We start from the raw sequence: 72089 nt of genomic DNA on the forward strand, positions 1-72089 counted from the left end.
GATGAGAACGTCCCAGCTGCATGGTTTCCTCCTCGGGTACCGAACGGGAGGGAAAAAAGCCACCAGTCGTGTTGGGAGCAGGGCGACCAGCAGTACCGTCACGAGTACGGGGTTCCGGAGTACCTCTGGAGGTCCCTGTCGGGTTCTCTCACGTCTTCTCTCCTGGAGGCGTCCGTCGATGCGAATGGCGAGGCTGAACAGGTCCTCGAGGGACTCAGGTTCCTCACGGGTCGCAAGCTGGTCCCTGACTGCGTCGTTGAGCCCCCTCATGAAGGTAAGACGAAGTGCTTGCTCGTTCCAACTGTTCTCCGTAGCCGCCAGTCTGAACTCCAGCACGTAGTCGGTAACCCCGCCGCTGCCCTGCCGGAAGGTACCCAACCGGGCTCCAGGGACCTGACCACGGGCTGGATGGTGGAAAACCCTGCGGAGCTCAGCCACGAAGTCTGGGTAGGAGAAACAGAAGTCTGCCTCCATTGCCCAGGAGGCAGTGACCCACTGGGCTGCCCGGCCTGAAAGCAAGTTAGTCATGTAGGCCACTCGGGCTCCCCTTGAAGTGAAACGACTGGGTTGATGACGAAAAACCAACTCACATTGCATGATGAATGTGGCACAATCCTCGAAGTTACCGTCGAACAGCCGTGGTTCGGAGAGACGGGGCTCCCGAGGTGCGGGATCGGGAGGCGCGGGCCCAGCCAGGGCTGCAGGTGATGCTCCGGCCGAGGCTCTTGAAGGAAGTGGGGTTACAAGCAAGGTGTTAACGGTCTCACTCAGCGTGTGTAAGTGGAGGAGAATACTAGACTGCTGGCTAGCCAGAGAGCCCAGGGACCCCTGAATAGGCAGGACCTGCTCTCGGAGTTCCTGTACAGCAGCCGCAGCCGCATCTAGCAGTAGGCTGTGGCCCTTGGTTAATTCTATCTGGCCTGCCAATGCTGTTCTGACTCTCTCTGTGTCGGCTGGGGTGGTCATGGTTGGATCGTAATGTTAGGGTTTGTAACCGACCCCAAGCGCAACGGCACAGAGAGAGTTGTTTCAGAGTTAGCCAAAAACAAGGGCGTGTTTATTCACAGAGTCACAAGATTGAATTAGGTGGAAAACAGAACAAACGGGGAATCTGGCATGTGAAGAATGTTTGCGGCTCTGCAGATTCTTCCAGACGGTGATGGTGAGGAATTTGCTTGTGACGTCTGAGCCGCTCTGCAGATCCCCCCAGCATACACTCCAGGTGGAAACGGAGGGGGAGAGAGAAATCCCAGTTAGCTCAGCGCACAACAGAAACAGAGAGGTGACTGATCCAAACAATTATCCAAGTGACTTGATCTTCGGTGTGATACACACAGTTAGCAGAGTCCAGAGAAAAAACAATACGGTAATCCAAGGTGTAAATCCAACAACAGAAAATAGGTGAGAACAGTATAACAAAAACGGGATCTCTTCGGTGTTTCACAAACACACAAAAAACGAGTGATCCAAAAAGTACTGTTTCCAAAAACTAACCAGAGCGCAGCGCGTAAAGCGGGCAGATAAACGAGGCGTAGCTTCGTACGGGGAATCAGGTTCTCCAACAGGGATACTTCACGAGAGTCCTGGGGAGCAACAGACAGCGACGGGAAAGAAAGGCAGATGCAGGGAATATTCAAGGCGATCCAACATCGATATTAGAGAGATCAGGGTATTTAAAGCCACGGGGCGCTAAATGACAAGCTGTGACAGCTGCGGGATGAAATTGATAATTTGCTCCAGAAGCGTGTGGTGGGGAGAGCACCAATCAACACGGCATCTTACAGGAAAGAAGCGTGAGGCGCGGAATGCAATTAATTAACAAAATACCTTAAAGGGACGGAGCGAGTGGGTGGGGAGCGGACAAAACCTCACAGGTGGCCCTTCTTAACACATTAACTGCCACGCTTGTATCCATCAATGTATGATCACTGCCACCAGTCTAAGCCTATGGAGATGTTCACCTTCTTTGCAGGGCTATAACTTTTTAAATTGTATTGCTAAATTGACATTACTATGGCCCATTCAACATCGATTATCTATCGTTCAGGATGTAGGAACGTTATACTTTTTCATTCATATATTCATACGAAAATACCGTCTAGAATATAAGTATGTTTTTATCGTTTTCTGCAGTAATTCCTAGCACGCTAGTTATAGGCCTAAACGCATAATATAGATTATCGATTGCAGTTTATTCGCGATACACGCTATATAAAATAAAAAAACTGAATACGATCCTAAACGTTATGACTCATCATGCGCGGATGAAAGGGGGGGGGGGGGGTCGTTAATAATTCTGTGATCGTCAGTAAATGCTTTATATAGTATGGGTGATATATTGATCAGAGTGGTTTGCATTGAAAAGAATAAACAATCAAGCTGAAAGTAACGTTACTGTCCTCTTACCGTTCGCCGATGAGACTGGAGGAAAAAGATCCCACTTATTTGACGTCGATCGACTAGATCCATTTCCGGTTTGTATGGCACAATAAACGCCCAAATCTAGGGATGTCCGATATTATCAGCCGATATCGGCATTAAAATGTGATATCGGAAAATATCGGTATCGGTTTTCAAAAAAAATATTTCTTTTATTTTTTTACATTTCTATAACCTTTATTTACCCAGGCAAGCAAGTAAGAACAAATTCTGATTTTATTTATTGTCAAAAGTATGCATAATGTTGTGTTAATTCCACAACAAGAGATATGTAATGTTAATTATCTGAATTTATTAAAAAAAATTGGGGGGGGGGAACCCTGCATATATCGGTATCGGTTGATATCGGTATCGGAAATTAAGAGTTGGACAATATCGGTATATCGGTATCGGTAAAAAAGCCAATATCGAGCATCCCTACCCAAATCATATCGATTATTGAGTTATGGCAGCGATCCATATACACGGATGTATGTCTAGAGTCCCGCAACAATATGTGACTGCCGGACGGATTTCCCAGATGCACCGAGATCACCAGAGATCCATTTCCGGTTGTAACTTGCCCGATCATCCACCAGGCGGCGGTATTGAAGCGTTGCACAGTTGTGCCGAGTCCCACTGTCTCAGCTGAGGCTGGGTGGCGGAATTATGAATACCATCATGGCGAAAAAATGAAATATGATCTCAATAACATCGTACGCCGTGGCTTGGCGGATTTCGCATAATCAGCAAACCCGTCGTAGGCCGTTTATGGCGGTGGTTGTGTTAAGGTTACCAATGACATTGTAATGGATGCAGATGATGGTAAACACACACTATTAGTTTTATTGGACCTCAGCGCAGCCTTTGACACGGTTGATCATGTGGTTATGGTGCGTAGGCTCAATGATGTGTTTGGGATCTCTGGGTCAGCACTGAGATGGTTCTCATCTTACCTAGCTGATAGAAGCTTTTCTGTGTCAGTGGGTCAGTTAATGTCCGACTCTACCCCACTGTCCTGTGGGGTTCCGCAGTGTTCTGTGCTAGGGCCAATGCTGTTCTCCCTATATATGTTTCCCCTAAACCAGATTATTAAACGTTTTAATGGAATATTTTATCAATTTTATGCGGATGACATCCAATTGTATTGTTCTTTTAAGCCCAGTGAGTGTAATAGTTTTTGCATTATTAATGAATGCATCGATGCCATCAAGAGCTGGATGGCTGATAATTTCCTTCAGCTTAATGCAAGTAAGACAGAAGCCCTCATTATTGCTCCCGACCACATCATCCCCATTATAAAAAATTCTATTGGACCTTTAGGTCAGTGTGTCAAACCTCATGTGAGGAACTTAGGTGTAATTTTTGATAACTCTCCATGTCAACCAGCTCACACGGTCATGTTTTTATCAGCTCAGAAACATTGCCAAATTAAGATTTGTTGTTTCTAGAGCTGAAATGGAAATGATCATCCATGCTTTTATTTCATCACGCCTGGACTATTGCAATTCAATTTTTACCTGTCTGGATAAATCTGTGCTAAACCGCTTGCAAGTCATTCAAAATGCAGCAGCAAGGCTTTTAACTGGGACAAGTAGGCGTGCCCACATCACCCCCATTTTAACCACTCTACATTGGCTCCCCATTAATTATCGTGTCCATTTTAAAATTCTTGTTTTAACTTTTAAAGCCCTCCAAGGTAGATCCCCTGTGTACATTTTTTATTTACTGCGCCCCTACTCCCCAGTCGTGCACTTAGGTCCTCCCACCAAAATCTCCTGGTTGTCCCACGGACCCGGTTAATAACAAAAGGTGACCGGTCCTTCCAATTTATGGCCCCTACCCTTTGGAACACCCTCCCCCTTTCTATGCGTTCACTTGACTCCCTATCCACTTTTAAGGAACAGTTGAAAACGTTTTTATTCAGACAGGCTTTTAATTAATTCCTGGTTGTATACTTTGTTTATTTATTTATAATTGTTGTTTTGTTTTTAGGACTGACATTTATGGTGCACTCATATTTAGTTATTTAATTTTCTTATGTTATGCCTATGCTTGTCAGAATTGTTTTATGTGTAGTGCATTCACCTCTATGTTGCTATGTTTTACTTCTGTGAAGCACTTTGTGATTTTATCTGTGAAAGGTGCTATACAAATAAAGTTTACTTACTTACTTACAGAGACGCAGAAAAAAGCTACCAAATCCATTCCGAGACAACTCCGAGACTGACTAGCGCTGCGCGTAACAAGTCTCAGTCTCAGTCTCAGTCTCTCTCTCTCTCTCTCTCTCTCTCTCTCTCTCTCTCTCTCTCTCTCTCTTTCAAGTAGCCAAACATTACACTATAAAAAGAACTGGATAGTTGATATATGAACTGGATAGTTCATATAAGCCATTCTGCCTTTCTGTGTGTGTGTGTGTGTGTGTGTGTGTGTGTGTGTGTGTGTGTGTGTGTGTGTGTGTGTGTGTGTGTGTGTGTGTGTGTGTGTGTGTGTGTGTGTGTGTGTGTGTGTGTGTGTGTCTGTGTGTGTGTGTGTGTGTGTGTGTGTGTGTGTGTGTGTGTGTGTGTGTGTGTGTGTGTGTGTGTGTGTGTGTGTGTGTGGTGTGTGTGTGTGCGTGCATGCGTGCGTGTGCCCATCCCAACTCTGGCAAGTTTGATAGTATTTACTATTTACTGAGGATAGCCAGATAATGTTGATATTTAAACTTAAAAAATAATCATACAGAGAGAAGCTTCAGCAAGTACAAAACGCTGCTGACCGACAAAAGAGAATCCCTCACTGAGGAAAACACAAAGGCCTAACCATCATATCACAATGGTGATGTCAGCCAGAGATGGGGAGAAACATGAACCTTTAAGGACATCTCTTTGAAATAAATTACATTTGACAGTTTTTATCTGATTTCTTTTAAACAAATTATTATTTTGTATTATTTAACTATTTTATTATTATTTAGTTATTGCACTGCACTGGCAGTTGAACTGCATTGAACTGAACTGCATTGAACTGAACTGAATTGGACACTGAACATTGAACTACACTGGCACTGTTTGCAGATGTACTGTTATTAAAGTTAGTTAAAAACATAATTTTGTATCGTTTTTTTTTGGGTTAAATCCAAAGGAAAAAATATAAAATCAGAGAAATCCGAAAACGGGAAAATTAAAAACAGAGAAATCCAAAAACAGGAAAATTCATATCCGAAAACAGGAAAAGATAAAAAACTGATTTCATAGTGCCCTAGTTAAGGTGAGTTAATAAATTCACTCTGATAATCTGCTCCGCTCTGATAAATTGACTCTTCGGTCAGAGTGTCCAGTGTGCACTCTGAGCCCTCAGAATTTCCGAACAACTTGAGTACGCTCGCTCTGACACTGGTTGTAAATAGTTATGAGTGTTGTATGTGCCTCCCTGTATTGTAAATAGTTCATATGTGTGTTGTCACTACTGTATGTATAATTGTAAATAAGTTAATTTATGTGTTGTAAATAAATATTGTTAATATTTATTTACCTAATTTATGTGCAATCGTTTCATTTCAGCTCAGATTCAGATTCAGATTATTAAGCCATTTGTGTAAAACACATTGGTAATTGTTGCAGCAATACAGTGTGTGCATTTTTTCCTTTCTTTTTTCACAGTAAACGACAAACACCAACACAGACACAGGACAAGAAACAGTGCAGTGGAGGATTAATCAATAAAATACATATATATATATAAAGTGAAGAGTGCAGAGTTCCAGTAAGGACTAGTGCAGTGCAGTCAGTGTCATTGTGCCAGTGTCACTTGGGGGCAGGGGGGGGGGGGGTGGGGGGCCTGAGGCATTGATCAGCCTGGCGGCTGAGGGGAAGAAGCTAAGTCTGTGACGAGCTTTCACAGCCTTTGGGATCCTCAGCCTTCTCCCAGAGGGGAGCAGGGTGAAGAGGCTGTGACCGGGGTGGGATGGGTCGGCCATGATCTTCCTCACCCTCTTCAGCGCCCTGGAGTCGTGCAGGGACCTGAGGGAGGGCAGGGGACAGCCGATCACCCTCTCCACGGAGCTAATCACCCGCTGCAGCTTGGCGAGATCTTTTGCCGCTGCAGCGGGGAACCAGGAGATGATGGAATGGGTGAGGATGGACTCAATGATGGCCGTGTAGAATTGGGCCATCATGGTCCTCGGCAGTTTATATTTGTTCAACTGCCGGAGGAAGAACATCCTCCCCTGGGCCTTCTTGAGCAGGCCCGTGATGTTGAGCTCCCACTTCAAATCCCGGGAGATGGTCATGCCACCTGAGTGCCTCCCAGTATGATGGGAGGGGGCAGGGCTGCTTTCCTCCTGAAGTCCACTACCATCTCCACTGTCTTTTGAGCATTGAGCTCCAGGTTGTTGCAGCTGCACCAGCTCTGCAGCCTCTCGATCTCCCTCCTATAGGCCGACTAGTCCCCCCTGGAGATGAGACCCACCAGGGTGGTGTCGTCAGCAAATTTCAGGAGTTTGACCGAGGGGTGGAGAGAGGCACAGCTGTTGGTGTACAGGGAGAACAGTAGTGGGGACAGGACGCAGCCCTGCGGGGAACCGGTGCTGGTGGACCTAGAGCTGGAAATGCTCTTCCCCAGCCTCACCCACTGAGACCTGTTGGACAGGAAGTCCGTAATCCACCTGCGAGTGGAGGCCGGAACCTGCAGCAGGGATAGCTGGTGCTCCAGGATGGGTGGAAGGATGGTGTTGAAGGCCAAGCTGAAGTCCACATACAAGATCCTGACATAGTTGCCCGCACAGTCCAGATGTTCCAGCGTGTAGTGCAGAGCCATGTTCACAGCATCCTCTGTGGATCTGTTGGCTCGGTACGCGAACTGCAGCGGGTCCAGCACAGGATCAGTAATGAGCTTCAGGTGGGCCAGGACAAAGCGCTCCAGGACCTTCATGACCACAGAGGTCAGTGCGACAGGTCTGTAGTCATTAAGGCCCGTGACCTTGGCCTTCTTGGGGACGGGGATGATGGTTGAGGCCTTGAAGCATGCTGTGTTATGGTTTGACACCGACCCCAAACGCAACGACACAAGAGAGTTGGATTCAGAGTTGCCAAATACAAGGGCTTGTTTATTTGGTGACTAGAATAAGTGAAACAGGGAAAGCAGGTCAACAAGAAACAGGTACAATGAACAAGGGGCAAAGTTCTGCTGCTCTGCAGCTTCTCCCGGAAGGGTAGTCTTGGGAAGCAGGAGCAGACCTCTGTACCGCTCTGCAGACTCTCACGGCGGACCTCTCAGATGTAGTGCAAGACCGAGAGAGGGAGAGAGGGAACGGGTCAGTGACAGAGCAGACTTGAAACGAGCTGGAGGACAGGGTGTTATATTCCTCGTGTTAAACAACACAGTGATGAGCAATATTCCAAAAACAGCCCAAGTGAATATCTTCATGTAAACACACAGTGAGCAAAAATCCAAACACCGTCCAATTGTGAAATACTATCTTCGTGTAAATACACAGTGAGCAAAAATCCAACACAGTCCAAAATGTGAAACAATATCTTCGTGTAAATACACAGTGAGCAAAAATCCAAACACAGTCCAAATGTGAAATAATATCTTCGTGTAAATACACAGTGGGAGGTGGAAGATCCCAAAATATTATTCCATAAAGGAAAGAGCAAAAACGTTAATGGCTGGGTGAGTGACTGTCTGACAAAAAGGTGGTAGACTTCAGTGTAAAGGTTACACACGAAAATCGGAATTAGGTCAAGACAGTCAGTCTAGAAAAACTCACCCAGACGAGCTGCGTAAAAGGAACAGGAACAACAGTGGAGGCGAGCGCGCGCCACGGAGCAGGTATCCAAGCGAAGGCTTCTAGGAATTCCTGGAGAATAGCACAGTGAAACAGAAGCAACGGGGAAAAACATCCAGCGACAAATCAAGACGAACCAACAACTTAGGGTGGGGAAAAGGGGGTATAAATAATGAGGGATCGATTGATTGAAAGGCAGTGACAGCTGGGGAATGTGATTGAAAAGCGTGGGGAAGTGAGGGAACCAATCAGCGACGTCTCAGATGACGTCAGCGGGGAGAAACGTGTGAACGAGGGAATTGAAATACTAGACAGAAAAAATGAATGAAAACAAAGCGAGGGTGGTTAAAGGAACAGAACGAGTGAGAAGGCAAGGACAGAAACCTCACAGTACCCCCCCCTCAACGGGAGCCGCCCGGCGACCAGGCCGACCCGGCTCGTCAGGATGGGCCCGATGGAAGTCGGTGATCAAGCCGGGATCCACGATGAGCTGCCGGGAGACCCAGCTACGCTCCTCAGGGCCGTAACCCTCCCAGTCCACCAGGTATTGGAATCCCCGGCCCCGCCGACGAACGCCCATCAACCGGCGGACCTGCCACTGGGGGTGACCATCCACTAGCACAGGAGGCGGTGGATCAGGAGCCGGAGGCATAAGGGGACTGAGGGAGACGGGCTTAACCCGGGAGACATGGAACACGGGGTGGATGTGCATGGATGCAGGAAGCTTCAGGCGCAGGGCCGCCGGACTGAGTACCTTCAGGACCTCGAAAGGACCGACGAAGCGAGGGTTGAGCTTCTTGGCCGAGGACCGTAGCGGGAGGTCCTTCGCGGAGAGCCACACCCTCTGCCCAGGGCGGTAAGTCGGCGCGGGAACCCGGCGCCGGTCGGCACCACGACAGGCGCGCTCAGATGTCCGGAGCAGCGCGGTCCTGGTGATCTCCCAAACGCGACGGCAGCGGTCGAGGTGGACCTGCACGGAGGGAACTGCCACTTCCGTCTCCAGTGCGGGAAAAAGAGGGGGCTGGTAGCCTAGGGAGGCCTCAAAGGGGGAGAGACCGGTGGCGGAACTGACCATTGAGTTGATCGAGTATTCAACCCAGGGAAGGAAACGACTCCAGGATGCCGGCCTCTCGGCTGCCACACACCGAAGAGCAGACTCCACGCTCTGGTTCATCCTCTCCGTCTGCCCGTTTGTCTGGGGATGGTAGCCGGAGGAGAGACTGACCGTTGCCCCCAATCCCTTGCAGAAAGCCCGCCAAACCTGGGAGGTGAACTGGGGCCCCCGGTCAGAGACGATGTCCTGGGGGAAACCGTGAAGGCGGAACACGTGGTGCGTCAGGAGGTCCGCCGTCTCGGCTGCTGAGGGAAGCTTGGAGAGGGCCACGAGGTGGACCCCCTTGCTGAATCGATCCACCACGGTCAGAAGGCAGGTGTTCCCCTGGGAGGAGGGTAGTCCAGTGACGAAGTCGAGCGCCACATGTGACCACGGACGGCTTGGAACGGGAAGTGGCTGCAAGAGCCCGGAGGGTGCCTGGTGAGAGGCCTTGCTGCGGGCACAGACCGCGCAGGCCAATACGAACTCCTTGACGTCGTTTCGCATGGTGGGCCACCAGAAACGACGAGCCAGGAAGGAGAACGTGCGATGGACGCCTGGGTGGCAGGCGAACCGGCTGGTATGGCCCCACAGCAGTACCTGGGACCGGACAGAGTCAGGGACGAAGAGACGGCTCCTAGGGACGTTGCTTGGAGCACGTTGGAAGCGTAGGGCACGCCTCACCACACCCTCGATGCCCAAGGTGATGGCTCCAACCACTCGGGCCTCCGGGATGATGGGAGATGGGTCCTCAGAGGGTGGAGCCCCCTTGGAGTGCATCCGGGACAGGGAGTCGGCCTTCGTGTTGCGGGAACCGGGGCGGAAGGTCAGCGAGAAGTCGAACCGACTGAGGAAACTGGCCCATCTCGCCTGCCGACCGTTGAGGCGCCTGGAAGCGCGGATGAACGTTAGGTTCTTGTGGTCCGTCCAGATGGTAAAAGGCTCCTCGGCACCCTCTAGCCAATGACGCCACTCCTCCAGAGCCGCCACGACCGCCAGTAGCTCCCGATTGCCGGTGTCGTAGTTCCTCTCGGCGGGGAGGAAGCGACGCGAGTAGAAGGCGCAAGGATGTACCTTCTGGTCGGAAGGAGAACGCTGGGATAGGACAGCGCCCAGGCCAGAATCCGAGGCGTCCACCTCCACGATGAACTGTCTCTTGGGGTCAGGGTGGAGCAGGATAGGAGCGGAAGTGAACCTTCTCTTGAGGGAGCGGAACGCAGCGCATGCCGCTGGGGACCAGTCGAACGGCAGAGCGGGGGAGGTCAGCTTGGTAAGAGGCTCCGCCACTTGGCTGTAGTTCCGGATGAACCTTCGGTAGAAGTTTGCGAACCCGAGGAAACTCTGTAGCTCCTTCCGAGTGGTGGGTTCCGGCCAATCCTCCACAGCCTGGATCTTGCGAGGATCCGCTCGGGTCAAGCCCTTCTCCACGATGAAGCCCAGGTAGTCGACGGAGTTGGAGTGGAAACGGCACTTCTCCGCCTTGACGAAGAGCCGATTGTGGAGGAGGCGCTCCAGCACCCGGCGGACATGCAGGATGTGTTCCTCGAGGGTCCTGGAAAAGATAAGAATGTCGTCCAGGTACACCACCACGAACACCTCCAGCATGTCACGGAGGACATCGTTCATGAGTGCCTGGAATACCGCCGGGGCGTTGGTGAGACCGAACGGCATCACAAGGTACTCATAGTGGCCCCTGGGGGTCTTGAAGGCGGTCTTCCATTCATCGCCCTCACGGATACGGACAAGATGATAGGCACTTCGGAGATCCAGCTTGGTGAAGAACGAGGCCTGGGTCAGTGGCTCGAAGGTGGAGCTCATGAGAGGTAGGGGGTATTTGTTCTTGATGGTGATCTCGTTGAGCTGACGATAGTCGATGCAGGGTCGCAGGTCCCCATCCTTCTTTCCAACAAAGAAGAACCCGGCCGCCACCGGGGAGGAGGAAGGCCGAATGAGTCCTGCTTCCAATGACTCAGAGATGTAGAGATCCATCGCCTTCTTCTCCGGGGCAGTCAGACTGTAGAGGCGGCTGCCGGGAAGGGGAGCCCCTTGGCGGAGGTTGATGGCGCAGTCATAGGGGCGGTGAGGTGGAAGGGACTGAGCCCTGGTCTTACTGAATACCTCCATGAGGTCGTGGTACTCGGGAGGAACGGACGAGGGATCCGGGGGCAACTCACCAGCCGGTCTCCGGGGCGGGGGACAAGACGCCGCCTGTAGACAGCGGGCGTGACAGGAGGAGCTCCAGCCCCTGATGGTACCGGAGGCCCAGGCGATGTGGGGCTCGTGCAGCGCGAGCCAGGGCCTACCCAGGACCACCGGGACAAGGGGGGATTGGGTAATGAGGAACTGGATCCTCTCTACGTGGTTCCCAGCAATGGTCAGCAAGACTGGGCCGGTCCGTTGAGAGATGTCGGCCAGGCGGTGTTGGTCCAACGAAAAGATCTCCAAGGGCCTCACAAGGGCCTCAAGAGGTATGTTGGCTTGGGTGGCAAACTCGAAGTCGAGGAAGTTCTCGTCTGCCCCAGAGTCGATGAGGGCCTCCACCGTGGCACGTTGGTCCCCCCAGGCCAGGGTGACGCTCAACAGATGGTCAGGTGGTGCGCGGCGCTGGGAATGGGAAAAACGGCTCACCAGGATCTCCCGGGGTCTTGGTGAGCCCGATCTTTTGGCCGGATAGGGCAGTCGGCGAGAAAGTGTCCCGTACCTCCGCAGTAGAGGCAGAGATCGGACCTGAGCCTTGCCTGACGCACCACCTGGCTCAGACGAGAGCGTCCCAGTGGTATGGGTTCCTCCTCGCGCACCGGACGGGGAAGCCTGTTACCATCAGTAGTGTTGGGGACGGGGCGTCCAGGAGTCCGGGGTGCTTCAGGAGGTGACAGTCGGGTCCTCTCGCGCCTTCTCTCCAGGAGGCGTCCGTCAATACGGATGACAAGGCTAAACAGCTCCTCGAGGGAGTCGGGCACCTCCCTGGTAGCGAGCTGGTCCCGGACTGCGTCACTGAGCCCCCTAATGAAGGTTAGGCGAAGAGCAGGTTCGTTCCATCCACTCTCCACCGCCGCCAGTCGGAACTCCATGACATAGTCCGTCACCCTGCCGCTCCCTTGTCGGAAGGTCCCCAACCGGGCTCCAGGGTCCAGACCTCGGGCTGGATGATGGAACACACTGCGGAGCTCCGCCACGAAGTCTGGGTAGGAGAACAAAAAATCTGCTTCCATTGCCCAGGAGGAAGTGACCCACTGGGCAGCATGGCCTGAAAGTAGGTTGGTTATATAAGCCACTCGGGACCCATGAGCAGAAAAACGGCTTGGTTGATGACGGAAAACCAACTCACATTGCATGATGAATGTGGCACACTCCTCGGGATTACCGTCGAACAGCCGTGGGACGGAGAGAAGGGGTTCCCGAGGAGCGAGATCTGCTGGGGCTGCGGGGAATGTTCCTGAAGGGTGTGAGAGATGAAAAGAATTAACGGCGTCGCCCAGCGAGTTAAGCTGGGCGAGAATCTCGGACTGTTGTCCCGCCATAGCGGCCATTGAACCCTGCATAGGCAGGACCTGGTCCCTGAGGTCCTGCACCGCAGCCGCAGCCCGCTCTAGTTGGAGACCATGATCCCTGGTCAACTCGACTTGAAATGCAAGTGCGGTTCTGACCCCCTCTGTGTCGGCTGGGGTCGTCATGGTTGGTTCGTAATGTTATGGTTTGACACCGACCCCAAACGCAACGACACAAGAGAGTTGGATTCAGAGTTGCCAAATACAAGGGCTTGTTTATTTGGTGACTAGAATAAGTGAAACAGGGAAAGCAGGTCAACAAGAAACAGGTACAATGAACAAGGGGCAAAGTTCTGCTGCTCTGCAGCTTCTCCCGGAAGGGTAGTCTTGGGAAGCAGGAGCAGACCTCTGTACCGCTCTGCAGACTCTCACGGCGGACCTCTCAGATGTAGTGCAAGACCGAGAGAGGGAGAGAGGGAACGGGTCAGTGACAGAGCAGACTTGAAACGAGCTGGAGGACAGGGTGTTATATTCCTCGTGTTAAACAACACAGTGATGAGCAATATTCCAAAAACAGCCCAAGTGAATATCTTCATGTAAACACACAGTGAGCAAAAATCCAAACACCGTCCAATTGTGAAATACTATCTTCGTGTAAATACACAGTGAGCAAAAATCCAACACAGTCCAAAATGTGAAACAATATCTTCGTGTAAATACACAGTGAGCAAAAATCCAAACACAGTCCAAATGTGAAATAATATCTTCGTGTAAATACACAGTGGGAGGTGGAAGATCCCAAAATATTATTCCATAAAGGAAAGAGCAAAAACGTTAATGGCTGGGTGAGTGACTGTCTGACAAAAAGGTGGTAGACTTCAGTGTAAAGGTTACACACGAAAATCGGAATTAGGTCAAGACAGTCAGTCTAGAAAAACTCACCCAGACGAGCTGCGTAAAAGGAACAGGAACAACAGTGGAGGCGAGCGCGCGCCACGGAGCAGGTATCCAAGCGAAGGCTTCTAGGAATTCCTGGAGAATAGCACAGTGAAACAGAAGCAACGGGGAAAAACATCCAGCGACAAATCAAGACGAACCAACAACTTAGGGTGGGGAAAAGGGGGTATAAATAATGAGGGATCGATTGATTGAAAGGCAGTGACAGCTGGGGAATGTGATTGAAAAGCGTGGGGAAGTGAGGGAACCAATCAGCGACGTCTCAGATGACGTCAGCGGGGAGAAACGTGTGAACGAGGGAATTGAAATACTAGACAGAAAAAATGAATGAAAACAAAGCGAGGGTGGTTAAAGGAACAGAACGAGTGAGAAGGCAAGGACAGAAACCTCACATGCTGGGACGTGACACAGCTCCAGCGATGCATAAAAAATGGTGGTAAACACTGGTGCGAGCTGGTCAGCACAGTGCTTCAGGGTAGAGGGGGAGACAGAGTCCGGGCCGGCCGCCTTCCGGGGATTCTGACTAGAAAACAGCCGTTTCACCTCTCTCACACTGACAGAGAGAGGGGAGGGGGGGGGGGGGTGTGGGGGGGGGGGGCCACTGGGGTGGGGGGATGGAGGTTGTGGCTGAGTGGGTGAAGGAAGAGGGCGGGGGGAACCTCTTTCTCAAACCTACAGTAAAATTCGTTGAGCTCGTTCGCCAGGGGGAGGTTATCAGGCACCTGTGGTGACTTCGGCTTATAGTTTGTAATGGTCTTGAGGCCTTTCCATACGGAGGAGGAATTCCCCTCAGAGAGCTGCTGCCGCAGTTTCTCTGAGAAGTGAAGTTTCGCCTCCCTCACCTCTTTGGCGTGAGGTTGGCGTGACACTCGCACCCCGCGAAATTAACCCTTTCACTGCCACTCTACCAAACAGTGGTTATCAAACTATGGGTCACGACCCAAATTGGGGTCGCAGGTAGGTGACATTGGGGTCGCATTGGCAAGTAACATTTAATTTTTTTTTAATGTTCTGGCAACATATCCTGGCTAAATATGCCTTGTTTTATAACTGTGTATTGATAACATAGTGCTGTAATTACATTTTCTAATAAATATGCATGATCAAGTTCAACAACGTGTGCTTTTATTTTGATATTCCTTAATTCCACGTTGAAATTACACGATGTGGGGTCCCCAAAAGAATTCCTTTTTTTTTTTTTTTTTTTTTTCCCTCCATTTTCCTCCGATTTTCTCCCATCCCAATGTTAGTCGTATGCCAATTCCCAGTCCCTTCCTGGTCGCTGCGCACTTACCCCCCACAGTCAGATCATCTGGGAGAGTGGAGGCTACCACGTGCTTCCTCCGACACACGTCCAGCCAATCACCGCTTCTTTTCACCTGGCAGCGCGGATTCTCATTGAGAGGGCGTAGCGTGTGGGAGGACCACACTATCCCCCTCAAGTCCAATCCGCGCTTAGCAGGCGCCCCGACCGAACTGTAGGAGTCGCTGTTTACAACGACCCGGACCCACCCCGCCAGCTTCTCCCACCCTCTAATACAGCCAATTGTATTAGTGCAGACGGCCAGCCAAGCTGGTGACAACCCCGGAGCTGTGAGCTGGATTCGAACAGGCGAATCCAGCTCACAGCTCCGGGGCTGGTGACGAACGCAATCTCCGCTCGGCCACCTAACCGCCCCTCCCAAAAGAATTCCTAAATAAAATGGGGTCACGGTATGAAAAAGTTTGAGAACCCCTTCCACTGCGACAATACACAGAAGGTTATTGATTGATTGATTGAAAACTTGATTAACAGATTGCAGAATGGGTACAGTACAGTACAGCTCAATACAATTGTTAAGGGGATGCAGACCAGAGAAAGACCCTTTCACTGCCAGTCTGCCACAACAACACACAACATACGGTTATCCTATAACCATAGTTATATGAGTATAGCGAGCGCTCTGCGCTCTTAGTGGAACATATCCATATCCAGTCTAATACTGAATAAATGTCTTCACATGTACACACCCATCCGCCTGGCCACACCCCCATCCGCTCCTCTACATAAGCGGGGATGTGGCCATACTAACAGCTCCTTCCCAAGTCTTTCACCACCGAAGGCGAAGACCACGGGGTCCTCAGTGAGTCAGCGCAGAGCACTCGCTATACTCATATAACTATGGTTATAGGATAACCGTATGTTATATATCGTATAGCTTACGCTCTGCACTCTTAGTGGAACCCAGGAGCTGAGCAGAGCGGAAGCTCGACAAATGTACCCGCTGAGGCCCCCCACAACCATCAGAACCGGGGAGGACCCGAGCCCCCGGACCACCCTAGTGGAGGACGGGAGGGAATCGGATCCAACTGTGCGAAGAGGGTTTAGCAACTCAAACGCACAGGGTGAGCAGATCGTGGGACTTACCTTCCCACAGAAGAACCCACGACTACACAGACGCACAACCCACATGCCACTAGGGAACGAACGGGAAGAAAAAAGAAACTGTTATAATCCCTAATATCACGGTGTCAAGGTCAAGAACCCAACCCTGTGGCAAGGCCGTAGCAGCGGAGCGCGAAGGAGGACCCAGCCCCAGGAAGGGTCAGGACCCCCCGGAAAAAGGGGGCCTGGTGAGGCCAACGACGCCGCAGCATCGAGACCCCACCAGGCGGTCACTAGTGACACCACCCCCCACATCGCCAGCGTATCGGACAGGGCCCATCCAAGAGCAGGCCCTTCCCCCCTACAGCACGCTGCCCTGAAGCACTCAAAGAGGCTACACCCCCACAGCGGGACCAGGCAGCGCACCGGGGAGACAACCCCAAAAGAGGTTGATCCCTCAATCCAGGCAACAGGTCAAAAGGACTCGACCTGTGCCTGGAGCACTGCGGACTAGACAGGCGCCCAAGGGGTCTGCTGAAAACAGCACCCCGGCGGAAGGGGCGTTCGGTATGCTGTGCACCATGTCGCAGCCTCCACAAAAAAAACGACCCTCTAGAGCAGTGGACACCAACCCGTCGATCTTTGAGACTTTCCCTGTAAATAAAAAATTTAAATAAAATAAAAAGATTATTTATAATTTTTTTTTTTTAGATCTTTCCCTGAGAGTCCACATTACAGTTCTACTTTTGTTTTGATGTGAAAAGTGATGCTGCACTTAGCACTGACTAGAAAGTACACATACAGTTCTACTTTTGTTTTGATGTGAAAATGATGCTGCACTTAGCACTGACTGCACTTAGCACTGACTGAGAAAGTAGAGCTGCCGCAGTATAAAAAAAGCATTTTTTCCCCCTACTCTTTATAGCATATAGCCTGCCTCTAGTCTAATGGCTACTGCATAGTACCTACTCGACTCGACCCGCTTTAGGTACCTGGTACTTCGTTCCTTTTCCACTGCAGGTACTACTCAGTTTGTCTTCGAGTGGGGACGCTTGTGTACACTGAAAGCTATGTGAGCATAGCTATGTCCGAGGGCTTGCAGCAAGCCAGAGTTTAACACAGTTTCAATCAATCAATCAATCAATAACAACATTAACCAGACTCTCGTTTTGTCTATTCTGCTAAAGCTAACGTCACCTCTCATTGTGTCTATTCTACCAAGCAACCCGGGTTTAACGTTACCTCTCGTGTCTATCTGCTGACGTTAGCAACAACAATAACAAGCTTAACACATCAGCGATATTTTTGTGACACCAAACTCTCCGCTCTGTGGTAAATTGGGTTGATGTCGGTTTTGTTTCATCAATAAATGAGGCAGAATACACAGTGAATGTTTTGATGTGAAAAGTGATGCTGCACTTAGCACTGACTGCACTTAGCACTGACTGAGAAAGTACACATTACAGTTCTACTTTATAAAATGCTAATTGTAAATATGTTTGTCAATGTTAATAATATGAGAAAGTCCACATTACAGTTCTACTTTTGTTTTGATGTGAAAAGTGATGCTGCATAAGATGACTGTACTTAGCACTGACTGAGAAAGTACATATTACAGTTCTACTTTGACGTTTTAATGTTGGACCAAAGCATTGCATGTAATTAGAATACAGGCAAATAAAAGTCATTTAGTTTAAAGTACAATCTTGGCTGTCTTTTTCTCTCAACGCTTCAATAGGTAGATCTTGCTTTCACCAAAAAAAAGAAGAAGTGATCTTGGGCTTAAAAAGGTTGGTGACCACTGCTAGAGGGGCCGAGGCAGAGAAGGCTGACACGATTGGCAGACGTCATGAACTCCAAAACACAACTGCGGGTATACACCGGCTATACAGCAGTACAAGTGTTTCAGTTCTCAAGAAGGGGTTAACCCAGGCCAACAGGTCGACGAGAACGAGTCCGGACCTGGGCCCGGCGGACCGGGACGTACACAGGTATGCCAGAGGGGTACAAGAACCACCTCGACAGCCCCCTCCCAGCCCCGCCAAGCAGGAGAAGAGAGGGGCGAAAAAAGAATGGAGAAGGACCAGTCTCCTTTAGCTCAGCGCAAGGTACAACACAATATGGACCAAGCAATAGTGAAGGATAATACGCAGTGACATAACCACAAACACCTCCATAACATCAACCCCTGCAACGCCCGGGCCAACCCGGCATTTTCCCCCCGAAAAAGCACAAGTCCTTCAGGGTACCAGAACAGCAGATCTGCGCCCCGGCGGACAACGGGTTAACTGACCGGGTCCGGCGCGACCAGAACCAGTCCTGTGTCCTAATCACGCCACCATCCCCAGTCCTAAGAGGGGGGTAGGTACGTGTGTCGATCCAAAACATCACAGAGGGTGCCACCAAGATGGTCAGAACATAAAAGCACCGCACCCGGTGGCCCACACCAAAAGCGTGAGACCCCTCCGCCAATGCTTTGATCTATTCCGTTATCTCCCCCCAGAGATTAACGAGAATTCACCGAGACTAACCCAGTACACTGGCGCTCGGAAGAGACAAACTCCATCCTAGTTGCCCCATAAAAACGCTGTTTCAATGATGAGCAACCAAGGCGTGCAAGCCCATGCGTGGTTCCACACAGAAGCACCCAGGACCAGCATTATGTACACGTCGAGACCCAAAACATATCAATGGTAATTCTAACAAGAACCCAGATAACGTTCCCTCCAAGCCGCCTGGGAGAGCGGCAGGAAGCTGGCCAAGACACAGATATGGGTCCCATATGACGCGTCCGAGGGAAAACACCGCTGTCAACCCTGCCCTGTATAAAAGAGAGGAGACAGGGAACTCCCAGAGAGACTTCCCACGTGAGAAATAATTGAAAAGATGTAACATTGAGCTACGTGACCAAAGCTCAAGACATATGCAACAGAGCGCAGAGCAGGAACTTCTTTTTAAGTTCTCACGCACCACATAACTCATCTTGACAATAACAGAGGTCCACAACATGGAGCCTGAAAAGAACTCACAGAAGTCTCACAACCAATAGAAACGCGCCCAGTGACGTACTCTATGGCGGGGGGAATTCCGTGACCCACCTGCCCAAATATGGCGTGGGACCAGGGAACTCCCCCCCCCCCCTCTCTCTACCCTGTGACGCGCTGACCCAACAGCGTGACAGGAAGCCCGAAGGACAGGAGGTCCAACCCCCTGACCAATCAGAAAAAAGGGGAGGGAGGGTTTATCAGTTCACCCCCTCATGACCCCTCACCCCTGATACGATGCAATGACAAAGCAGAGCCATGACACCAGTCATAGCGTGCTACATGAAGTGCATTTATACCTGTTTAAGGTAACAGCTTCACTTTCTGCACGCCAGCCACAGACGATAACCTCGCCTGTGCAAAAAACTGGTTTTATATATGGCTTCAGGCTCATGTGCGAACCTGCCACCTGAATTTTTACAGCTTTACCCTGAAGGAAGAAAAAACACAGACCAAGAGAGGGGCCAAGGGCCCTGGTACAAGAGCTTACACATCGCTGCTGGCGGGACAAAACCTCCTAACTCCATATTTTTTTTCATTTTTTTTTTATCACCTCAGTAGATCATCCTCCATGTGTGTGTGGTTTTACAAAGTCTACACAATGGGAAAGCATTAAACCAATCATCTGTCTAAACCTCGTAACTCTATTCGCCCTCAAATCTGTGTTCGTTTTTTTCATCTGCTGAAAAGTTGGGTTTTTGGAGTTATGAGGTTTTGTCCCGCCAGCAGCGACATGTAACTTCTGTAGGCCAACACCTAACCCAGTTGTGGATCTTAAACGTGAAAACGATACACACAACCCTCCATCACAACAAAAAAGGGCAAAAGTACACTCTCACTACTGTAAGAGGAACGCCGTTTTTCATGATGAGAGAAGACATAAGTCCTTGATTATGTACTGGTCACAGGCCTTGCTAAGTCCACATGACAGCGACCAAACAATTTTCAGAAAAAATTGCCTCTCTCTAAGCAAGAGCACAACCCCAGCAGAAGATGAGGAATTTACACCCTATCCCCAAAAACATAGTGAATCAACACACATTTTGTAAACAAAATCATATTTGAGGGGAGGGGAAGGGGGGGGGGGGGGGGGGGCAGGGGAAAACTGGGGAAACCCACCCCTCACCACCTTACCCCTGATACAACACCAAATGTGTAGAGTAAGCTTTACATCATGCACGCCAGCACAGCCGAAGACCTTGTTTGAACAGGCACAGCCCTGCTTATGTGTGAAAAAACTTGCCACTTGTTATTGTCATCATTACCCTCAAGTAAGAATAACAAGCTGAGAGAGGGATTGATTGATTGATTGAAAACTTTATTAACAGATTGCAGAATGGGTACAATACAGTACAGCTCAATACACACAATTGTTAAGGGGATGCAGACCAGAGAAAGACTTTCGTCTTGTTTACATCAGGGTCCCCCATTTTCAATTCATCAGGACATATATGACATACATGACATACAGATAGTCAGTACTGCTACATCTATACATTTATGACATACCAGATTTGCAAATACAGTACTGTTTGTGATACAGAAGGAGTCAGGAAAAGGGAGTATATACATTTGACATAGAAACTGTACATTGGAGGAGGTTGGGTGGGGGGGGGGTTGGGTACACTGGGATATTGACAACCATACTGGGTAATCTACATTGGAGGTGGTTGGGGGGGGGGGGGGGGGGGGCACACTGTATATACAAGCAAAACTGTACATTGAGGGGGGGGGGGGGGGGGAGACACTGTACAAACAAACAAAATTGTACATTGGACTATTGACAAAACCATACTAGGTAAATGACTGTACATTGGAGGGGGTTGGGTTAGGATATTTACAGGGGCCAGTGTTGAATTGCAGTCTCCCGTAGGTGTCCCTTGAGAGAGGTTTTGAAAGTGGGTAGTGATCCACATTCCTTTACAGCTTTGGGTAGGGCGTTCCACATTGATGTGGCATAATTGCGAAACGTGTTTAGTCCCTTATTTGAGCCGAATCTGGGTTTAACATGATTTGTGGAGCTCCCTCTGGTGTTGTGATCGTGGTATTCACTGACCTTTGGGAAGTATTTTGACATGTACATGGGTACCTTGGTCGTGTAGTGTATCTTGTAGACCAGGCCCATTGCAAGTTGCTGTACTCTGTCGTCTACTCTAAGCCATCCTAGGTTGTCAAAGTGGGCAGGGGTGAGGTGGGTTCTAGGAGTAAGGTCAAGCAGTAGTCTGACCAGTTTGTTTTGAGATGTTTGTAATTTTGTTTTTAGCGCCTTTGAGGTGCTTTGGTACCATGAGGTGCAAGCATAGTCGTAGTACCCCTGAATGAGTGCTCCTGCCAGAGTCTTCAGGGTATTCTTGTTTACCAGAGAGGAGATCCGGTACAAGAATCGAGTTCGTTGGTTGACTTTTTTTATTACATTGGATGCCATTTTGTCACAGGAGAGATTAGCCTCTAGGATGGAACCCAGGTAGGTAATTTCATCTTTCCTTGTGACAATATTGTCACCCACTGTAACTGAGAAGCCGTCGGTCTTGCTGAGTTTGTTATTTGAACCGAAGAGAATGGACTCTGTTTTGCCCATGTGTAATGATAGTTTGTTATCAGCGAGCCATATGCAGATTCTGCCTAGTTCCGAGCTGAGGGTTTTTTCAACCTGTAACTTGTTCTTGTCAGAGACCAGCAGGGCTGAGTCGTCCGCAAACAGGAACAAGTTGCAGTCACAAGCTGACGACATGTCATTTGCATAAATTAGGAACAGTAGCGGTCCTAGTATGCTTCCTTGTGGAACACCACAGCTCACTGTGAGGGGGGGGATAGGGTACCGTACCGTTTACCTCCACCATCTGTTCCCTCCCCTCAAGGTAGGATTGCATCCAGCTCACTGATAGACTATCAAAACCAATTGCTTTTAGCTTGTCAATCAGTATTAGACTGGATATGGATATGTTCCACTAAGAGCACAGAGCGTAAGCTATACGATATATAACCCTTTCACTGCCACACTACAGAAGGTTAACTATAGTAAAGGGTTAACCTTCTGTAGTGTGGCAGTGAAAGGTTTAAAAGACTTTCTGGGGTTGAGAAATCATACCCGGGTTTGTGAATAGGAACTCGCGCGCTGTATTGGATTTGTCCTAGTAGGTAGTCGGAATTTCCGACGTTCGAGTGACAGTCGAACGTAGCACAATCCAGGAAAGTGCTCCGTGACGTCACATCACTGACCCGACTGTGTGTAGTCTTTTACCAACCCACTTTCAGTTTAGTGGGTTGGTAAAAGACTACACGCGACCCGGCTACTCACAACACTACATATCATGTTGTGTGCACAGCAGTAGCACCGTTTCTAAAAAGACGTCAGACAGGCTGCTTGGTTTGGATAACGGTCGCCACGGTCCTTGGTTTTAGTGACCCCTCCTCTCCCTCTGTTGTGTTACGCAATGAAAGTGACTCTTGACAGAGTGACTGCGTGAGTTACTGGTGAGCTAAAAGAGGCTAGCTAGCTAGCTCGGCTAGCACAGTAACCGACTTGGGAGTCGAAGCGAGTTGTGTGTCGCTGCCTGTGAACACGAAGACCTCCTCACACAGACAGCTATAATAGTCCTCTCTTGCATCCTCGTTTAACGTTATTTATTACCGTATATTCTGTTTTTTTGTTTGTTTACAAGTTCTGTCGACGTTATATATATAGCGATGGCGTTGGTAACGGCGACGAGAAGACTGGTCCACGTAACTTTGCGAGACAGTTCTCTGAGGTCCTCCTTGGCCGTCGCTTCGGCCAGAAACACAGCGGCTCCACCAGCGACCTGCTCGTCTCCTGCTGGTCTCAGCACCGCGGCCTGGAGGGGCTTCAACACCATCACACAACCTCTGAGGTAAGTGGTGTGTCTTCAACACAACCTCTGAGGTAAGACAGCGGTGGGGGACCTATGATGGATTGAAAATGGGGGACCCTGATGTAAATTAGACGAAAGTCTTTCTCTGGTCTTTGATTGATTGATTGAAAAGTGTATTAACAGATTGCAGAATGGGTACAGTACAGTACAGCTCAATACATACAATTGTTAAGGGGATGCAGACCAGAGAAAGACTTTCGTCTTGTTTACATCAGGGTCCCCCATTTTCAATTCATCATAACATATATGACACACACGACATACAGATAGACAGTACTGCTACATCTATACATTTATGACATACCAGATTTGCAAATTCAGTACTGTTTGTGATACAAAAAGTGTCCAGAAAACAGTGTATATTTGACATAGAAACTGTACATTGGAGGAGGTTGGGTACTGGTGGGGTGTATGTATTGAGCCGTACTGTATTGTACCCTCTGCAACAGGTCCTGCATTATTATTCTGCAATCTGTATACAGTTTTCAATCAATCAATCAATTCAGCACAACCTCTGAGGTTAGACAGCGATGTGTCTTTAGCAGCAGCATCACACAACCTCTGAGGTTAGACAGCGATGTGTCTTTAGCAGCAGCACACAGCCTCTGAGGTTAGACAGCGATGTGTCTTCAACACAACCTCTGAGGTTAGACAGCGATGTGTCTTTAGCAGCAGCATCACACAACCTCTGAGGTTCGACAGCGATGTGGCTTCAACACCAGCACACAGCCTCTGAGGTTAGACAGCGGTGTGGCTTCAACACCATCGCACAGCCTCTGAGGTTAGACAGCGATGTGAGGGTGTGATGTAACCACAGCCAGTGTCGTTGGTACAGGGCTGAGTTTTGAGGTCACCTCGGTCATGTTTTTCATGTTTTCACTCAGGAGCTCAAAGTGCTTGAAAAGTACACATGTCCACTGGCAAACTACTGTGTGTGTGGGGCATGATTGATTGATTGAAAAGTTTATTAACAGATTGCAGAATGGGTACAGTACAGTACAGCTCAATACATACAATTGTTAAGGGGATGCAGACCAGAGAAAGACTTTCGTCTTGTTTACATCAGGGTCCCCCATTTTCAATTCATCATAACATACAGGTATGACATACATGACATACAGATAGACAGTACTGCTACATCTATACATTTATGACATATCAGATTTGCAAATACAGTACTGTTTGTGATACAAAAGTGTCCAGAAAAAGAGTGTATATACATTTGGCGTAGAAACTGTACATTGGAGGAGGTTGGTGGGGTTGGGTGGGTGGGTGAGGGCTGTACATTGGAGGTGGGGGGGGGGGGGGTTGGGTAGGGGACACACACACATTTTACACTGTACATTGGAATACTGACAAAGCCTTACTTGGTCATTTACTGTACAACTAGGTTAGGACATTTGTAGGGGCCAGTTTCGAATTGCAGTCTCACGTAGGTGTTTTTTGAGAGTGTTTTTGAAAGTGGGTAGTGATTCACATTCCTTTACAGCTTTAGGTAGGGCGTTCCACATTGATGTGGCATAATTGCGAAACGTGTTTAGTCCCTTGTTTGAGCCGAATCTGGGTTTTACATGATTTGTGGAGCTCCCTCTGGTGTTGTGATCGTGGTATTCACTGACCTTTGGGAAGTATTTTGACATGTACATGGGTACCTTGGTCGCGTAGTGTATCTTGTAGACCAGGCCCATTGCAAGTTGCTGTACTCTGTCGTCTACTCTAAGCCATCCTAGGTTGTCAAAGTGGGCAGGGGTGAGGTGGGTTCTAGGAGTCAGGTCAAGCAGTAGTCTGACTAGCTTGTTTTGAGATGTTTGTAATTTGTTTTTTAGTGCCTTTGAGGTGCTTTGGTACCATGAGGTGCAAGCATAGTCGTAGTACCCTTGAATGAGTGCTCCTGCTAGAGTCTTCAGGGTATTCTTGTTTACCAGAGAGGAGATCCGGTACAAGAATCGCGTTCGTTGGTTGACTTTTTTTATTACATTGGATGACATTTTGTCACAGGAAAGATTAGCCTCTAGGATGGAACCCAGGTAGGTAATTTCATCTTTCCTTGTGATAATATTGTCACCCACTGTAACCGAGAAGCCGTCTGTCTTGCTGAGTTTGTTATTTGAACCGAAGAGAATGGACTCTGTTTTGCCCATGTGTAATGATAGTTTGTTGTCGGCGAGCCATATGCAGATTTTGCCTAGTTCCGAGCTGAGGGCTTTTTCAACCTGTAACTTGTTCTTGTCAGAGACCAGCAGGGCTGAGTCGTCCGCAAACAGGAACAAGTTGCAGTCACAAGCTGACGACATGTCATTTGCATAAATTAGGAATAGTAGCCCTCTCTGCGCCGCCCCCTATCTCCCTGTCTCCGGCTGTCCCTGAGCAACGACCGGAGTGTTAAATGTCCCTTGACTAAGACGGGGAGGACGTGACCCTCTTTGCGCCGCCCCTGTGCCTCAAATAGATTCGCTATCAGCTCTATCTTTAATCTTTCAAAATGTTCAGTTGCTATCGCTATTAGCTCTATCTTTAATTTTTCAAAATGTACAGTTGCTATTGCATGCACTCATCTGTGTTCCACTACACACATGAGTGCATGCTTACCAACTGTCCGTCTGCAACACTACTATCACCAACATCTAAGAAGGGAGATCCCCCCTTGAATGGCCCTTCTAAGGTTTCTCTCCACACTGCCTGTGGAGCTTTTTTCCCTATTGTTAGGTTTTAGTGAGTTTTTCCTTACCTTCGCGTGGGGTATGTCTGGGAGTGCTTGCATTCTTTCATTTATTTGCATTCATCTAAAAATGTTTGCACCTTATGGTGTTCTTGTTCTGTTCTTGACTTATTGTTATGTTTTCTTCTTGACTTGTTTAAAGAAGATCTGTACGGCCCATGGGGACATTAACGTGTGTTGTCGGGCCCTATAAATAAATTTGATTTGATTTGATTTAGCGGTCCTAGTATGCTTCCTTGTGGAACACCACAGCTCACTGTGAGGGGGGGGGGGGGGGGGGTAGGGTACCGTTTACCTCCACCATCTGTTCTCTCCCCTCCAGGTAGGATTGTATCCAGCTCACTGATAAACTATCAAAACCAATTGCTTTTAGCTTGTCAATCAGAATGGTGTGATTTAGAGATGTTCCGATACCATTTTTTCCTTTCCGATCCGATTCCGATACCTAAGCTTTGGGTATCGGCCGATACCGATACTTATCCGATACCAGTGCATACATAAAAAAAAAAAAAGCGATATTATATAAATTTTTTATAAATATCATTTTTTTTTTTTTAACAAATACTGTTTTATATATACTGTTTTTTTTAGTCATAACTAGAAAGTAATGGTATTTATTCAACAACAGGTGATTGTATAGATTTGTATTAGTATCATTAATCAATGAGTATGGGGCTTCAGCACTGCAGATATACCCTACTCCAATGATCCACACGGACATTATACGTTGCTGCACTCGCTACCCACTGGCTCTGCAGATATACCCTACTCAGTCTGTCTACAAGGCTCCGTTCAGTAGCAGTCGGATCTGTTTTGATTTTTGCACAATAAATATTCAACATTCTCTTTTGAGACTCCGCCTCAGACTCTTATCATTTGGCACTAAAAGCTAAACATTGTCGCCGATATGGCTGTCCGCAACATGTCATTAATTGTGTACGCGACGTGCAATTGTGCAATGACGACGTTACCGTTAGCTAGCATGAGCTACCGGTATATGGGAAGACCATAGAAGACTGTAACGTTACTGGTGACATTGTGATTTAACTTGGAATACTCCTTTGCCAACTTGCTGTACTTTGCTTGCAGGTCTGCAGCCATTATTGCTGGATTATATGAATAGCCCCAACTTTAGCCAAGGTAATGTTAAAGCTAGCTTTCGGTTAGCCGTTCAATGCTAATAACACCAGCCACCAAGCGAACCCATGAGCTCGCCGTCAACACCGCTCTGTCGGGACGATGACATTTAAGAAAGTATCTGCTGTTAAAATGACAAATGGCATTGACACTTTAATCGATTAAGCACACGTTTGTTTTATAATACTTACTCAACAGACCACAGTGTTGTTGATAAATTACGTCATATGGTATCGGAGCGCAGCATTAGAGGGTACTCGCCGATACCGATACCAGCATTTTAGCCAGTATCGGCGGCTTTTCCGATACCAGTATCGGTATCGGAACAACTCTAGTGTGATTGACAGTGTCGAAGGCCTTTTGTAGGTCCAGCATGACCATGCCGCAGTATTTGCCCGCGTCCACCTCTTGTTTGATGTGGTCGTTCAAGTAGAGAAGGACAGACTCCCATGTATGTAGTAATATTCTTATAGCACAGTCAAAACGTTTACAGTAGCTTGTACTGTACAACTTAACACCTTGTTGTCTTCCTTTTTGCAATGTTCTAGCAAGTACTTATGTGTAAAATCTGCAAGTGAAGTACTGTCTTGTCTCCATTAGCCATGTTGTTCAGCCTGGTTGGGGCTAGCCATGGTCTAGCATGCTATGTTTGGGTTCAGCCTGGCTGGGGCTAGCCATGGTCTAGCATGGTATTGTGTCTCCATTAGCCATGTTCAGCCTGGTTGGGGCTAGCCATGGTATGGTTGGGTTTGTGTCTCCATTAGCTATGTTCAGCCTGGCTGGGGATATAGCCGTGGTCTAATATGGTTGGGTTTGTGTCTCCATTAGATATGTTCAGCCTGGTTGGGGCTAGCCATGGTCTGCCATGGTCTAGCATGCTATGTTTGGGTTTGTGTCTCCATTAGCTATGTTCAGCCTGGCTGGGGCTAGCCATGGTCTAGCATGGTATTGTGTCTCCATTAGCTATATTCAGCCTGGTTGGGGTTAGCCATTGTCTAGTATGGTATATAGTTGGGTTTGTGTCTCATTTCTGCATTTCTTGTAAACTCTGCTAGGTAGGCCTGCCATGATAAGCAATAAATTGATTAATTGCCGCGATAATTAAAATTAATGCAATGATTTTGACGGGCGCGATTAATTGCTATTTGCGCGTTTGTTTTAATGAGGCGGAACCAGTGCCCCTTGTCAGTCACTGTCCGTGTTGGGAGGCGGGCCGCTGGCTTTACTACAGAGCACAGCACAGGAGCTCCGTGGGGCAACGCCACATAGCTTAACTACATTTCTCAATAGTGTTGCTCCTTTTAACCAAGTAGCGTTATTTATAGTGTAACGTTAGCTATTTTTAGACCCAAGTAGTTACTCGCTACTGCCCGGAGAAACTGGACTGCTAAATAAAGATGAAAGATCAAGTGTTGATTCTCATTCAATGCTAACAACATTAGCTAAATAGCTAACAAACGAAATACAACGTATAGCATAGCTACAACACAGAATAACGTTAATACAATTACATGCATCATTGTTTACAATGAACGGGTGGGGCTAGTCAAAGGACTGGACACGGGGACAAGTTAAACATGAATTCATTTATTATAACGTAGTAGGTAGTTTCGAGTCGTGCTGCAGTGCCTACGCACCACAGCTATTCTATTATATACTGCTTTGACGCTTCCTCCTCATTGTTGATTGCCTGTAGTAGCTGCATCTAACGTTAGTAGCTAACGTTAAAACTAACCTAAAGTTAGTTGTTCACCAACAATCTCTATTTGTTTTATCATTAGCTCAAAAACACAGAACCGGATGAGACAAGTTGTCGGCTCATAGGTTCTGCTAGGATAATCACAACAATACTTCCGGTCCGGTCGGTGGGCTTCAAAATAAAAGTCTAAAACACCGGAAAAGACGGAGCTGTGGGCTTCAAAATAAAAGTTTTGGGAAATAAATTTCTCAAAAAAAAATTCTCTAACCGGTCGCTATAATATCGCTTATCGCGATATTTTCGGGGGCAATTAATCGCCCAGCAAAATGTGTTATCGTGGCAGCACTGGCAGGCCTACTGCTAGGCAACCTTTTAAAATTCAACGGTGGTACACAATGATACACTAGTCCCAGCTGGCTTTGGCCAGGTTGTGACAGGTGGCTGTCTCAGATTCTAATACTTTTGCCTTGTCTCCAGTCCACTGGTCAGTGTTTAGCCGTGCTGTGGCCTTGTATCCACTAACCAGGGTTTAGCCGTGCTGTGGCCTGTCTGACACACAGTGAGCGTCTCCATTGTCTTAAGAATTTTGCCAAACCTGGCTGGGACTGTTGTATCATCATGGTTTAGCTTGTGTGTTACAACAGTTCCCAGACACCTTTTGGACAGGTCTGGCCAGGTTGTGAAATGTGCCAGGTTTGGCCAGGTTCTAAAGACAATGGAGATGCTCACTGTGTGCCAGACAGGCCACAGCACGGCTAAACCCTGGCTAGTGGAGACAAGGCCACAGCACGGCTAAACCCTGGCTAGTGGAGACAAGGCCACAGCACGGCTAAACCCTGGCTACTGGAGACAAGGCCACAGCACGGCTAAACCCTGGTTAGTGGACACAAGGCCACAGCACGGCTAAACCCTGGCTACTGGAGACAAGGCCACAGCACGGCTAAACCCTGGCCAGTGGAGACAAGGCCACAGCACGGCTAAACCCTGGCCAGTGGAGACAAGGCCACAGCACGGCTAAACCCTGGCCAGTGGAGACAAGGCCACAGCACGGCTAAACCCTGGCCAGTGGAGACAAGGCCACAGCACGGCTAAACCCTGGCTAGTGGAGACAAGGCCACAGCACGGCTAAACCCTGGCTAGTGGAGACAAGGCCACAGCACGGCTAAACCCTGGCTAGTGGAGACTAGCTTAATGCTAACTGTAAAGTTCTGTAGAGCTATTAGAAACATTGTCAAACTATAGCAATAGTTTCTATTGTACTTCTCAAGCAAACCTAACTGGTCATAAAGAGAGTAAGGCCACTTACAATACAACTGCAACATGCTCATGCAGACTTGGCTATCATAAAAGTGTTACACTTTATTTAATTTCAAACCCTTATTTCAACTTGTGAGACACTGATGTTACCCTCATTTACAGTGACGACAAGTTTACAAAACACAGACACAGTTTATCAGCAAATTCATACAGGTGCAGCTCGATAAATTAGAATATCGTGGAAAAGTTATTTTATTTCAGTAATTCAATTCAAAAAGCGAAACTCTCGTAAATTATACATTCATTACACACAAAGTGAAATATTTCAAGCCTTTATTTGTTTTAATTTTGATGATTATGTCTTACAGCTCATGAAAGCCCAAAATTCTGTATCACCAATAAAAAATAAAAAAATAGATGTATTTTTCTTTTGTATATAGAAATGTCGGCCTTCTGAAAAGTATGTTCATGTATGTTCACTCAGTACTTGGTTGGGGCTCCTTTTGCATAAATGACTGCATCAATACAGCTAAATATATAGACTTTTCCACGATATTCTAATTTATTGAGCTGTACCTGTATATAGGCACAACAAATAATAAAAAACTATAAAAGTCGGTTAACACTCATGTTATCCATTCAATGTTTAACGTATCTATCTAAATAAATGGTTGACATAATTTATTTTGCATATTATTTCATGACTTTTCCTAATTTAATGAGGACAAATGGGTAAACATAAAATGAACATGTGTTTTCAATGTCCTGTACTGTACACACCTCCTTGGCATCAGTTTGGCCCCAGTTTGTTTTAACTGTATAAAACATATACACATGTTTGTTTTGATTGTTTAGGATGACATTGAGGTGGCTATTACATGATCCACAGTTATAATCTTGAAAAAAAAAGAAATTCCTCTGCTTTAAGTTTAGGGCATACCATACGGCCTAAACCACTCACAGTTCACATGGGGAGGGGAGACTACAGACGAGAACTCTGAGATTTCCTGTAAAATGGGGAAGGAGGGGGGGTGCATATTAGGGGTGGGAATCGCCAGAGACCTCATGATACGATACTATCGCGATACTTGCGTCACGATACGATAGTATCGCGATACTAAATCGCGATACGCTGAAAATATTGCAATATTTATTTTTTCTTATTTTGCTCAAATTTAATTTATTACCTTTTTTCAACTGCAAAGTAAAACTTTGTCAACATGTTTTATCTAATAAAATAAAGTTCAGTCTGTTCATCTCACTTCAATCATTTTTATTGCAGAACATGGTATTTTCTCAAGCAGACAGATGTAAACACTGTAATCTGTGTTGCATGTACCTGACAAACCGAACTGTTTGTATTACAGTCATATTCCTAGGGCTAAAAACACAATGAAATAAAATAATAATAATAAATAATATATCCTTCTTAGCAGACTTCTTAGCTTAACATCCCAGGGAACTAATGGGATAACTGGGGATGTTGTTTGCTCCTGACAAGAGTCTCAAAGTCTGGGGTGATGGTAGACAAAGCAACTCTGAGGTCATGCTCAATGTCCAATATGTTCCTCTGCTTTGTCTTCAGCTGCACCAGAAGAAGTTTTGTCACAGCTCTTTGATGATGAAATTGACGTAGAAGAGAATGTGTCTGAAACAGAGGGTAATGTTGAGGAGGGCACTGATTATGAGGCATCCTCCTCTGATGAGAATGAGACCCTTAGTGCAGATGCTCCTGTCATCTCTCAAACGCAAGCAGACACATTACTTTCCAAAAATGAAAAGTTATCATGGTCCCCCTCCCCACTTGAACAACAGGGTAGGGCAGGCCGTCATAAAATGGTTCGAGGCCCCACCAGATAAGGAGGAGAAGAAGTATTTATTTGTCATGCAGATTAACACATGCATGCGAGATGGGCTACACACAGGAACACACACATGCATGCATTGGGTCGTTGATTAAATGCCTCTCTGCACTTGACCCACCCCCCCCCCTTAAATTTTAGAAGCTGTTGATTGATTGAACATTTTATTAACAGATTGCAGAATGGGTACAATACACAGTACAGCTCAATACACATAATTGTAATTGTTAAGGGGATGCAGACCAGAGAAATACTTTTGTCTTGTTTACATCAGGGTCCCCCATGTAAAGGTGGGGGGGGGGGGGGGGGACTGTACATTGGAGGGGGTTGGGTTTGGACATTTACAGGGGCCAGTTCCGAATTGCAGGCTCCCGTAGGTGCTCTTTGAGAGCGGTTTTGAAGGTGGGTAGTGATTCACATTAATTTACAGCTGTGGGTAGGGCGTTCCACATTGATGTGGCATAATTGCGAAACGTGTTTAGTCCCTTGTTTGAGCCGAATCTGGGTTTAATATGATCTGTGGAGCTCAACAGGGGTGCCGCGGCACCCTAGGGTGCCGCAGAGAGCTGCCAGGGGTGCCTTGAGATTTTTTTTTGTTTTTTTTTTTTTTTTATTCTTTTTGGATTACAGAAAATTATCACCAACGTGCTAGATCTGTTGCAGCTGCACTGTTTTCCATGAAAATACCATATTTGGATAAGTTTGACCATTTATCAAAATCTGAAAATCATTATTTAATATAACACAGAAAAGGATCACCAAATTACTCTGGATTAAAAAAAAATACTTTACAGACAACATTGAGACAAAGCGTTCTGACACATCTCCATCCAAACTCTTGGAAGAACTCATTGAAATCTCATCTGATACCACCCGGAGAGCTAGTTTCAGAGTGTGGTGCTGAGTACCAAGTATCTCATGATGCAGCAGTTAAGGTGTTGATACCATTCAGCACCACATATCTGTGTGAAGCTGGCTTTTCATCCATGACAGCTCTGAAAACAAAATGTAGGGCCAAGTTGAGCCTTGAGGATGACATGCGTGTTGCCTTGTCAAAGATCTCCCCACGTATTGACCGTATTATTAGCCAGCAGCAGCTAGAAATGTCCACTGAGTGAACGAGTGCTTATTTTCTGTATTTATTTATATTTTTTGAGAAATGGTAACTTGGTGATCCTTTTCTGTATTTAAAAAAAAATACACATGATTTTCTGTTTTTGAGAAATGGTCAAACTTATCCAAATATGCTATTTTTATGGAGAACAGTGCAGCTGCAACAGATAGCACTTTAGTGATCCTTTTCTGTATTTAAAAAAAATACATGATTTTCAGTTTTTGAGAAATGGTCACACGTATCCAAATATGCTATTTTTATGGAAAAGTGTGCAGCTGCAACAGATAGCACTTTAGTGATAATTTTCTGTAATTTTATTTAAAGAAATATGCTATTTGATTTACTACTACAAGCAGTGTAATGTCAACAGTACTAAGCAATTTAGACCTGAAACACCTGTTAATAATGCATTATATAGCCTGCATAATACACACAAATGAGTTTCCCGGTTTCTTAAATAAACATTATTTTGAAAGCAAGCACTTTTGTCATCATTGTAGCAAAAAAGACAGGACCGGAAAAGTCTTTATCGTATGTAGGGGTGCCCTGGAATATTTTATTGAACACGGGTGCCTTGGCAGCAGAAAGGTTGAGAACCCCTCTAAGCCATCCTATGACATCTAGCTATTCAGCCCTGCGTTCGACAGCTCTGTAACAACTCATCTTGCGAGTCTGAGTCACGCTGTTTGTATGTGCAACGAAAACTCTGCTAGCAACGGGTCCAATGGTCTAACATGCTTTGCATCCTCGCCATTCCTGTATAGTATACCCACGTTGCGCTAAAAACCTTGACTAATGTTAGCTGCTAACTCTAACTAAGCTAACCTGCTAACACTAACTACTGTAAGCTATCCCTGGGAACGCTCAGAGGCATCCAATAGTGAGGGAAGGGGGGGCTGAGAGTCTCTCTCCTGAACCTATTTCATTCAAAAGGAAGATATGGACAGTAGATAGCTATAGTATAGCAGGGCTGTACAGTGCAGGGCTGTACAGTGCGACGAGGTTATCGCCCGTGCGAGTGGGAAATAATATTTGGGGGGAACCTTGCGAGTAGTGATTTCAACCATTCATTCGCATTTCACTCCTAAATTAATCCATACAAATTGGATAAAAAAAATAGTAAAACATTAGCCTACAACCAGGGCTGTACAGTGCGACATAATGTTGCGGTGCTATGAAAAAATCTGTTGGCGATAAATGAATTTACTGCGTAGCAGGCTTGGGCGGTATCCTTTTTTTCACACCGTCAAACCTTTATGGCATAATACCCCGGTGCACGGTATCTGACGGTATGACTTTCATTTTCATCAGCGGGGGGGGGGGGGGGGGGGGGGGGCGGGGCAACCCGTGTTACCAAGTAAACAAATCATCGTCAGCTCTCAGAATGGTAGTCCCGCACCAGTAGAAGCCTGCACCGTTTTAGCGTTAGCATCTAGCCATGGCAGACTATTTGATTCCTTAAGGGCTAGAAATTGCCTCCCGTTGCTTGGCTACTTCTATGTGCAGTGAAAACTACTCGAATGCTTTATAACCTAGTCATTGATTTAGTTCAGGGTAATATAAGATTAGCCGCAGAGCTAACGCTAGTTAACGTGAGCTAACGCTAGTTATTCAAGCTCAGTAGCTCACAGAGAGAGATAAACAGCTGACAGCGGATAGTACAGGACGGTACAAATACAATAAAAAGGCGGGTGGGGGCTGTTGTGTAAACCTTGTACTCTTTAGTTCACATATAATAAGAGACGGATTATTTGCTTGCTCCACCAGTTGCTCCACAACAACACACACCAACTCTCGTCACAACGCTTTACGGTATTTTCACAGCACTGTCGCAACATTACCGTAAAACGTGAACACCGTTGTGACCAGGGGGCGAAATTAACTTTTTGACTCACCGGCCAGTGGCGGGTAGATGGGAAGAATCTACCCGCCAAGCATATTTCTTACCTGCCAACTTTTTTTTGATTAAAAAAAAAGTATTTTATATAAAAAAATAGTTTTTTTAATAAAATATATATATTATATAATCATACTTGTAGTTGTATTATTTGCGAGACATCGCCACCTCGCTGTCTGCAAACAGCTCCACTGTCTGTGTGTATACTCAAGTGTAGGGGTGGACGGTATGGTCTAAAATTTATATCACGGTATAATTTGAAGCATAGACGGTAACGGTATATATCACGGTATCATCGTTTTTGATAATTTTTTTTTTTTATTTTATATAATTTTTTTTTTTTTATAAAATATATATATTATATAATTAGACTTGTACTTGTATTATCTGCGAGACATCGCCACCACGCAACAAGCTCCACTGTCTGTGTGTACTCTAGTAGCCTCCAGCTACGGCCAGGATTATCCAGAGCTGCACCTGGACCTATACTCGAGTAGTCTCGAGCAGAGCTACGGCCAGGATTCTCCGGCGCTGCACCTGGACCCTATTGGCATAACGTTACTTAACTGTGCTCATCAAGCCCTCAGCTCGAATACGCATCGAATCAGTGTTATAAGACATTGATATCAGGAGCTATCTGTAGCTACTGCTAGCCGGATATATAACGTTAATACAACGCCTCAGTGAATTATTTAGTTCAATGGGACATTTCGTTTTGAACGGTGAACTAACTTGTGTTAACGTGAGCTAACGGCTAACGGAGCTATCATACACGTCTACTCTACTAGACTTGATGGAGCGTTTGTTGATGTCAGGAGCTATCGGTAGCTGGCCGACTAGATACCGTTCGGTTAGACAATGCCTCATCATGTATTAAACTAAAGGTGAATAGTTGACTGGGTCATTTTGTAACGGTAGCTAAGCTAACGTTAGCTCAGGGAGACGTCCCGTCCCACTAGACTACTAGTAGACCCGTGTTTACATGCGTGCGGGAGGGGCTGGCACGCCCACTGCGCGAAGCCTCCTAAATAACTTTTTCCAGTTCGCACATATCTATTATCTATGACTAATTCTATCTATTTTTAGGGGCAAATGCGAGTGAAATAGTCGCGCAGTGGTTACATGACGTCATTGCTATTTTAGAGCTGCACTACCGGTTACACGGTATAGGCAAAATCCATACCGTAGAGCAAATTCATACCGTTTATACCGTATACCGTTTATACCGTCCACCCCTACTCAAGTGGCCTCCAGCTCCAGCAAGGATTCTCCGGTGCTGCAGCTGGGCCCTAAACTCTTACATTCAGCATGAAAGGATTCTCCTGCGCTGCACCTGGACCCTAGTCAGCAGCCCTCATGCGATGTAAGCCAGGGGCTCGAATACGCATGTTGTAGGACATTGATGTCAGGAGCTGGATGGCGTTGGGACAACGCCTCTGAACTATTTAGTTTACTGGGACATTTCGTAGTGACTAGTGAGCTAACGTGGGCTAACATAAGCTACCTAGCCAACAGAGGTATTATGCACTGGACACTTGCTGGAGCAGTTGTTGATGTCGGGAGCTATCAGTAGCTAGCCAGCTGGATAACGTTACACAATGCCTCATGTATTAAACTAAAAGTGAATAGTTGACTGGGTCATTTTGTAACGGTAGCTAACATTAGCTCACGGAGGTCCCTCTGACTAGACTAACGTCAGTCACGGTGACTGTCCGAGGCAATAGCCTCTGTTTACATGCAGCAGCATACAGAAACAGGTGCGGGAGGGGTAGGAGCAGCAATGCGCTGCGTGTCTGTGCTGAGACAGCGAGTGAGAACTCCGCTCAGAATTGGATCATGATTTTCGGTTTTCACATGACTATTTGATTGCCCGCCACACGGCGGTCAGACCTCTCAGTGGGAGGCGCCAAACGTAAAAACTGAGCGCCAATGGCGGGTGGCGGGCTCCAGTTTCGCCCCCTGGTTGTGACCCACTCGCTCCACTAGAGCGGTCTCGCCCTCTGCTAGCGCGTGTGTGCACTACACTCCGTGTGTGCACTACACTCAAAACTCCGTTTCACTGTTATAGAAACTGAAGCGCATCTGTGATTTTGACGGTGACGGACGGTATTGATTTTCAATACCGTCGGGATTTCTAAATACCCTGGTATACCGTCATACCGCCCAAGCCTACTGCGTAGCCCCCGTCCGATATCCTGTGTGTGAAAAAAATATTTGCGTGTACTGTGAAGTGAAACTGGCATCTGGGCCACGCTATACTTGGTAGTTGTAGTCTATCGTGCGATTAAATACCATGTCCCCGTCTGCGTAGAATCCATACAACCAACACCAAATCCCATAATTCCTAGCGAACAATCAAAACGAAACTGAATGTGGCCTATTCAGGGTATCCGCGGATCCTTATGTCTTAAAAAGTCTTAAATTTGTTTATCAACCAATAAGGCCTTAATTTGTCTTAAAATGTCTTAAATCCGGGGGGCGGAGCTAGGCGATCATGGAGGTCGGAGTTTGGCGGAGGTCTCATTACAAGGCGAGAAGATGGCGGATCTGGAGTCCTCCCTGCTGGCTAGGCAGGCTGAAGATGCCAAACTACAGTCGGTAATTGTGGAAATACAGTCCCGGGAGAGACGCTACAACATCAGGATTGTTGGAGTACCGGAGGGCAACGAGGGAGGCCGTCTCTCTGAGACCATGCCGGAATTGCTGCAAAAAATACTGGGGAATGATGTCCTCCCCACCCCTCCCGTTTGTGAGTCGGCCTACAGAGCGGGCAGGACCACTCCTGGAGTGAACAAGGAGCCGAGGCCCATTATTGTCAAGCTGAACAGGCTTCAGCAGAGGGAACTCATCATGCGGTCGGCCCGTGCCAGAAGGGGTAATCTAAGGCTTGGCGATCACAAAGTGGCCATTTCGAAGATTTTACGCCGGAGGTTCAAGCACAGAGAGGCGAATACAAAGTGGTCTTGTCCAGGCTATGGAAACTAGGCCTGAGGCCCATGCTATTCGCTCCCGCGAAATTATCTGTGCTGGATAAGGACGATGGTCGGCGTTCATTTTGGTCGTTGGCTAAAGCGAAGGAATATCTCGAGGGGATACCCGAGACTGTAGCTTGATATCTAGTTCGGGTGAGTGACTTGGCGATGTGGGCCTGAATACATTGATAGGGCCGACTATTCACAAATACTTGCTGTCATGCCCAGACATGCTAACTGTCCACTGCCCATCCAACTAGCGGGGCTTCCCAATGACTTCTGTTACTTGCTAATGCTGTCCTCATGGTCGTACTTGTGTATCGCCTCTATGAAAGCTAGCGAGCTAGCTGATCATTGTACATAACAGACTCTAACGTGCTATCCGGATTCATCACTAGCTTACGCGCCAGCCTCGGGCTAGCTAGCGGGCTGCGTCTATCGTCTGCGCCGAGGCATTCGAGACCCGTTAATATTTACGTATTTTGGTTGTTGTTGCTGTTTAAGTGTCATCGGTTCGCACAATTCAACGGTGATCGGGTCCTTAACTAACTTCTTGTATGCTTTTATTTTTATATCCAGGCTGTTTTGAGCTTTGGGCTCCGGTAGGAGAAGATCGGTTGAATATATATATATATATAATATATGATAACAGGTTGTGTCAGGTATTGCTTATTACCATCCCCGGGTTAATGAAGGTGTTTAATTCTATTCTTACATAGGTTATGTCATTCCAGCCGTTGTGCCTGATCAGAGGGGCTGTTACAGGTGTGCACTTTGACCATAACCCCCTTTTTTCCCTTTCTTATTATTGTCGTTGTTTAAATGACATCTGTTTGCGCAATTTACCTGTGATCCGATCCTGCCTTAGACTATCTGCTGGTATGCTTTAATTTTGTTTTGAATTTTCCTTTATCCATTTGTGTTATAACATTGCGACGTTGATGCGCAGACTCAGAAGTAGATGGTTGCAGGGTTGATGTTGAGTTATTATATAATAATGGCTATTTTTTCCATTATAGTTATCTCATGTTAGGGCCAAGGCTCACGGTGGTTTTCGACCGATATCTTTATTGAATTAAATTTTTATTATTATTTGTGTTTATTGGACTAGTGGGGGTTTAATCAGGGGTTTATCTAGAGGGGGGTCGGAGTGGAGAGCGTCTTATTGGATCCATGACTCCAGTGGGAAATGATAGGAAGATGACCATCCTTAGTGGATGGGGCATAGGGAGGGGATTGGAGAGTGGGTATAGGAGGGTTTATAATAGGACGGGTGGGTTAGGGTTTAGAGTAGAAGGAGGGGGGGTTGTAACTGGGGTGGTATTTTTATGTGTTTTATGTACTGTTGTCTTATGTGTGTAATTGTTCCTCCTCTGAACTCCTGGGATTGACTGTCTGGGCCCGCCTGGATCAGCGCCTCTGTACTCAGCCTGGCTGCACTGGTATGTTCTCTACGCATTTAGACAAACTCGACCATGGCTAAATTGAATATTTTATTTTGGAACGCGGGGGGTCTTAACACCCCACACAAGCGTGCCAGTGTCCTTTGGTTATTGAAGAGAAGAAATATTGACATTGCTCTCCTTAGTGAGACGCATTTGTTGGTGGGTGATGTGTCGAGGCTAGCAAATCGACAATATCACGTTATCTCCTCATCCTCAGCCGATGATAAGACGAAAGGAGTCGTCATAGTTACAAGACGTAACCTTGATATCAAAGTCCTGGATGTGTGGTCGGACACGGAGGGAAGGATTACTATAGCAAAAGTTGAGTTCTCTCATAGGAAGATGGCAATAATAGCATTGTATGCCCCTAACAACATATTTGATTCAACGTTCTATAATACAATCACGAAGAATATGTTGGAACTCACTGGATACGCTCTCATTGTGGGTGGCGATTTTAATGCGTGCTGGGATGCGGAGATGGATAGGTCTGGGTCCTAAGCGACCAAAAACGGTCCTCTAAGGCCCTCAGGATGTGGGCCCAGGACACTGGGCTCGCAGACCTATGGCGCTTATCCAATCCCACCCTCAAGGATTACTCTCACCTGTCTGCCAGACACAAAACCTTCTCTCGAATAGACTATGCATTCGCATCCCCTAATTTGTTTGATAGTTTCGACGTCTCATTGGTTCCCCTGGCTCTCTCGGACCACAAGGGGATTTTCCTTGTGGCAACCTTTGGCAGGCTCTCCACGAGAGCTCCCAGGTGGCGTTTTTTAACTCAACCTTATTAAAGAACGATGATTTCTGTTCTGAGTTCAGGAGTAAACTAGCTGAATTCTTGCAGATCAATGTTGGCACGGTCGATGACCCCAGGGTCCTATGGAACGCATTGAAAGGATTTATCAGGCGTCATGTCCAGGGAACAAAATAAGTACCAGCCAACCGCCAATGGCTGGTAAAAAATCTGCCTGGCTGGTAGTTTTTAAAATCAACCAGCCAAATGGCTGGTAAGTCAAAAAGTTAAGTTTGTTCCCTGAGAGCAGAGCTACACAGCAGTGCGCCTATTTTGCGAGCCCAAATAAGTCTGTGGTTTTTTCTTCTTCTCACAACGGGTCAAATGCATCTAACATGCATTGCATCGTCGCCATTCCTTTATGCCCACATCGCCCGAAATGAACGTTATGTTAGCGTAAGCTAACAAGCTAATCCTGATCAGCGGCAGAGCCATAGAGAACAGCAGACAGTGTGGACTGGGGAAAGGGAAATGGGGGGGGGGGCACTCTCCCTTTCTCTGTGTGTGTGCGTGCGTTTGGAAAGACGATGAAGTCACTAGTCAGGACTCAGGAGAGGAGTATATTGTAGTAAACTGAGGATGCACAGATAATGTTGATATTCAAATATAAAAAGGTTTCGAGAGGAGTGGAAGTTTGAAGACAGACTAGACTACAATATGATGCGGGGGTGGTGAGTTGAAACAGTGTGTGTGTCCCCGACCCCACTTCTATGTTTCAATAAATGATTTGCATTTAAAATTATTAACGCTGACTCATTCCTTCAGTCCACTCAAAATGATGCTAATATTCCTTATGTTGTTTATGATATTAATTGAAAATAGCATATGAGAGTATTATATAGTAATAATAACACATGGCGATATACTAAAAAGCTATTTTTAATTTTTGGCTGGTAAAAAATCTGCCTGGCTGGTAGTTTTTAAAATCTACCAGCCAAATGGCTGTTAAGTCAAAAAGTTAATTTTGTTCCCTGGTCATGTCACACTTTTCGCCTCCAACTTACGGAAATCCCGGTCAAAAAAACTAGAAGGACTGGAAACATTATATGCGGATCTATACGCATCTTTGCAAACTAACTATAGTGAACGACTAAACACACAACGTAAGATAGTCAAGAAGGAAATAAACTCCATACTTAAACAACAGTCTGAGTTCTTGATACATAGGACAAGGCAAAATTACTATTTTCACGGCTCCAGGCCTAGCCATCTATTGGCAATGAAAATATGCTTGAATGATCATTTCTCGGATATCCCCTCGATCAAGACGCGACAGGGTACAATCACTACTGATTCGAAAAAGATCAACGGCACTTTTAAAGAGTTTTACTCACAGTTATATAGCTCAGAGGTTAATCTCGACGACTCTAAATTTGAATCGTTCATTGGCAGGCTTGAGATACCCCACATTTCTGAGGAAGAGGCTAAGGAACTGGGGAAACCGATCACTCTTATGGAACTAAGGGAGACGATTGCTGAAATGCAGAGGGGTAAGGCACCAGGCTGGGATGGTATTCCACCCGAGGTGTATTTAGCTTTCTGGGACCAACTGGGCCCATTGATGCTCGATATGATCAATTACGCTATCGAACAAGGGGAGTTCTCAAGAGATGTCAACATGGCGCTGATTTCTGTACTTCTCAAGAAGGACAAAGATCCCAATGATTGTGGTAGCTATAGGCCCTTGAGTCTTCTCGGGGCCGATTTAAAAGTGTTTGCCAAGGTGCTGGCCCGCCGCCTGCAGAGATTTATGACGGTATTGGTACACTGCGATCAAACTGGTTTTACCCCGGGGCGCCTGGCTGCAGATAATCTTAGGAGGCTGTTGCATGTAGTCGATAACAGTAAAGACAATACAGCTCCGTCCACTGTTCTGTCTTTGGATGCCATGAAGGCGTTTGACAGACTAGAATGGTCATACCTGTGGAAGGTACTTGAGGTCATGGGTCTTGGAAAGAATTTTATTCATATGATTAAAGTCCTGTATGCCTCGCCGTCGGCAATGATACTGACAGGCAAAAACTGTTCCACACTTTTCCCAGTCTCCAGATCTTCTAGACAGGGTTGTCCTCTGAGCCCAGGACTATTCACGCTTTCCCTCGAACCATTGGCCCAATTTATTAGGCAATCGGAGGACATCGTCCCCATAATGATCAATAATACACCACACAAAATTGCTCTCTATGCGGATGACCTACTGATTTTTATGGATGACCCTTCCCCGTCGGCCACAAAATTATTGGGAATAATCGACGACTTTGGTAAATTGTCAGGCTTTAAGATTAACTGGAACAAATCAGCCTGCCTACCTCTTAATGAGCTGGCCAAGGCCGTGCGACTACCAGCTGATATCCCCATAGTGGAACATTTTAAATACTTAGGTAATAGGTATAGAGATATTCCCCACGCTGAGTCAAACTACTAAGTACAACTTCACGGGTACTTATGATAAAATGCGCCAGGATCTAGACAGATGGTCGTCCCTTCCTAACTCCTTACAAGCCTGAGCTTAGGGCTGGGCGATATGACGATATTATATAAATATCGGGTACAGTTCATTAACAATACACTTTTTCAACGTATCGTGGATATCGTGATGTTTTGCCCAATACGATTGTGTCGCGTCAATCTGGTCCACACGTTACTCGTTCATATCTCAGCCTGTGTTGAGATATGCCCATTCCGCGGTCTGTTAATAAAGTTTTCAATCAGACAGATGTATGGAAAGGCTTTTATTATAACATTCGTTGAGGTAAAATCATTATGGCTCATTTAGTCATCCTGTGGTGCACTGGTCTCCTACTAGTCGGTTGCGGGGAGCTAATGTAAGTAGCTTTGTTGATGTCAGCACACCGGACATTCAGGAAGTCAAAAACGAATGGCGCTTGCCGATTGGTGCTAAGAACAGCAGGGCGGGTGCAAGCGGTGTGACGTAATTGGCAGACTCGACTGTCAATCAAAATTATTCTGTTGTCCGTCAGAATGAATGAATGAAAACTTTATTTATTTTTTTTTTTTTTTTAATTAATAGTTTGAAACACAAAACAGCTCAACATAAATACAGTACCATACAGACAAAACTAAACTCACAAACAATAAACAATACAATACAGTACAATACAGACAAAACAAAACTCACAAACGGTACAATACAGACAAACATACTAACAAAATGGGGGGGGGGTGGGGGGGGGTGCAGATCAAACACTCCTGCTTTCAGTCATAAGTATTCTCCAAATATGTCCTTATATAGATCCAGGGACCGTCCTCTCCATGGTCATGTTCAGTGAGCGTTGAGGCTGCTCGTTCCATTGTCAATAGGTCCATGAAATCCCTCATCCAGGTGTCCATACAGAAACAATTTGGCTTTTGGATCTTCCAGTTCATCATGATAGTACGCTTAACTGACATATGTGCTAGTGTAATGATGCGTTGCGTAAGTGCTGATTGTATACCAACTACCCCTATGCCCAAGAGGCAGACTTTTGGACATAAGGGTATCTTAACACTGAGAATAGAGGATAGTCTTAAAATGACCTTGTGCCAAAAACTCTTCACTGTGGGGCAATGCCACAACATGTGGATGAGTGTTCCTACCTCCCCACATCCATGCCAGCACAAATCTGAGATGGCTTGATCCATTTTTTTAATTTTACATGGTGTAATATAAGCTCGATGAACTACCTTTAATTGTATCATTTTATATCTTACACATTTTGATGATGTTGTTGTATTTTTTAAAACCGTCTCCCATTGTGGAGCAGTCAAGGAGACCTTCAAATCCCTCTCCCACTGCTGTTTAATGGAGGCCAGGCCATCTGATGAGCTAAGTGAGAGTAACCTATAGATCTTAGATACTGACCTCCTTTCTGAAGCGATCCTTCTTAGTTTGTCATCCAAATCCTTATGTATCCCCATATCTCTATTTTTCATGGATACTGATCTTACTACAGATCTCAACTGAAAGTACAACATGAATTCACTATCTCTTAAATTATACAGATCTTTCAATTCATTAAAAGGTATCGTCTCTCCATCCTTCACAATCTGTCCTAGTTGATGTATTCCTTTACCCTGCCATGAAGTATTTACTAGTGTGCTGCCCCCAGCCATTAACAGGGGGTTAGACCATATGGGGCATGAAGGTAAAGAGATCCCTTTGAAGGCTAGCCGTTTCTGTAGGGTTTTGATTATCTCACATGAAAATCTTATTATCGGGTTATCCATTTTAAAGTTAGGTTTGGGGTGAAACCATAATGATACCAAGGATACCGTCTTACTAAGTTCTGATAAAATATTCTCCTCAATCCATTTCCAACTGCCTATTTCGGTCTTGCATATGTAACCCCATGACAAGGGGAATCTGGCATTATAAGAGAGATAGTATGAGTAAACATCCGGAATACTAAGTCCACCGCTATTTCTTGGTCTCATCAATTTCTTGTAGCTGATTCTAGGTGTCTTCTCCCTCCATAAGAAACCTGTAAATAGCTTATTTATCTCTTTAAACCAATACGAGGGGAATTTGAGTGGAACAGCTGATATTAGAAATGATATTCTAGGTAAAATATTCATTTTTATTATCTCTGCTCTACCCCATAATGAAATGGGTAACACTGTCCATCTCTTAATATCCTCCCTAATTGTCTTCAAGAGGTGTGGACCATTAGAATCAAAAATCGTGTCTATAGGTGTCCGGATGTTTATTCCGAGGTATCTCATACCTTGTGATCTCCACTGTAAGGGGGCAGAACCAATATGTGAAGGATGGGTCAGGTTATTCAGAGGAATAGCTTCACTCTTATTAAAGTTCACCTTATATCCTGAAAACTCCCCAAATGCTTTAATCCGCTTCATCACCTGTGGGATTGATTGACAGGGTTGTGTTAGTGTTAATAGTACATCATCTGCATACAGATTAGCTTTAAAGTCATGCCCCCCAATATTGATGCCCGTGATTTTCTCCTCTGCTCGTATGGCACATGCCAGCGGTTAATGAAAACTTTATTAACATATTGCAGAATGGGTACAATACAGTACAGGAGGATGAAGACCAGAAAAAGACTTTCGGCTTTTTTACATAAGGGTCCTCCATTTTCAATTCATCAAAACATTTAGAGACATACAAATATACAGTAGTTTCATAAAAATGCTAAAATGCTATTGATTGATTGATTGATTGATTGATTGATTTAAAACTTTATTAACATATTGCAGAATGGGTACAGTACAGCTCAATACATACAATTGTTAAGGGGATGCAGACCAGAGAAAGACTTTTGTCTTGTTTACATCAGGGTCCCCCATTTTCAATTCATCATATTTCATATCTAAATCATATAATATCTGATTGCTAAATATATGCAATATATTATAATCTAATAATCCAATAATCTAAATCTAATATATAATATAAAAATGCTAAATGCATGGGTATTTTATTTTGTCTTTAATGTTAGCTTGCAAACTCAAATACTGTCTTGGTAAGCCTCATAATGAATCGTTTGGGGTAAAAAAGAAAAACATCGTGATGTGTATCGTGTATCGCCGAAAGGTCAGAAAATATCGTGATATCATATTTAGGCCATATCGCCCAGCCCTACCTGAGCTTCCATAATCAAAATGAACGTTCTGCCTAGGATAAATTGTTAGCTCAATGCTCCCCCTGCCCCCTCCAATAGACCACTGGTGCAAGGTACAATCGATGGTATCTAAGTTTATCTGGAATAACAAACGCCCGAGAATCAAAGGAGCTACTACTCAACGTAGGAAACAAGATGGGGGCCTCGCAATCCCTGATTTTAAGCTTTATTTCTGGTCCTTCTCACTGAGACCTCTGATGTGCTGTCTAGACCCTGTAGATGCTGTATCTTGGCGCTCCTTAGAAGTGGCGGCGGTCTCACCGCTAAGATTGCAGGATGTGGTGTACTCCACTGTCTCTATTTCGAAATGCCGGCTGAGGTATGGACCGATCATAACTCACATGATCCAAACGTGGCGTAATAATAACTTTAATAATAATAACTTTATTTGTATAGCACTTTTCATACAGAGGTTGCAGTTCAAAGTGCTTCACAACAGCAAAAAATACAGGCATAAGCGAGCATAAAAAGATAGACAGGTAGAATCACAGTGTTTCACATTAGGATCTAGCATCCCAATAGGCTCTCCGCTTACAGTTTTCAGTAACACAAATAGTAAAAATAGTTTAAAATGATTCAGTTTAAAAATAGTCAAAAAATTATAAAATAGAACGGACATAAAAAATACAGGCATGAGCGAGCATAGCAAGATATGGCAAATCACAGTGTTTCACATTAGGATCTAGCATCATAATAGGCTCTCTATTCAGTAATACTCCTGTAATTCATGAACAAATAATCAGTGTTTCACATTTGGATCTAGCAAATAATAAGAATAAAATTATTCAGTTTAAAAATAGTCATAAATAATCAGTGTTTCACATTTGGATCTAGCAAATAATAAGAATAGTTTAAAATGATTCAGTTTAAAAATAGTCATCAGTAAGAAGTAAAAAGTGCAATAACCGACACATGAATTTGATAGGCAGTGTAAAAGAGTAGGCAGGGTAAGAATAAATACAAGTTGTGTCAGGATATCCCTGATGTTTCCTCTTGCCACTAGGTGGTAGCAGATATCTATCAGTGAAATGCCTGAGCAAAGAGATAGGTTTTAAGCTGTCTTTTAAAGATGTCTAGCGAGTTGGCTTCCCTGATGTTTTGGGGTAGTTTGTTCCATAGTTTTGGGGCATAGTTGATAAAGGCTGCATTACCGATCCTCTTTTGACTGCTTCTGGGAGCCTCTAGTAGTCCAGCAGCTGATGATCGCAGTGTTCTTGCTGGTGTGTAATTTATTAGAGTGTTGGCGATGTAGCTAGGTCCCTGTCCATTTAGAGCTTTGTATGTAAGGAGAAGGACCTTAAAGTCAATTCTAAATGTTACAGGAAGCCAGTGTAAAGCGGCTAGGACTGGACTAATGTGCTCTCTCCTTTTGGTTCTAGTTAGCAGTCGGGCTGCAGAGTTTTGGATTAGCTGAAGCCTCTCTGTGGTTTTCTTAGGGAGACCTGTGAAAAGTGCATTACAGTAGTCTAACCGGCTAGATATGAATGCATGAATTAGCTTCTCAGCATCGTTCTGATTAATAAATGGTCGTACTTTTGCTATATTTCTGAGATGGAAGAACGATGTTTTTGTCACTTTGCTAATATGAGAATTGAAGTTCAGTTCTGAATCTATGATAACCCCAAGACTAGTGACCTCAGATTTGATCCAAGGGGTTAGTCCCCCCAGGTTCTTTATTAATGTTTCTTTTTTAGTTTTGGAGCCGATAATTAGAATTTCAGTTTTGTTCTCGTTTAGTTTCAGGAAGTTCTTACTCATCCATTTATTTATTGCCAGTAAGCAGTCTGTAATGGAGCTAATCGCTGTATCATTTGGTTCAGCAGATATGTACAGTTGTGTATCATCCGCATAGCTATGGAAATCTACATTATGTTCTCTGATGATATCACCCAGCGGTAACATGTAAAGGGAGAAGAGTAAAGGACCTAAGCAACTCCCTTGTGCAACTCCATAGTTGTTGTCGTATATATCAGACATGTGATCTCCTAGTTTAACATAGAATTTCCTCCCTCTGATGTATGTTTTAAACCAGCCCAGCACATGGTCTGAGAAACCGACATGGTTTTCAAGACGATCGATTAGAATATCGTGATCGATTGTATCAAATGCTGCACTGAGATCTAACAGGATAAGGATGGAGATCTTATTCTCGTCAGAGTTTAGTCTGAGGTCACTGATTATTTTGGTGAGGGCAGTTTCAGTGCTATGATATTTTCTGAATCCTGACTGAAATTCTTCTAAGATGTTGTTTTCTTCAAGAAAGGAATTTATTTGAACTGAAACTATCTTTTCAAGTACTTTACTAATGAATGGTAGGTTGGATATTGGACGATAATTTGCCATTTCATTACTATCCAAGTTAGGTTTTTTTAGTAATGGCTTTACAACTGCTGTTTTAAAGGCATCCGGGAAAATACCAGTCCTAAGGGAAGTGTTTATGATATCTAGCACAGGGCTTGAAACACTATTAAATACCCGTTTGAAGAAAGCTGTAGGTATAGGGTCAATGTCTGAGGTGGAGGAGTTACATTCTGAGACAGTTTTGCAGAGTACATCTAATGTGATGCATGTGAAACTTCTCATGGTTACATTGCACGGTTTGCCGCAATCAACTTTATTTCCATCATGAGTAATGCTGGCCCTGATCAAGGTTATTTTGTTGTTAAAGAATAGTGCAAGTTCTTCACACTTAACCGTTGATGACTGAGGAGGTGTAGGGGCAGTGTTGAGTAGTACATTAATAGTGGAAAAGAGGATTCTGGAGTTTCCAGCATTTTCTGTAATGATTTTAGAGAAGTAATCTTTCCTTGCTAAGCGGATGGTTTTATTATAAGCAGTTAAAGCATCTTTGTATATATCACAGCATATGGTGGTTTTTGTTTTTCTCCATTTTCGCTCCGCTGCACGACATTTCCTTTTTTCTTTGTTGACCGTATTATAGTTTAACCAGGGCGAGGCTCTAGTTTTCTTCTTTTTCGTTTTTAATGGGGCGACATAATTTAATATAGATGACATTGCATCATTGAGATTTTCTACCATTTCATTTAGAGAGCTGTCATGATTGTGTGGTTCATGTAGTCTGATAAGATCAATTAACTTTGATTCAGCTTTGTCGTTTAGGAGCCTCTTTTTAACTATGTAATGTACAGAGGTCGTGTGAGGTTAAATGCCCATGGCACCTGGACTCTCCAATTTTTAATAACCAGCAATTACTTGTTGGGCACAAGCCGGTTAATATTCCTCAATGGCAAAGGAGGGGAGTTCATACTCTGGAGGATATTTATGATAAGAACGGCCTCCGTGCGTTTCAGGACTTAAGAGAATTTTATGATCTTCCCGGCGAGTCCTTCTTTCTTTACCTTCAACTAAGGTCAGCGCTGAGGGCGCATGGCGTGCCGTGGGCTCAAGCTTTGCACCCACACCCCTTCCTCAGGCTCATAGTGGACAGGACGACCTCCAGAGGGTTTGTCTCAGACTTTTATACGCTCTTAATTCAATCCACGTATAAAAATGTATCATTGGATACAATCTGGCGTGTGGATATCCCGGAGTTGGACCCCGAGTTTGACTGGGATGATGTTTGGGCAAATGTGGCATTATCTTCCCGCAACCCCAATCACCAGCAAATAAATTTTAATTATATTCATAGGACCTATCTTACACCTAGGAAGCTATTTGCTATGGGACTGATAACCGACTCTCGGTGCACTTTGTGCTCTCAAAAGGCCACTGGCACTTATAGGCCTGCCGCGATAAGCAATAAATCGATTAATTGCCGCGATAATTAAAATTAATGCAATGATTTTGACGGGCGCGATTAATTGCTATTTGCGCGTTTGTTTTAATGAGGCGGAACCAGTAGTACCCCTCGTCAGTCACTCCGTGTGGGGGGCCGCTGGCCTTACTACAGAGCACAGCACGGGAGCTCCGTGGGGCACTAGCAACGCCACATATAGCTTAACTACATTTCTCAATAGTGTTGCTCCTTTTAACCAAATAGCGTTCTTTGTAGTGTAACGTTAGCTATTTTTAGACCCAAGTAGTTACTCGCTACTGCCCGGAGAAACTGGACTGCTAAATAAAGATTAAAGATCTAGTGTTGATGCTCATTCAATGCCAACAACATTAGCTAAATAGCTAACAAACGAAATACAACGTATAGCATAGCTACAACACAGAATAACGTTAATACAATTACATGCATCATTGTTTACAATGAACGGGTGGGACTAGTCAAAGGACTGGACACGGGGACAAGTTAAACATGAATAAATTTATTATAACAGGTAATCGAGTTGCGCTCCCGTGCCTACGCACCACAGCTATTCTATTATATACTGCTTTGACGCTTCCTCCTCATCGTTGATTGCCTGTAGTAGCTGCATCTAACGTTAGTAGCTAACGTTAAAACTAACCTAAAGTTAGTTGCTCACCAACAATCTCAACATTTGTTTTATCATTAGCTCAAAAACACACAACCGGACGAGATGCTGCTAGGATAATAACAACAATACTTCCGCTCCGGTCGGTGGGCTTCAAAATAAAAGTCTAAAACCGGAAAAGACGGAGCGGTGGGCTTCAAAATAAAAGTTTTGGGAAATAAATTTCCCGAAAAAAAATTCTCTAACCGGTCGCAATAATATCGCTTATCGCGATATTTTCGGGGGCAATTAATCGCCCAGCAAAATGTGTTATCGTGGCAGGCCTAGGCACTTATAGGCATATGTATTGGGATTGCCCACCAGTTGCCCACTTCTGGAGGTCAATAGCGGACAAACTTTCAGATCTGTGTGGCTTAACTATCCCATTCACAGCTGTTACGCTACTCCTGAACGATATAACAACACTACCCGCGTCCGTACAACTGAAAAGGGTTGTCCTAGCGGGCGTCACAGCGGCGAAGAAGCTAATAGCAATGAGATGGAAGGAGCCGGAGAAGCTCACAGTGATTAACTGGTCCCTAACACTGTTGGATGTGATTTATCTTGAGATATCCACGGCGCGGATTATTGGGGTAGGGCAGGCTGGGATTGACCTGTGGTTCGCAGCAGCTGAGAAGGTCAGGACCGCCGTGTGCGGCTGAGCGGGGTTGGGGTGCTTGTTCGGGGGAGTCCGGCGGTCTCATGGGAGGGGGAGGAGGAAATGTCTTGTCTTTTGTTATGTCCTGAATTTAACTGGGGATTTATTGGGGGGCAGCTATTTAGCTATTTCTTCACTATTTGGTCATTTATTAGATAGCCCCCCTTGAAACCTTGACATTTTTAAATTTAAAATTTAAAAAGGTTGAACTCTATTTTCTTTTCTTTTTTCTTTATAATTTATAAATTGTTATTCTGTATTATTATTGTTTTTGTTATTTTCCTGTGAAGTGCTGTGTATTGTGATTGTGGTTAATGTGTTGTCTTGTTTCATGTGATTAACACTATGATCGCCGCGGACGAGTTTACACGTCATTCCTAGCCATGCTCATTCTGCCGAAGACGCCGTAACTCGTCTTTGATATCAATATTTCAAAAATCTGTGATCGGAATCATATTTCCCCTCCGGAGCCCTGACACACTGCTGATCTCCTCTCAACTCTCTAGCGGTTCAAGAGCGCCATCTGGTGGCTGATCGGCAGATCGAAACCGGAAATCAACCTTTGACCCGGCAGGACTCACTCCATATGTGGTCCGGGCACTCGCTAATGTTAGAGAGACTCCGTCTTCACACAGTGAACATCGATCGGTGGAAATTACTCGAAAAAACAACATGATTTGGACGTATATACTATTATACAACCTGGAAATAGATCGGGCATTTCTCCATCCCATAATAGAGAAAATTCTGTTCCACGATCATCTGCCAGCGGCGCGAGGAAGCCACGGTGAGTTTCAACGTTATATTCTAACATCTTCTATACTAACTGCTATGATGAACATATGACCCACATTAGATGAATGGTATAACGTTGCCCACGGAATTATAAACGCCCCCTCGCCCATCCGGTCAACATCAGATGACGTGTAGTAAATTCTAGAAGTACGTCCAGTTGAAATTTTTGATCTCGCACAGATTCCTACCAAACTATATTTGATCTTCAATATAATGCATTTGGAGCTATAAATCACGTTCTGGAGAAAGCTGCAGAAAAAGATAAAAACATACTTATACTTTAGACCATATTTTAGTATGAATATGTGAATGAAAAAGTTTAACGTTGACACACCCTGAACAATACATATAGGACATTGAATGGGCCATAATAATGGCAATCTAGCAATAGAATTTAAAAAGTTATAGCCCTGCAAAGAAGGGGAACTTCTCCATAGACAAATAGAGCTGGCAAGGGATGGTAAATCATGAATTTTAATGATGGCGATCAAAGTGTTAATAATTTAAAAAAAATTATAAAAAAAAATTTCTTAAATCCATCTTTCAAAGGTCTTAAAAATGCCATAGACAGGAAAGATAAAATGCCATGTCAGCTTATGTTTCATTATGAAATCTGGGGAAAAACGGGTAACGGGAGATAAAGTCGGACTTTTTATTTACCGAGTAGCATCACACAGACCGCAATGGAGCGGAACCAACAGAGGTCCTTATGTTTGCCGGGAACTATTTCGGCACTGGAGTCTATAGCTAACGTTAGCAAGCACTAACGTTGCGTTTAGTTATGCAGGGCTGTACAGAGCGACATATATATCGCACATGCTACAGCAACAGCGGTCTGTGCGATGAATGGATTTACTTCAGTAGCACTGGTGCGATAGGGATTCGGTTCATATAGATACTCTTATTTTGAAAATCCTGTAGCGGGTCTCATTTCTGCCCACGCGCAGCTCCAGCTATAATAACTAGGCTCGACAGCTAGCAACGTTCAGGTGCATATGATACTCTTATTTTGAAAAAACTCTGTGACAACTCGACGAGTCATATCCGCCCTATCCGTGCTTCTGCAAGCAGAGCAGCGCGTTGGTCGGTTGGTGCGCACTGCTGCGTTAACACAGCAGTGCGCCTACACGTCCCGAAATAAGTCTGTGGTGTTTTTTTTTCTCGCAACGGGTGAAATGCATCTACATGCTTTGCACCGTCGCCATTCCTTTATGCGCACATCTCCCGAAATTAACGTTTATGTACCATTACAATCACTACAACGTTAGCAAGCTAACAAGCTAATCCTGATCAGAGGCAGAGGCGCAGAGCCAGCAGACACAGTGTGGACTGGGGAAAGGGAAATGGGGGGGCACTCTCTCCCCTTCCCTGTGTGTGTGCATGCGTGCGTTTGGAAAGACGATGAAGTCACTAGTCAGGACTCAGGACAGGAGTATATTATAGTAAACTGAGGATTACTGAGGATGGACAGATAATGTTGATATTCAAATATAAAAAAGTTTCGAGGAGTGGAAGTTTGAAGACAGACTAGAAGACTACAATATGATGCGGGGGTGGTGAGTTGAAACAGTGTGTGTGAATGAATGAATGAAAACTTTATTTAACAGATTGCAGAATGGGTACAGTACAGTACGGCTCAATACACACAATTGTTAAGGGGATGCAGACCAGAGAAAGATGTTTGTCTTGTTTACATCAGGGTCCCCCATTGTGTGTGTGTGTGTCCCAACCGACCCCACTTTATGTTTCAATAAATTATTTGCATTTAAAACTAGTAACGCTGACTCATTCCTTCAGTCTACTCAAAATTATTCTAATATTCCTTATGTTGTTTATGATATTAATTGAAAATAGCATATGAGAGTATTATAGTAATAATAACACATGGCGATATACTAAATGACAGCCAAACATGGCACTGCAACTAAATAACACAAATACAATAGGCACATTTGTCATGCCAATAAAGCCATTTGAATTGAATTGAATTGAGAGAGAGAGAGAGAGAGAGAGACAGAGAGAGAGAGGGAGAGACAGAGAGACAGAGAGAGACAGAGAGTGAGAGACAGAGAGTGAGAGAGAGAGAGAACAGGTCTTCACCTCTCTACTTTCTACTTTACATCATGCGTAAGCTGTCAACTAACTAGAAAGAAAGAAAGAAAGAGAGAAAGAAAGAAAGAAAGAAAGAAAGAAAGAAGAGATGGAGGGGGAGAGAGGGATATAGAGGAAGAGAAAGAAAGAGGGAGATACAGAGGACAGATGGAGGGAGAGAGAGGGAGATATAGATAGACATGAAACCTAGGTATGTAATTTCATCTTTCCTTGTGACAATATTGTCACCCACTGTACAAGACTGTACAAGAAATTCCTTCTGTAATGTACTGATTTCTTTTGATTTCTCTGTTTGAGAGAGAGAGAGAGAGAGAGAGAGAGAGTGTGTGTGTGTGTGTGTGCAGGGGAGTAGCTGGGGGGGGGGGGGGGGGGTAGGATGATTCCAAGGGCCCAGCAAATGCCCCAATTTTTTTTATAGATTGGGGGCCCCACATTTTTTAATAGATTGGGGGCCCACAAATTGATTCTTTCATGGGGCCCAGAATCTCCAGCTACACCCCTGTGAGCGCACCTTTCTACTCTAGAGGGCTGTCATCACCGTGATGCGCGCTTGAATGAACTGCGAGATAACTCATAACTCGTACACACACGCACTCTGTCTCTGCCATACAGTAGTTTATGTTGTTTTATCGCGACGTGGGTATATACACGGGCGAGGATGAAAAGCATGTTCTACTTTTAATACATAAATTAACGTTCCGTCGGGTCCCGTGTATTCTCGAGAATGATAATAATAATGCAGGACCTCTTCAGATTATATTATCAACGACAGACAGTGAGAAACACAACCCCCCCCCTCTCACGCTGAAGAATATGCATATTAGATCACTCAGTGATTAACACCTATGCGCTGTTTGTGTGTGCGCGCGTCCATGTATGTGCGTTTCGTGACGCGATGTAGTTCTTATCGCAAATGGAGATTATTACAATCATACCATCTAGCAAGAATTAAACGTATTTACAAGTCGTATTAGGTTTAGCAAGTTGGGGGACGTATACCTTACATGTCAAAGCACTAGAAATGGCAATTTTTCTATTTTTATCGATTTCTGAAAATATGTCATTTTTAAGCATATAAGAGGGATTCTAATTCTTTTGTTGTCCGCCGACGGGTTCAAAGCTCCAGCGTGACCCCTAAGGGTTAATTCTTTGGCACCACGGAGGTAAACTCAGTACTGGCCCAGGCTGGAAGACGACTGTTCAAAAGGTACTGCCACCTGGTGAGATTTGACCGTCATTGCAATTCCAATGTAGGCAGATGAGCCAGAGACCTAGAGAGCTCCGGGCGAGTGTTTAGAATGGGGATCAAAGGAAAAAGATCAAAGGATCTAAAAACTACATATTACGTTGGCACTCAATGCTTGGCGGCGAAACACGAGATATTGCGTTTTTGGCGCGCAATGAGTTAAGCATCGGACGGCGGGCTGAGCCTTCACTTGCAGCACTTTGCGCTAGTCTACCGGCTGCATTTTCTGTTGATCATCCAATACACTGTTCGAAAGTTGAATTTGCCACCTTTCGATCACCACCACACTCAACCAATTGCGTGCTTTGTGTCTCGAGTTACAAGACAATATATCCGGCGAGCGTCATTTGACAGGCCGCTCTGTGAAGTGACCACCTCCGGTTCTGAACGGTCCTGAAGTGACCAATCACCGCTGATGGCGAAAATAATCCTTTCCAAAATGCGGTCTTTTTGAGGAAATAAAACTAAATTATGTTGTTCTGAAGAAATATATATTAGTTCAAGTTTACCCACTTTCAATTGACCACTGCCTGACTGTACCAATGGTTACAAATACAAACGCATGTATCTTACATATGGGAAACACTTCTTAAAGGTTTGCTAAAAGGTTTGCTCTGCTTACAGTATTTAACATGTGAGCCACCAAGCCTATTCAAGGCCTCGGAACCATCCGTCTGGGAAAGGGTTCAAGATTAAAAGTGTTGCTCATTGCCAGTCAGACAGACGGACGGACGGGTTGTGTTAAGTTGAAGGTTTGGTAAACTGGCCTTCACCTGGCAGCCACTGGCCCTGGTGTCCACGTCAGCCTGGCGCTCACTTCTAAATGTTACTTGTCCTGTTCGGACAAGTTATGTTTTTTGTAGGTTCTTATTGATTTTTGCTACCGGGCAGTCCGGTAGGGAGAGAGGAAGAATGGGAGATAGATGGGGGGAAGATGTATGTCATGTATGTTAGACACGTCAGTGTACATGTATGTTAGACACTGTCTGTGCACATGTATGTTAGAACACTCAGTGTACATGTATGTTAGACATGTATGTTAGACACTGTCAGTGTACATGTATGTTAGACACTGTCAGTGTACATGTATGTTAGATACAGTCAGTGTACATGTATGTTAAATACTGTCTCGCAGTGAGGTTTATGACTGTAAAGCTCTCACACAGCACTGCACCTTGTACATCAAGGCTAACTGTCCCTCTGTGTCTATGTGCAGCAAAACCTATTCATTGGCTCACATTTATTTATTAGTCCACACTTGGTTTGCTCCCCTCCTATCTGTGCACTTCCCACTTCCCTATCGGGCAACATGGCTATGACCTACTGGTCTGACCTCTACTTATAATTAGTACCCAAGGTCTCACAGAACCAGGTACGTGGCCTGTAGGTTTCCCTTCCCTCTTCCTGGAATACTCTACCAGCTTTTCATGGCTGGACATCCTGACCAGCAGCAGCCCTAGTTCTGTAGGTTCAGGCGACCTGGAACTCTGTGGAACATTCAAACCACATTGGGAAAATCGCTTTGCAAATCAGCAGGTCATTTGCAACCTCACACACAGATAGTGGTGGTGCCTGTTTGGCAGCTAAGTGACTGAGTGATAATTATTACAGAGATGCATCTCCGCTCAGCTCAGTTCAGTAGGACTTATTGGTGTAACCGTGGTTATTTGTACAATGTTTATTTGTTAGGAGGAATGTAGTGTCTGACTGATGGCGTGTGTGTGTTTCAGGGCAGACAACAAGGTGACAGTCCACTTCATTAACAGAGATGGAGAGAAGATCACAGTGAAAGGTTCTCCAGCAGACTCTCTGTTAGACATCATTATAGACCAGGAGCTGGACTTTGACGGCTTTGGTAAGAGAGAGACACACACACATACGCATCTCTGGGTACATTCCAGAGAGACACACACAGCCATGACGATACAATACACAGCCATGACGATACAATACACAGCCATGACGATACAATACACAGCCATGACGATACAATACACAGCCATGATGATACAATACACAGCCATGACGATACAATACACAGCCATGATGATACAATACACAGCCATGACGATACAATACACAGCAATGGCGATACAATACACAGCCATGACGATACAATACACAGCCATGGCGATACAATACACATCCATGATGATGCAATACAAAGCCATGACGATACAGCAATATATCGATGTGACTGCAAATATTGTTACAAAATATATCACATCCCTCGCTTATATCTCTCTCTCCTCTCCTCTTTCTCTCTCTCTCTCCTCTCCTCCCTCTCCTCTCCTCTTCTCTCTCTCCTCTCCTCTTCTCTCTATCTCTCTCTCCTCTTCTCTTTCGCTCTCTCTCTCTCATACAAAGAGAACAACGGTTCATACGAAGGAACCGTAGCCTAATCTTTGCCTCTCTCTCTCTGTCCCTAGGGGCGTGCGAGGGAACACTAGCCTGCTCCACGTGTCACGTGATCTTGGATGAGGATGTGTACAAGCAGCTGGGCCCAATCACAGACGAGGAGATGGACATGTTAGACCTGGCCTACGGGCTCACTGACACGTAAGACATGTTAGACCTGGCTCACTGACACGTAAGACATGTTAGACCTGGCTCACTGACACGTAAGACATGTTAGACCTGGCTCAATGACACGTAAGACATGTTAGACCTGGCTCACTGACACGTAAGACATGTTAGACCTGGCTCACTGACACGTAAGACATGTTAGACCTGGCTCACTGACACGTAAGACATGTTAGACCTGGCTCACTGACACGTAAGACATGTTAGACCTGGCTCACTGACACGTAAGACATGTTAGACCTGGCTCACTGACACGTAAGACATGTTAGACCTGGCTCACTGACACGTAAGACATGTTAGACCTGGCTCACTGACACGTAAGACATGTTAGACCTGGCTCACTGACACGTAAGACATGTTAGACCTGGCTCACTGACACGTAAGACATGTTAGACCTGGCTCACTGACACGTAAGACATGTTAGACCTGGCTCACTGACACGTAAGACATGTTAGACCTGGCCTACGGGCTCAATGACACGTAAGACATGTTAGACCTGGCTCACTGACACGTAAGACATGTTAGACCTGGCTCACTGACACGTAAGACATGTAAGTAAGACGTAAGACACGCGGTTACCGTCGGTAGTGTGATAGTAAGGGGTTAACCTTCTGTGTATTGTCGCAGTGAAAGTGTTAACCGTTTGGTAGTGCGGCAGTGAAAGGGTTAATAACACCCCTGTTCTGCTGACTGAAAGACGTTCTGTCTGTCCAGGTGTCCTTCACCATATCCTCAATAACCAAATGCACTCCACCTGCATACAATGGAGAGCATGTACCGTAAATACTGTAGGACAGGTACCAAATAACGACATTCAATAAACGATATATATACTGTAAATACTGAAGTAGGAGGGGCACCAAATAACTGTTAAAACATTCAATAAACAATATTGAACAAGCGGATGTTTTTAGTGTGGATTAAATTAACTGCTATTATAGAGCTCAACGCCACTGAAGGCCACACCAAAGCACACATGGACAACTTTTTAGGGATTCTATGACGACCACATTATGACAACAACCTTGTCTTTAACACATGACACTACCATCATCAAGCGATTCAACACAACAGCTCTCTTTCTCTCCTCCCCTCTCTCTCTGTCTCCTTCTCATCTCGTTCTCTCCTCTCCTCTCTCTTTCTCTCCTCTCTCTGTCTCCTCCCCTCTTTCTCTGTCTCCTTCTCAACTCTGTCTCCTTCTCATCGCTCTTTCTCTCCTCCTCTCTCTCTGTCTCCTCTCTCTGTCCTTCTCAACTCTTTCTCTCCTCCCCTCTCTCTCTGTCTCCTTTTCAACTCTTTGTCTCCTTCTCATCTCTCTTTCTCTCCTCCCCTCTTTCTCTCTCCTCCCCTCTCCTTATTATCACCCCCCCCCCTCTCTCTCCTCTCTTCTCTCTCTCCCCTCCCCACTCTCCTTCTCATCACTAAAATCACCCCCTCCCTCTCTCTCTCCTCCCCCCTCTCTCTCAGGTCTCGTCTGGGTTGCCAGATCTGTCTGACCAAGTCTTTGGAGGGCATGGTAGCCAGGGTTCCAGACAGCATAGCAGACATCAGACAGAGCGGCGATGGATCCTCCTAACTGTGGTGTCTGTCACTGTCCCCTCCTTGCTGGCACTGACCCATCCGATCCTCTTCCTCCCGGTCCCAGTCCGATCCTCCACTCGTCCAGAGTTGTCTCTGTCTGTACGTCACAGCCTGCTCTGCTGGAGAGCCGACATATCGGCCAAGATTCAAGAGATTTATTAGTCACATACATACACAAGACCACCAAGCGAGTTTGAAAGAAGATGTGTCCATAACGTTGAATTGGGTGAATACAGAGTGTCACTAATAACCCAGAATTAGGCTTCATTTATGAATTATGCAGTCATGTAGTTATCAGAAAAGTAAACGGACTCTAGTTTAAACCAGACCTTTATGGCTGCGTTCATCGTAGTTTCCATGGACACAGTGAATAAAGGAGGCTGCACAGACGCCGTGAAATCAACACATTTTTGGTTATTTTTTATAAGAAGAGACTAAAATATATGGTGGAAACAAATGTTTATAGAATATGTTAAGGGAAAGTAATGCGTGTATAATAGCACTGGTTAGTTTACTTCCTGGTAAGGCAGAGATGTTCGACAGTGGAACCAGGGTTCGCACAAGGTCCTTGAAGTGCTTAAAGTGCTTGATTTTGAAAAAAAAAGTCAAGGCTTGGAATTCCTTAAACAGCCCATTTTTTAACAAGGTGCTTAAAAAGTCCTTGAAATTCAAATCAACCATTCGCATTGAAAGTTTTGTTCTTGGTAAAATTGTTCTGAATCAAGAAATAGCATTAAAAAAAATGTAAGTGTAACTAATTGTCAGAAATTGGTTTTAAGCCATACATATTGGATCAAATACAAAATAAAGAAAAACGCATTTAAAAGTGAATTGGATCATTTTAAATGCCCTTTTAAAATTCAAAATGGTGTTTGGAAAAGTACTTAAATTTCATTTTGCAATGTCTGTGGGAACCCTGTGGAACGTAGTCGGCGTAGGAGATTTCCTGAATCAAAAACGAAATCATTTTGCGGCAGTGTAAGACAAAATGTAACGTTTGATATTCCGCTCCATGGGCAGTGAAAGTGGCATAAGTGGCTGATCCCTGATCCCATCTAGACGCACACTGGATTACAGATCGACAGGGTCTTCATCCAGCAACACTGAACCTATGACACATGACACACTGAAGGGTGGGTGGGTGGGTGTGTATAATATATATATATTAGGGGTGTAACGGTACGCGGATTCGTACTGTACCGCGTCAATGTGGTCCTCCGGTACAGTACGGGCTGTGCACCGTACGATTGCAACGGTATGGTCAACCTTTTTTTGCGGAACTTAAATCCCCCCAGCCCCCGTAATTTATAAACAACACTGCGGTCTGCTGTCAGCATTATAAAACAAATGTGTGTGTAACCGACCGTGAATTAAAGTGTCAATGCTGTTTGTCATTTTAACAGCAGATACTTTATTAAATGCCATCCTCCCGACAGAGCGGTGTTGATGGGGAGCTCAGATGGGTTCGCTTGCTGGTGTTATTAGCATTAGCTGAAGAGCTAACCGAAAAGCTAGTTTTAGCTTTAACATTACCTTGGCTAAAGTTGGGGCTATTCATAATCCAGCAATAATGGCTGCAGACCTGCAAGCAAAGTACAGCAAGTTGGCACAGGAGTATTCCAAGGTAAATCACTTTTTCACCAGTAACGTTATATTGTCTTGTTTCCATCTAACGTTAGCTAATGCTAGCTAACCTAGCTCACGTTAGAGTCATCACTGATCGACCTCTCGCACACAATTAATGACATGTTGCGGACAGCCATATCGGTGACAATGTTTAGCTTTTAGTGCCAAATGATAAGAGTCTGAGGCGGAGTCTCAAAAGAGAATGTTGAATATTTATTGTGCAAAAATCACAACAGATCCTCTGCTACTTCACCGGAGCCAGCATTGTAGACTGAGTAGGGTATATCTGCAGAGTCACTGGGTAGCGAGTGCAAAGTGACTGAGTGGATCATTGGAGTAGGGTATATCTGCAGTGCTGCAGCCCCATAATACAGTATCATCAATCAACCACCTGTTGTTGAATAAATACCATTACTTTCTAGTTATTACAAAAAAAACAGTATATGTAAAACAGTAGCTGTATATATATATATATATACAAAAAGTATAATTTATATAATTTTTTTTTTATTTAATTTTTTTTAATGTATGCACTGGTATCGCCCCCCCCCCCCCCCCCCCCCCCCCCCCACTGTACCGAAAAAATACCGAACCGTGACTTCAAAACCGAGGTACGTACCGAACCGTGGATTTTGTGTACCGTTACACCCCTAATATATATACATATATACCCTTCAGTGTGTCATGTGAGTCTAGGTTAGTGTTGTTGGATAATATATATTATATACACATTATACCACTACTATAATATATAGTATATATCCCTTTAATAATGGGCTGTGGTCCCATTTCAACATTAAAGGTGCTATAGATAACATTCAGCCACTAGGTGTCGCACAAGAGCACCAGCATGTAATTTATCCAACCAGGTGCATTACACGTAGGGATGGGATACATATAGCAGCAATATGTAAACGCCATTCATTTTGGGCCCGCAAATAAATAAATGCATTAATCAATCATTATTTGAGGGGAAAAGCAATACTTTTATTCCACATCTTTCTAAAAGCTCTGTGGATGTAAATTTCTTTTTATGATTACTGAACATAAAAATGGTATCTATAGCACCTTAAGTTGCTAATGTAAACAGAATGTCTCAAGGAGTTGGGTCTAAATTAATGCAGATTTTGCCATTTCTACCTACTGCAATGTGTTTTTGGTAAATTAAAAAGACCAGGCTTAGATATTACGTTTATCAATTGATTGTACAATTGCTACAACTGAAATGAATTTGGTTCTAATTTGGTGATTTACAAAGTTCGTTTCAATATGGTTTTCAATGTCATTTCTCCTGCAGTTTGAATAATAACATCATGAAATTTACCTGGGGAGTGCGGTTCCACTAACCAATTATTAAATATCACACAGTATTGTCTAGGTTCATACTATTTGAGGTATACATTATTTTATTATACTGTTACAACCAATATAGGTAAATATTTTAACTCAAAATCTTTCCATGGTAACTACTACAGTACCCATAAGCCTCACCAATCTTCGACCAATCACTAGAGCACAACTACTTCCATATAATGTGTCCCTTGTCATTCTCATTGGTTATTGTGGCATTCGCAATCTACAATCTACAGTCTAGAGCCAAATACCTTCTGCAGGTAGTCTAGAACCAAATACATTTTGCATTAGGTACAGTCTAGAACCAAATCGAATTAAATTATGCTAAACTCTGCACCTGTTAAATGTCGGACTGATTAAGTGGAACCATATAAACCAGCTGAGGAACTCCTATGGTTGATTGAAACCTTTATTTATACTCCGGTGAGCTCTGAAGTGAGGCCACCTCATTTACAGAACTGCTGAGTGTACAACTAAATGAAACGACAAAACAATGTGCAGTGCAATCAGTTAAAAACTGTACTAGACTCCCCAGGTCTAGTACAGTTTCAATCCATCAATTCAATACATTTATTGAAAATACAATTGTGTTACTAATGATAAAGGATTAATTCTCAATAATATCCCTGTGTTCTTGATACAGGGATTTCTTTTTTAATAGAACGGCTTAAAGCAACAATATAGTTCTTGTGGCACCTGGTGGCCACAGGAGGTACTGTCTGGTGTTTTCAATACTTTCTCTTTCTGTTGCTTCTGTGTGCAGATGTTCTGGATGTAGGAGGAGGCTGCGTATTTGTTTTCCATTGTTACAAAAAAAAATACCCTGCGTTCTATGTGTACTTCTGGCCCATGAGGAGGCTGCCCAAGCTGGCCGAGCTGGTCGTACCGAGCTGGTCGTACCGAGCTGGTCGTACCACCGCTGCTCTCAATTTGTTCTGCACATGCTCCAGAACTTCATTAATAGAAAAAATACTAGGGCTGACCCCTATTAGTCGACTAATCGGTTGAAAGGAGCCGTAGTCGATTGCCAAATGATTATTATAATTTTCTTTATCATTCTTTCCAAAAAGAAAAGAGGCCTAGAAGCGTGGCTAACGCTAATGGTATGCATACCAGAGGCTAACTGCCTACGAAAACAGGCACAGAGGCACTGAAAGAGGATTTCACCCATCTAATGAACACACTAGACTAGACAAATATCAAGATGTATCCATCAGTGGACCAATTGCATGCTTTTGCAGAGGACAAGAAGCCTTCAGTCGACTCCTTCAGACATTAAGCACCCCCACAGCCCAAATGGAATGATAAAAAAATATATATATATTTGACTTTTTTTTTTACTTTTTTTTTTTTTAGTCGACTAATAGTCGACTAATGAAAAATGTTGGCCAATCATAGTCGACTATCCAAATCCTTAGTCGGGGACAGCCCTAAAAAATACACATTGTCGCTTTGATATTTAAAATTCTACTTGTTCAGTTTATTGAACTGAAAGTCACATAATTGGAAAACGGTTGAACCAGCAGGTGATCCTTGCCTTATGCTTTTATCCTAGTTATCTTATCATGGTTGGTGTGTCTCCCTGTTTGGTTTTATTGTATCGTGTATCATAATTTAGCTAGATAATAATCTCTTGATCTTCACTTGATTGTACATACTGTAGCACACATGCAGAAACGCTGTATAGAGAGAAATAATGTAATAAAGATCAACTTTCTAATGACGTGTCCTTTTCTTGTGTTCTTTTGGGCTGATTATTGATCAGAATCAGAAATGCTTTTTATTTGCAACAAATGTACAGGAATGTTTTTCTTGGCGTCGTCGCTGTATAGACATTCAACAACTTAACACGTTTCACAATATGCCAAATATAATAATACAGGGATAAAATGCATCAATTCAAAAGTCAATACAAATTGAAACGCAATATACTAAGACTGCAGTTAGAAGTAGTTTTCTTTCAAATTGCATATCAAAGGCGTCTTTTTAAGCACCGCTTCAGCCAGGAATGATATCTCTGTAAAGTCTGGACCTGAGACGAAAGGGCAGGGATGCTGCTAACAATAGCATCTGCTCTGAAACATTCATGCTGCTAACAATAACATCTGTTCTGAAACATTCATGCTGCTAACAATAACATCTGTTCTGAAACATTCATGCTGCTAAATTTTTTTATTTAACCTTTATTTAACCAGGAAGTCCCATTGAATGAATGAATGAATGACTTTATTTGACAATATAAAAAATAAACATGTGACAGAAGAGCACAGTCGGGATATACTGCCAAGGATGTAACACAAAAAAGCTCAGAGCTTATTTCCATTGTGGTCCTTGTAGGGGGGTGGGGGAATGTGATGCTTAACACATGCATCATACAAAACGTGACATCACAACACATCACATATACCATTTAACATTTATATACATACAGACTCATACAACATGCAAGGGTGCCTTAAGCTAAGTGCCTTTTGAGCCATGTCTTCAGGCTGGACTTGAATCTAACGGCACTGTCTATGGTTTTCAGTTCACTGGGCAGACTATTCCAATAGACAGCTGCTGAATATAAAAATGACTCCTTCCCCATACAGCTCCTGAATCTGACTGGCACAAAGTCAGTTGAGCTGCGCCTTGTTTGGTAAGCATGGGTGTCTCTGATTCTGTTGAAGTAATTGTTAAAGTACACTGGCACTACCCCATGCACTATTCTGTGAACTAGGCACATCCCTATCTGGTTTACTCTGTCTTCCACCTTAAGCCATCTCATGACCTCAAAGTGAGATGGGTCAAGGTGGGTTCGAGCAGGTAGCCTTAGTATTACCCTGATTAGCTTGTTTTGTGATGTCTGTAGTTTTATTTTCTGACTTTTGGGGGCACTGTTGTACCAGGAGCCACACGCATAGTCATAGTGACACTGTATGAGAGCTCCAGCAAGAATCTTCATCGCTGACTGATCTAAAAAATTAGAGATTCTGGCTAGGTATCTAGTCCTGTTATTTATCTTTGTAAGTGCTTGGTGAGCCATGCTTTCCCCTGATAAGCTGTTTTCCAGGACGCAACCGAGATATTTCACAGATGTTTTGTCTGTGAGAACAGTATCTCCTATTCTAATGTTAAAACCTGGCGATTTTCTGAGCCTGACCTTTGACCCGAATAAAATTGACTCAGTCTTCCCCACGTGGAGGGACAGCTTGTTGTGGCCTAGCCAGTCGCTAACCTTCTCTAGTTCTGCACTCAATGTCTGCTCAACCACTTTTTTGTCTTTGTGAGACACTAGTAGGGCGGAGTCATCTGCATATAAAAAAAGGTCACATGAGCAAGCTGCTTTCAGGTCATTTATATACAGTAGAAAGAGGAGCGGACCCAAAACACTCCCTTGTGGGACCCCGCACTCTACTGTCCGAGGACTGGAGAGTACTCCGTTTATATCTACCACCTGTTGTCTCCCTGTTAGGTAGGAACCAATCAATTTCTGAGCTGCCTCATTAAAGCCTAGGGCCCTAAGCTTCATTAACAAGATGTTGTGATCCACTGAATCAAATGCCTTCTGGAGGTCTAACATTACCATTCCACAGAACTTTCCCTCGTCTACCTCTTTCCTGATGTAATCTGTGAGGAACAGCAGGCAGGTGTCTGTGGAGTGGGACCTCCTGAAACCAGATTGGTATTTGTACATGATGTTATTAGTGGAGAAATACCCGTCTATTTGCTCATATACTAGCCTCTCAATGGTTTTTGATACAAGATCTCTTTTGCGAGGGAGACCTGGCCAAGATGACAGCAATAACACCCGAAAACATCAGACAGCAATAAAATGTGCGGTACATCACACAAGAACATAATAAAAGTGCATGTACACAATACACAATACATCACACGTAAACATAAAGACACAAAACAGAACAGTCTACATAACAGTAAAAGTGTATGACAGTAAAATACAGGGCAATACAGTAACTCTGCAGTTTTGCAGCTGGGACCCGACTAGAGAAAGCAGCGACACTCTTCCTGTAGGAAGTTATGTAATACAGACCTAAACTCGCAGAGGGAGACCAGGGTATCTAAGTGGATATGGTCCTGTAGCCCATTCCATGCCCAAGGTGCGACGCTTGAAAAAGCCGTTCTTCCTAGTTCAGTGTTTATTCTCGTTTTTTTTAAAAGTAGCCATCTTGTGGACCTGGTATGGTAGCTGCTAGAGGCAAAGCTAATTAGGTTGGAAAGATATAGGGGAAGCTTCCCTATGATGGCCTTATATATAAAAACAAACATGTGGGATTTCCTCCGTACGTACAGAGAGGTCCATCCTACCATTTGGTAAAGCACACAATGGTGAGTAAGCCCTTTGGCACTAGTGATGAAGCGCAGAGAAGCATGATACACACTGTCTAGCTTTTTTAGCATTGAAGAGGCAGCATGCATATATATTATGTCACCATAGTCAATTACAGACAGGAATGTGGCTTGAACAAGTTTCTTTCTGGCCTCAAAAGAAAAGCATTGTTTGTTGCGAAAGAAAAAACCAAGTTTTAGTTTAAGTTTCTTTGTGAGGTTTCCAATATGCACTTTAAAAGATAGCTTTTCATCCAGCCATAGCCCAAGATACTTGTAGGATGAAACATTTTCTATGGTTGCTCCCTTTAGCGTAACGATATGAACATGATTCACTGGCTGTGAGCGAGCCCTTGTGAACATCATGGATTTAGTTTTCTTTGCATTTAAAACTAGTTTAAGATCAAAAAGGGAGGTTTGAAAACAATTAAACGCAGTCTGGAGGTTCTCAATCACCTGAGTAAGGGAGGGAGCACTTGTATACAGGATTGTATCGTCCGCATAAAGATGCTCTGAAACATTCATGCTGCTAACAATAACATCTGTTCTGAAACATTCATGCTGCTAACAATAACATCTGTTGTTCTGAAACATTCATGCTGCTAACAATAACATCTGTTGCTCTGAAACATTCATGCTGCTAACAATAACATCTGTTGTTCTGAAACATTCATGCTGCTAACAATAACATCTGTTGCTCTGAAACATTCATGCTGCTAACAATAACATCTGTTCTGAAACTTCATGCTGCTAACAATAACATGCACAATCTGAAAGTAGCCACTTCCGGCTGACTTCCGGTTGCCAATGGCACTTCCTGTCCCATCCAAATACATTGGTTTTAGCTACTTTTCTCCCCTTATTTAAACAACTTTGTCGTCACAGAGAGGCAATGAAACGTTTGTATTATTATAGTATAGAATGTATTTAATAAGCAAACGTTTGTCAGCAGGGTTTTTGGGCTGTATTTCATGTAAAAACGTTTACCGTTAGTTTCCTTGCTCAGCCAGCATTAGCTAACAGAAGCTAGTGGTTAAACAGGCCGGATTAGCTTTGAGCTAACTATCTTTCCCGACCCATGTATTCATTCCATTCTAAACATAACGTTAGTTTACAAAACATGACCTGTCTATATAACGTTGAGGAACAAATTATAAGTGTGTGGGTGTGTGTTTTGGTGAACATTGGACTGCAAACAGAAAATGCATCACAGTTACAGACGGTAGCTACTGTTAGCTGCACTCAGGCTGGCTGCACTCAGGCGGCGCGATCAGCCTGTTGGACAGGGAATGAAGATCTCCAGTGAACACTTCATTGCCTCGGATTATGTTGTTGGGGGTGGAAGGTTTGTCCAGAAGACCACTAATCAGCTGAAGCCTGATGCGGTTCCCTCGGTCTTCGACAGACAGACCGGCGCAGGCTCCCGGGAGCGATGGCTAGCTAGTTAGCACCAGCCGAGGACCGGCGTTAGCTGCCGGGAGCGATGGCTAGCTAGTTAGCACCAGCCGGGGACCTGGAGCGATGGCTAGCTAGTTAGCACCAGTCGGGGACCGGCGTTAGCTGCCGGGAGCGATGGCTAGCTAGTTAGCACTAGCCGGGGACCGGCGTCAGCTCCCGGGAGCGATGGCTAGCTAGTTAGCACCAGCCGAGGACCGTCGTTAGCTGCCGGGAGCGATGGCTAGCTAGTTAGCACCAGCCGGGGACCTGGAGCGATGGCTAGCTAGTTAGCACCAGTCGGGGACCGGCGTCAGCTGCCGGGAGCGATGGCTAGCTAGTTAGCACCAGTCGGGGACCGGCGTTAGCTGCCGGGAGCGATGGCTAGCTAGTTAGCACCAGCCGGGGACCAACGGACTGGTGCTAACTAGCTAGCCATCGCTCCCGGGAGCTGACGCCGGTCCCCGGCTGGTGCTAACTAGCTAGCCATCGCTCCCGGCAGCTAACGCCGGTCCCCGACTGGTGCTAACTAGCTAGCCATCACTCCAGGTCCCCGGCTGGTGCTAACTAGCTAGCCATCGCTCCCGGGAGCTGACGCCGGTCCCCAACTGGTGCTAACTAGCTAGCCATCGCTCCAGGTCCCCGGCTGGTGCTAACTAGCTAGCCATCGCTCCCGGTCCCCGGCTGGTGCTAACTAGCTAGCCATCGCTCCCGGGAGCTGACGCCGGTCCCCGACTGGTGCTAACTAGCTAGCCATCGCTCCAGGTCCCCGGCTGGTGCTAACTAGCTAGCCATCGCTCCCGGGAGCTGACGCCGGTCCCCGACTGGTGCTAACTAGCTAGCCATCGCTCCCGGCAGCTGACGCCGGTCTGTCTGTCGAAGACCGAGGGAACCGCATCAGGCTTCAGCTGATTAGTGGTCTTCTGGACAAACCTTCCACCCCCAACAACATAATCCGAGGCAATGAAGTGTTCGCTGGAGATCTTCATTCCCTGTCCAACAGGCTGATCGCGCCGCCTGAGTGCAGCCAGCCTGAGTGCAGCTAACAGTAGCTACTGTCTGTAACTGTGATGCATTTTCTGTTTGCAGTCCAATGTTCACCAAAACACACACCCACACACTTATAATTTGTTCCTCAACGTTATATAGACAGGTCATGTTTTGTAAACTAACATTTTGTTTAGAATGGAATGAATACATGGGTCGGGAAAGATAGTTAGCTCAAAGCTAATCCGGCCAGTTTATCAACTTCCTGTCATTTAGAAATATGATTTTATAGTGAAAATCATTACCAAAACGTCCGGAAAAACCTCACGGGAGCATTATAGACGGTCATACAAATGTACAAATGCTATAAGGTGGCAAGAAATGCACTATAAACAATACTTTATGCATCGGCAAAGATAGTTAGCTCAAAGCTATTAAGGCTAATGCTGGCTAACAGAGGCTAGCGCAAGAAACGACGCCGCAAAGTATTGTTTATAGTGCATTTCTTGCCACCTTATAGCATTTGTACATTTGTATGACAGTCTATAATGCTCCCGTTAGGTTTTTCCGGACGTTTTGGTAATGATTTTCACTATAAAATCATATTTCTAAATGACAGGAAGTTGATTAACTGGCCGGAATAGCTTTGAGCTAACGGATCTTTGCCGATGCATTCCATTCTAAACGTAACGTTAGTTGTTCAAAACATTACCCGTCTATATAATTTGTTCCTCAACGTTATATAGACGGGTCATGTTTTGTAAACTAACGTTATGTTTAGAATGGAATGAATACATGGGTCGGGAAAGATAGTTAGCTCAAAGCTAATCCGGCCTGTTCAACCACTAGCGTCTGTTAGCTAATGCTGGCTGAGCAAGGAAACTAACAGTAAACGTTTTTACATGAAATACAGCCCAAAAACCCTGCTGACAAACGTTTGCTTATTAAATACATTCTATGCTATAATAATACAAACGTTTCATTGCCTCTCTGTGACGACAAAGTTGTTTAAATAAGGGGAGAAAAGTAGCTAAAACCAATGTATTTGGATGGGACAGGAAGTGCCATTGGCAACCGGAAGTCAGCCGGAAGTGGCTACTTTTAGATTGTGCAAGTGGAGAATACAGTAACTCTGCAGTTTTGCAGCTGGGACCCGACTAGAGAAAGCAGCGACACTCTTCCTGTAGGAAGTTATGTAATACAGACCTAAACTCGCAGAGGGAGACCAGGGTATCTAAGTGGATATGGTCCTGTAGCCCATTCCATGCCCAAGGTGCGAAGCTTGAAAAAGCCGTTCTTCCTAGTTCAGTGTTTATTCTCGTTTTTTTTTAAAGTAGCCATCTTGTGGACCTGGTATGGTAGCTGCTAGAGGCAAAGCTAATTAGGTTGGAAAGATATAGGGGAAGCTTCCCTATGATGGTCTTATATATAAAAACAAACATGTGGGATTTCCTCCGTACGTACAGAGAGGTCCATCCTACCATTTGGTAAAGCACACAATGGTGAGTAAGCCCTTTGGCACTAGTGATGAAGCGCAGAGAAGCATGATACACACTGTCTAGCTTTTTTAGCATTGAAGAGGCAGCATGCATATATATTATATCACCATAGTCAATTACAGACAGGAATGTGGCTTGAACAAGTTTCTTTCTGACCTCAAAAGAAAAGCATTGTTTGTTGCGAAAGAAAAAACAAAGTTTTAGTTTAAGTTTCTTTGTGAGGTTTCCAATATGCACTTTAAAAGATAGCTTTTCATCCAGCCATAGCCCAAGATACTTGTAGGATGAAACATTTTCTATGGTTGCTCCCTTTAGCGTAACGATATGAACATGATTCACTGGCTGTGAGCGAGCCCTTGTGAACATCATGGATTTAGTTTTCTTTGCATTTAAAACTAGTTTAAGATCAAAAAGGGAGGTTTGAAAACAATTAAACGCAGTCTGGAGGTTCTCAATCACCTGAGTAAGGGAGGGAGCACTTGTATACAGGATTGTATCGTCCGCATAAAGATGCTCTGAAACATTCATGCTGCTAACAATAACATCTGTTCTGAAACATTCATGCTGCTAACAATAACATCTGTTGTTCTGAAACATTCATGCTGCTAACAATAACATCTGTTGCTCTGAAACATTCATGCTGCTAACAATAACATCTGTTGTTCTGAAACATTCATGCTGCTAACAATAACATCTGTTGCTCTGAAACATTCATGCTGCTAACAATAACATCTGTTCTGAAACTTCATGCTGCTAACAATAACATCTGTTGCTCTGAAACATGCATGCTGCTAACAATAACATCTGTTCTGAAACATTCATGCTGCTAACAATAACATCTGTTCTGAAACATTCATGCTGCTAACAATAACATCTGTTGTTCTGAAATATTCATGCTGCTAACAATAACATCTGTTGTTCTGAAACATTCATGCTGCTAACAATAATATCTGTTGTTCTGAAACATTCATGCTGCTAACAATAACATCTGTTCTGAAACATTCATGCTGCTAACAATAACATCTGTTGTTCTGAAACATTCATGCTGCTAACAATAACATCTGCTCTGAAACATTCATGCTGCTAACAATAACATCTGTTCTGAAACATTCATGCTGCTAACAATAACATCTGCTCTGAAACATTCATGCTGCTAACAATAACATCTGCTCTGAAACATTCATGCTGCTAACAATAACATCTGCTCTGAAACATTCATGCTGCTAACAATAACATCTGCTCTGAAACATTCATGCTGCTAACAATAACAAACTCTGAAATTTAAAGATTTCGTTAAATTCAAAACTGCACAATTCATGTTTAAAGTAACACAAAATATAGTCCCGGGCAACATACAAAAATATTTCTCAAAAGCAAGTGCATTTGGAATGGCCTTGATGTAGCAATAAAAACAAGTACTATTGAAATGTTTAAATGCAGATATAAACAGGAATTATTGGACAAGTATAATTTAGAGGAGCTTCGAAATAATGTGAACTGGTATTTTTGTTATTTCTTAAATTTTTTTGCTGTAGTGGATAGATATATTATTTTTTTATATTGATAAATAACTTATTACATATTAATATGATATTGTAAGGAAGGGGCAGGATCAGATAAGCTTTGCTTCTTTGTCCCTTCTCGAACGAAACCATTTGTCTTGAGCTATGTTGACAATTGCTTGACAATGTCTAGGAAGATATATTTTATTTTATTTGTATTTTATTTAGTTTATTTTATATCTTTATTTATTTATTTTTATTCTTTTTGTTATTTCAAGTTTGTGTGTTTATGGTTGTTCGAGATAAATAAAGATCAAATCAAAATCTGCTCTGAAACATTCAAAGATAGAGACTAACAGCACTGGTACCAAGATTTTAAGAAGTCCAACTGGTTTAAT

The 72089-nt window shown here is 44.7% G+C and overlaps 1 protein-coding gene across 1 annotated transcript; it reads left to right on the forward strand.

Moving 5' to 3' along the window:
* The first annotated feature begins 22496 nt into the window (after positions 1-22496).
* LOC311234253 (adrenodoxin-like) lies at positions 22497-60082 on the forward strand. Its single transcript, XM_084321390.1, has 4 exons — positions 22497-23004; positions 56528-56652; positions 57227-57356; positions 58848-60082. The coding sequence occupies exons 1-4, from the start codon at positions 22823-22825 to the stop codon at positions 58954-58956; spliced, it is 546 nt and encodes a 181-aa protein (XP_084177516.1). The 5' UTR covers positions 22497-22822; the 3' UTR covers positions 58957-60082.
* The last annotated feature ends 12007 nt before the right edge of the window (positions 60083-72089 follow it).

The sequence above is a fragment of the Notolepis coatsorum genome, assembly GCF_963971535.1.
Source record: "Notolepis coatsorum genome assembly, chromosome: 1".
Classification (NCBI taxonomy): Eukaryota; Metazoa; Chordata; class Actinopteri; order Aulopiformes; family Paralepididae; genus Notolepis; species Notolepis coatsorum.

Coding starts and splice junctions, on each gene's coding strand:
- LOC311234253 (XM_084321390.1), top strand. CDS start 22,823: ATGGCGTTGGTAACGGCGACGAGAAGACTGGTCCACGTAACTTTGCGA. Junction 23,005..56,527: donor ACCATCACACAACCTCTGAG/GTAAGTGGTGTG, acceptor TGTGTGTTTCAG/GGCAGACAACAAGGTGACAG. Junction 57,357..58,847: donor GCCTACGGGCTCACTGACAC/GTAAGACATGTT, acceptor CCTCTCTCTCAG/GTCTCGTCTGGGTTGCCAGA.